Source organism: Apium graveolens, chromosome 4 (assembly GCF_009905375.1).
Source record: "Apium graveolens cultivar Ventura chromosome 4, ASM990537v1, whole genome shotgun sequence".
In the NCBI taxonomy this organism is placed as follows: Eukaryota; Viridiplantae; Streptophyta; class Magnoliopsida; order Apiales; family Apiaceae; genus Apium; species Apium graveolens.
Genome location: NC_133650.1, coordinates 23,708,211 through 23,780,299, shown reverse-complemented (window position 1 = coordinate 23,780,299; position 72,089 = coordinate 23,708,211). Strand labels below are relative to the sequence as shown.

The 72,089-nt window shown below is 35.3% G+C and overlaps 1 protein-coding gene across 1 annotated transcript; it reads left to right on the top strand.

The window, feature by feature from the left end:
* Nucleotides 1–29,420: 29,420 nt before the first annotated feature.
* Nucleotides 29,421–65,158, top strand: LOC141718424 (protein FAR1-RELATED SEQUENCE 5-like). The gene is made up of 8 exons (XM_074520803.1): nucleotides 29,421–29,596; nucleotides 29,737–30,013; nucleotides 46,101–46,276; nucleotides 46,417–46,693; nucleotides 64,123–64,190; nucleotides 64,249–64,621; nucleotides 64,760–64,939; nucleotides 65,024–65,158. The coding sequence occupies exons 1-8, from the start codon at nucleotides 29,421–29,423 to the stop codon at nucleotides 65,156–65,158; spliced, it is 1,662 nt and encodes a 553-aa protein (XP_074376904.1).
* The last annotated feature ends 6,931 nt before the right edge of the window (nucleotides 65,159–72,089 follow it).

Genomic DNA, 72,089 nt, shown 5'->3' with positions numbered 1-72,089 from the left:
AATCATTATACATCCTAATTAAACCCAGAAACTCAAGAAATCAGTCAACATATCACCGAAAAATCAAGAACTCCGGTGGCGGCTAGAAATTCCGACGAGCCTAAATCGGGATCAACACTTACAAAACCAACACGAATCGACTAGAAATTGTACGATCTACAACTCTATAACAATCAAATTCATCTCAGCAACTTCTAACAAAAACCCCCAAATCGAAATTAAACCCGAAATTACAAAATAAAAATCAAGTAATCAACAGATTAAATTAATAACAGAATCAAAAACTAGATTCAATAAGCTTTATAACGACTACTTACATGATCGATTTGGACGCCGGAATCACCTTCAAATCGATGGTTGAATCTCAAGAACACCAAACCCTAATTTCTGGAAATTGGGATTAATTTACAGAATTTCTGATATTTAATTAATTAAATTAATAATATTTAGGGTATTTATAGCTGCAAAATTAATACTCCTAAATAAAATTAAGGGGCTAATTATACATTTAATAAAAATATTTGGCCCTAATTTTTATAATTTTTGGGTATTAAAATTTAATTTATAAATATTTTATATATATAATATATAGGTCAAAATTTCCCAAAAATTATGAATAATGCAAAAATACAAAGAAATGGTATAAAAGTCCTATAATTTTATAAAAATAAAAATGTGATTTTTATGGGGTTTTTAACACCCAATATGGCCCGGAAAAGTCATTTTTCGCAAAACGAGAAAATTTATAAAATATCTAGATGTTCAGAATAATGCGATGGTAAAAACCGTTTGATAAAAAATAAGGCCCTTTTATTTTATTTGAAATACTGGCTTTAAAATCAGGGTTTGGGTGGTAAAACGTTTGAAATGAAAGCGATGAATGCGAAATAAAACATCTGAAAAATACCTTAAAATACATAAATGACACGGAATGCACGTAACACGTAACAGTTAGGGCTTGACAGATAATTACACATAAATGACACATTAATACACCCAATTTATTATAATTATGATATAATACAGACGTAATTTTCCCAGTCGTTACAGGAGATCCTGCTAATCTTGTCAGGACATTCTCTAATGCACTGTTGTTGAAGCCTGTGAATGACGCTATTAAGTGTCGGGCCTTTCCTCAAACCCTGTCGGGAATGGCTCAAAGATGGTATAGTCGTTTGCCCCCGAACTCTATTGGGTCCTTCAGAGAATTAAGTCAGGTTTTTATTATGCAATTCATCAGCGGGAGAGTGCATGAGAAAAGTTCAGCATCCCTCATGAGCATTGTGCAGGGAGCAAAAGAGTCCTTGAGGGACTACCTGAATTGTTTCACCAAGGAAGCCTTGAAAGTCCCAGACCTTGATGACAAGGTAGCTATGATAGCACTGGAACAGGGAACAAGGGACGAGTTCTTCAAGATGTCATTGGCCAAACGCCCCCCTGAAAGTATGTTGCAGCTCCAAGATAGGGCCGGGAAATACATCAAAGTGGAGGAGAGCATGAGGAAGACGGTAGTAAGTAACGAGCCCGTTGGAGGCAAGAAGCGGAAAACTGATCCAGAATATATTGCTAAGGACAAGTATCCCAGAACTGAGCAAAACCCTGATTCAACCCCGAAGAAGGGAGGACCTGGGAAAAAGTTCACTGAATATGCTAAGTTGAATGCTCCTAGAAGCCAAATCTTGATGGAAATCGAGAAAGATAGAGATATTCGTTGGCCTAAACCCTTGAAGGATGATCCTACCAAGCTAGATAAGAGAAAATATTACAGATTTCACAAGGATCTTGGTCATGACACCGATGAGTGTAGGCAATTGAAAGATGAAATAGAGTTCCTCATTCGAAAAGGAAGATTGAGCAAGGACACTGGAGACGGAGGAGATAGGAACAACAATGGGAGAAAGAACTTTGAAGATCGTAGGAGGGACCAAGACGATCAGGGGCGGAATCCCCAACCTAGGGGACCGGTGATAAATGCAATTTTTGGAGGGCCGCGACCCCGAGGGCCTGTGATAAATACAATTTTTGGAGGACCAACTACTGTGGGGTTATCCAGGAACTCCAGGAAAGCGTATACTGGAGAGGTTAAGCATATTGTTGGGGAAGCCCCGAAGAAGGCCAGGACAGGAGTAACAATGACATTTGATGATTCTAACTTGGAGGGTGTGAAATTTCCTCATGACGACCCGCTGGTCATAACACCAATAATAGGGAATAGCCCGGTGAAGAGGGTCCTTGTAGATAACGGTGCCTCGGTGGATATTTTACTCCATGATACCTTTTTAAGGATGGGTTACAATGATTCTCAACTAACCCCGACCGATATGCCAATATATGGATTCGCAGGAGTGGAGTGCCCCGTAAAAGGGATAATTAAGTTACCGACAACCATAGGTTAGGAACCAAGACAAGCAACTCATATGTTGGACTTTGTGGTGGTAAATGATAGTTCAACTTACAACGCGGTTATGGGAAGAACAGGAATACATGCCTTCAAGGCAGTCCCTTCCTCCTACCATTCAGTGATGAGGTTTCCCATCCGGAATGGGATTGGAGAAGAGAGAGGAGATCAAAAGATGACAAGGAGTTGTTACGTGGCCTCTCTTAGGGCAGATGGAGTTGGGGGGCAAGTTCTACCTATTGAAGATCTGGATATCCGAGAGAATGATGAGAAAAGAGGGAAGCCAGCAGAAGACTTGGTTTTGATTCCTTTGGCTCCCGAGGATCCTGAGAAAGTGACTTTCGTTGGAGCCACACTAGAGGAGCCCCTTAGAGGGAAGTTGGTGAAATTTTTGCAAGAAAATAGTGATATGTTTACATGGTCGGCAACTGATATGCCAGGCATAGACCTCAAACTGATTACTCACAAGCTGAATGTGGATCCGAATCGGAAGACAGTGAAGCAAAATAAAAGAAGTTTTACTCCAAAAAGGCAAGAAGCTATTAAACAAGAAGTAGAGAAGCTCTTAGAGGCTGGTTTCATCGAGGAGATAAAATTTCCGGAATGGTTAGCAAATCCTGTGATGGTAAAGAAAGCTAATGGAAAATGGAGGATGCTGAGCTTCATGGATGGATTCAGTGGATACAATCAGATCAAGATGCACAAGGATGACATCCCAAAGGTATCATTCATCACTGACTTTGGTGTTTATTGTTATCTTGTTATGACATTTGGTCTTAAGAATGCAGGAGCCACCTATCAAAGGTTGGTAAATAAGATTTTCAAGGATCTTATTGGCAAGACCGTGGAAGTTTATGTCGATGACATGTTAGTCAAGAGTCTAGTAAAGACTAACCATATAACCCATTTGAGGGAAGCTTTTGAGGTCCTGAGATACTACAAGATGATGTTAAATCCTGCAAAGTGTGCTTTCGGAGTGGAATCTGGAAAGTTTTTGGGACTGATGGTCTCCAAAAGAGGAATTAAGGCCAATCCCGATAAAATAAAGGAAAAATCTTGGACATGGAACCGCCAAAAACTATCAAAGTAGGGATGGCAATCGGGTCGGATCGGATCGGGTATTGCAGAATCCATATCCAAACACGAAAATTTTATCCATACCTGAACCCGACCCGAACCCGAAAATACCCGAAAATGAATACCCGAACCCGATCCATCGAATTTCGGATCGGATTCGGGTATACCTGAAACCCGATTTTTTTTGAATTGGATATTCATACCCGAACCCAAAACCCGAACCCGAATCCGAAATCTGAAAATTTGTATAATTATTGATATTTCAAGTGTTGGGATCGAACATGCGACTTGTAGAGAAAGAGTTTTAATGTGTCATCTTCAACCACTACACCACATCATTAATTATGTTATTATATGTATACCTAATATTTAAAAAATCAACTCAATTGATACCCAGTTTTTTAGATTTATTACTAAAAGATGTTTTGTTAACCTTATAAACCTTATCACCCGTTTAAATGATTGTATTATTATATTTAATTAAACTTTATAATTAGTTAATTTTTAACATAAATATTAAAATATATTTTCTAAAAATTATATAATAATATGTATAATGTATATTATTAATATATATATTATAATATTCTAATGTGTAATATATAAAATTATAATATTATATATATAATATATATAACAATTCGGGTTTTTTTCGGATTTTGGGTTCGAATCGGGTTCGGATAGAGTTTCGGATTTCGGATCGGTATACCTAATATCCAAATCCAAAAATTTTCGGGTTTAAAATTTAAATCCATATCCAAATCCAAATCCAAAAAATCGGGTTCGGTAAATCCAAAATTCCGGGTTTCGGATCGGGTATCCGTTAGATCGGATTATTTTGGGGAGGTTCATCTCCAAATATGGGGACAAGTGCTTGTCGTTCTTTAAGTCCTTGAAGAAAGTTAAGGATTTCGTATCGACTGAGGAGAGCCAGGAGGCATTCGAAGAATTAAAAAAATATATGGCTCATGCCCCGTTATTGGCCAAGCCAGCTCTGAATGAAATTTTATACTTGTACCTGGCCGTTTCAGAAAATGCCTTGAGCGCTGTATTGGTTAAAGATGAATTTAAAGTTCAGAAACCCGTATACTATGTGAGCAAAATTCTGTATGGGGCTGAGTTGAATTATTCAACTATTGAGAAGTTTGCTTTAGCCTTGGTATTGGCTTCAAGAAAGTTGCGTCCTTACTTTCAGGCTCATCAGATTGAGGTGCTAACAAATCAGCCCTTGAGAAATATTATTCATAGTCCCAAGGCTAGTGGGAGGCTGATTAAGTGGGCAATAGAGTTGGGAGAATTTGACATCAAGTAAAAGCCACGAACGGCAATAAAAGCCCAGGCATTGGATGACTTCATGGTGGAATGTACCATACCCAACCAAGAAGTCAGGGGGCAGGAAGACACTATACCTCAAGACATAGAAGTTGATAAATGAGGAAAAGAAGAGGACTTTAAGGAGAAGGAATATTGGGTTCTCTATTTTAATGGAGCATCAAAAACAAATTCAAGTGGAGCAGGGCTAGTTTTACAAGGCCCCGATGGGTTCTTGATTGAATATTCTATGAAGTTAGACTTCCCAACCATAAATAATGAAGCAGAATATGAAGCTCTGATAGCTGGCCTCGGCCTAGCAGGGACACTGAGAGTCAAGAACTTTAAGGTCTGTGAAGACTCGAAGTTGGTCATATCCCAGGTGAAGGGAGAGTTTGAGGCAAGAGATGATACGATGGCTAAGTATGTCCGCCTAGTAAGAGCTGTGATGACTCAATTCGATGAGTGCCATGTTGAGCACATCCCAAGGGAGGAAAATGCTAAGGCGGATGCATTATCAAAGTTTGCTTCATCTGAGATAGAGGAAAGTTCAGAAAGCGTATACTTCCGCGTTTTGAAAACACGAAGCATTGATGTTAAGCTTGTAGCTCCTATAGGGCTGGGGACATCATGGATAGATCCCATTAAGGCCCATATTCAAACTAGTTGGCTGCCAAATGACGTGGCTGAAGCACGAAAGTTGGCTGTTCGAGCACTGAGATACTCCTTGATCGATGGGATCTTGTATAAAAGATCTTATGTAGTTCCTTACTTAAGATGTCTCAGGCCCGATGAAGCACGCTTGGCTCTTGAGGAGGTACACGAAGGTGTCTGTGGGCAACACTTGGGGGGCAGAGCGCTGGCTCATAAGATAACCTGTTTAGGCTTCTATTCACCAGAGATGATGGCCGATGCCAAAGAGTATGTGAAGAAGTGTGATCGTTGTCAGAAACATGCACCTGTTGTTCGACAACCCCCCGAGATGTTGACTTCCATCAACTCTCCCATCCCCTTTGCCATGTAGGGAATATATATACTTGGGCCTTTCCCCATGTCCACGACACAAAGGAAGTTCCTGATTGTAGCCATTGATTATTTTACTAAATGGATTGAAGCCAAGCCTTTGGCCAAGATCACAACTAAGCAGGTTGCACAATTCCTGTGGGAAAACATCATGTGCCGTTATGGAATTCCCCGTATCCTAGTTACCGATAATGGAACACAGTTCAACAATGAGGAATTCAAGAAGTATTGTGAGGAGATTGAGACTGAGTTACGATTTACCTCTGTAGCTCACCCACAAGCCAATGGGCAAGTGGAAGTGGCAAATTGAATAATCCTGGATGGACTAAAGAAGAGGATGGAGAAGTCGAGGAATAACTGAGTGGATGAAATACTCCCAATACTATGGGCCTATGGGACTACCTGTAGAGTCACGACGGGAGCAACTCCCTTCATGTTAGCATATGGGGCAGAAGCGGTTGTTCCTGTAGAGATATCACATTCGTCTCCCAGGATTCAAGCTTTTAATGCTGAGGAAAATGAGGAAGGGAAAAGATTATCCCTGGATCTAATTGATGAAGTACGAGATGAGGCACATGCGAAGATAGTGGAATAACATAAAAAGGCTTCATTCTACTACAACCTAAGGGTTAAGGAAAGGTTCTTCAAGCAAGGTGACTTGGTTCTGAGGAAGGTGGAAGCTTCCGGTGTTGGGTAGAAAGGAAAACTTGCCCCAAATTGGGAAGGGCCATACAAGGTCAAAAGTGTTCAAGGAAGAGGAATCTACAAGCTGAAGACTATGGATGGTTTGAAGTCCCAAGGACTTGGCACGCACAGAACCTGAAGGTTTACTATGTGTAAAATGGTTGAGCACGATTCTCACTTGTCAAGATGACAAGTAGGTTAAAAAGCACCTTGAAGCTTTGCTTGCTTAGGATTTACATGTTTTAGTTTTATTCTTTAAGTTTGAGGTTTATTAAGACTTGTGTAAGGGATGAATCCTAACAGTTTATGAAATTTAGAAAGATTCCGAAATATGTTTAACAAATCCCTATGGCATGCAAATAAACTAAGTGCATGAGATAAAAGCATAAAGTTCGATAAATAAGGCTGGTTCAAATAAGCAATACAAAGTATGATAAATAAAGTCTCAAAGATAAAGTAAAATAAATAAGCCACGCAGGGCTAGAAAAGCTCTAAGGGGCAGATGTGGCGCCCTCCAAACCCGGGTCAGAAGTTTGGGGTCCACAACACATATACAATATGTAAACCTGTATATGAAATATTATTTGCAATGACCCTGCTTTATAAAACCATGGATCGCAACAGGTTAAAGTATGAAAACAAGCCACAATCTTAACTTTTATTACAACGTACCAAATCCAAACTAATTTAACTTACAACTGATAATGAAATTATTCTTACAATCTTATTATCTCACTACCATATGAAGCTTCTGCTAGCTCGATCCAACTCAAACTGGAATACTAGCTCGCACTTTGGACTGAAGAACTTCACTATCATCCATATCCTTCTTAACTATAAAAGGATTCGCAAGAGTGAGCTAACTAGCTCAGCAAGTCATAATATCAATAACCGAGGTTAAACAATGATTAAACGAGATGATTCAAAGGAATCAAGTTTTTTGTTAAACAACCAATAGAATTGGATATTCATTTTAAGTTTTTAAAACCAAGGTTAGGCTGCTGATCAGTCACGCACTAACCCCTAGCAAAGCACACAACACTGCTCTAACTACTGGATCCAAGGCACACATTGGCCTAACTTGACCATGAATCTGGTCCACATAAAGAAAACTATCCAATTCTAAAGTAGTTCAATATGATAAACAATATAATTCAATAAAACCGGATCATAATCAATAACAATAAAACATTTGTATAAGAGCATGGTAAAAATTCATGGGTACCAAAAAGGGTATGTTAAAGTATATATAAAAGAAGTGGCCTCCAGCCTGTAGGATAATCGGGTATTAGATAAATAATGTTTTTACAAGGTTTTCGTAGTTTGATGTCACAAGGTATGGTTGAGTCTAAAAGTTTCTGTATGTGTAAACAATTCTGTTCCAGTGTTTGGTATATGATGGATATATATATATTTTTGGTGCATCATCGTGTTTGTGTGGTTTAGTATATGGTAAACCAACATGAAATGGTTCACAAAGAAGAAGGCTTACGGCTCAAAGATCAAATGATGTGGCTCAGGTTCAAGGCTGAAGGATTCAAAGTACTTTCAACATAAAACAAAGCTATTTTGAACACTTAACAATATGTTACGAGAAAGTTTAGAAATATTTGCATTATATCTCAAAAAAGGTTTAGAAGTACTTGCCTTATCACAATCGATTCCAATTTTACTTGTACTCGCCCAGTGACTTTCTTCAACAACCACTCATCTACTTTTCCTATGCGTCGATTCTATTTTCTGATCATTTGCTGTATTTTCTACATGTCGATTCCATTTTCTGATCACCTGCTTCCCTTTCCTACGCCTTGCTTACTCTTCTAGGCATCATAAGTATCTATCAATATTTAACTCATACGATTCTATTCGACATACACTTCTATCTACCATTCGTTTCAGCCAAATCCGAATAACGGATTGAAAGGTACGTTATAAACAAGTAAACACCGGACATATAGACCGACAGTCAACCAACAAGTCACATATAACACATAACACGTCAAATAATCATTGACATATCATTTATAAAGGAGTCTCGGATTATAAACAGGCTTTTGGGTATTCAAAATGATTTTTAAAACATTTTTCGAAATTAAAATGGGTCGTTGGATCAATTTGAAAATAATAAACAGAGTTCGTTTGGCCAAATCTGGCTTCAAAACAATTTTATAATAATTATCGAGCCTTGAAAACAATTTATAATAATATTTTGAAGCTCGAAATTATTTTTCAGAATTTTAAATCATTTTTAAATAATTAAATCTAATTAAATAATTAATTAAAATCAATTAATAATTAATTAAATCAATTAATCAATTAATTTTCGAATTAATTGACCAATTAATCAATTAATCATTAACTAAAATTAATTAACTAATTAATTCAGATTTATTTTTGAATTAAAAATAATTTTTGGAATTAAAATAATCATTTTCGGAATTTTTGGGAATTGAAAACAATTTTTAAAATGATTTTTATAAAAAGAAATCAAACTTTTAAAGGATTTTAAACAGAAATCAAATCGTTATAAGTTTTTAAAACGTCAGGGACCAAACTGCAAGAGTACAGAAAGGTCAGGGACCTTTCTGCACTTTTGCCATCTTCTACCTCACGTCGCCGGCGCAGCCATTGCTGGCGACTTGAAGCTTTCCGACGAGCTCAAAAACAACCCAGAACACGAACAAATCAACGGGGAAACGTAGATTACAATCTTAGGAACCTATTCATGCAATTTATTCCATCAAACAAGCTGTAAATCGATCGTAATAACCCGAGGAAAACTCGCCGGCGAGTTTATATAAAATCTGGCGAAACTTCAAACGACAACTCCGTTCGATCCAGGAATCGTCTGATAATGTGCTATATATGAATAGATTGCAAATTTCAAGGGGAACAAAACCAACCCCTTTAAAACATCTAATAATCCTTAAATAAGAAACCCCCAATTTTAATCAAGAACATTCAAACGAATATAAACCTTAATTATACAATTCGAGAATCAAACCCTAATTTGAACATGTTATTGAACTCCAAATTGATCATATGACATACCAAAATGATCAGGAAGAAAAGATCTACAACATACAAGCATCAAGTCATTCAAACAATCATCCGTACAAAAATTCATAATTTATATCATTAATAATTCGTAATAAAAACAGTTTGTAGAGAATTACCACTTGATTCTGCAGTGGTTTTGATGAAAGATTCTGAAAGTACAAATCAACAGCTTCGTTTTTAGTATAAGCACGCCAAAATTCGATATCGATAACGCCTCCGGATTTGAGTTTGATTACGAAGAACAAAATATAATTAAAGTATTTTCTCTGGAAAAATTTTGTAAATATTGTTTGCAAATGATTTCTGGTACAAAATAAAATACGGTAGAGGCTATTTATAATTATAAAAAGTTAGTATCCCGTTGGATCATTCCGGATATTAAATGCTACATTTATTTATAAAAACTGATCCAAACGGTACCGGTTTTCGGGATAATTATCCAAATCAGTACAATTTGTACTGTAGTCTTGGTCTCAGCGCCTGGTTACACGTATTACGAGGTGATAATTGTGATAGTTTAATAAAAATATCCCGTTTATAAAAAATACGAGTTTTATTGATTTACCGAAACGAATAATGTATCGAAAATGTTGTGCCAGGACCCGCACAGGACAAACCGTACGCCTGATCGAAAAAGTTGAAACATGGAAAATGCTCGGAATATTGCAATTCGGTTATGAAGGAGTTCTCGGAAGAGTTTCGGGTTATAAAAACGTAAAAACGGATGACGTCGGTTGGTTCCCAATTGTATAAACTAGTTTTTAAATACTCGGAAAAAGATTTTATAAAATCCATATATTTCCTATAAAATCATAAATCATCATAAAAATAATTAGGAAGATATGACAATTATTTATATTTTATTTTAGACATATAAAAATTAAAATACTCAATTAATATTATTTTTAAACATCCAAACACATTTAACACTTAACAAATAATTCACATAATAGATACTGAACACATATAATAATTATCTATTAGCAAAAACAATTTCACGATATATCCCGGATATTACATCCTTCCCCCCTTAAAAGGATTCTGTCCTCAGAATCTCCTAAGAAAACAAATGAGGGTACTTTTCTCTCATATCTTTTTCTAACTCCCAGGTTGACTCTTCAACCTTTGGGTTTCTCCACAATACTCTTACTAACTTTACCACTTTATTTCTCAATACTTTCTCTCTTTCTTCTAGAATCTCTATCGGACTCTCTACATATGACAAATCTGCCTGATGCTTTATTGGCTCCTACTCTATTACATGCTTGGAGTCTGGATTATACTTCCTAAGCATCGATACGTGAAAAACATTATGAATGTGCTCCATGTGCGGAGGTAACTCCAACTCGTAAGCTATTTTGCCAACACGCTTTAGAATCTCAAAAGGTCCGACATATCTTGGGCTCAACTTTCCTTTCTTTCTAAATCTCGTTAGTCTCTTCCATGGTGATATTTTTAGTAATACCAAATTTCCTTCTTCGAATTCCATGTCTTTCCTTGATTGATCTGCATATTTCCTTTGACGGTCTTATGCTGCTATCACTCTCTTCTAGATAACTTCAACAACTTCTTTTGTCTGCTGTACTAATTCAGGTCCAAGTATTTTGTGTTCTCCTATCTCATCCCAATGCACTAGAGATCTACATTTGTGTTCATAAAGGGCTTCGTAGGGTGGCATCCCAATACTAGCGTGATAACTATTGTTGTAAGCAAATTCTACCAGAGGTAAATGCTTGTTCCAACTTCCTTTGAAATCAATAGCACAAACACGTAACATGTCTTTGATTGTCTGGATCGTTCTTTCACTCTGGAACCTCCAATGGCTGTAGCAATCCACTTGGTCTGTGATACTCTACTTTAACTCTTTGACATATATAACATCTGCTAATCCATTCCCTAATTTCCCTCTTCATATCTGACCACCAATAATTTTCCTTTAAATTTTTATACATCTTGGTACTCTCTGGATGGATTGAATACCTTGAGTTATGAACTTTCTGTAAAATTTCATTCTTCAACTCCGTCACTGGTGGAATCTAAATTCTAGAAGAAACCCAGGAATACCTTGATCGTCCTTTTTACCTGCACAATTCTTCACCTACCAAACGATTAATATCCTGATCCATTACCTCTTCCTAACACTTCCTTATCTTCTCTAACAACTCTGACTGAAAAGTCATACTATACATTCTTACTCCTTTTGGATCATGAAACCTGACTTCCAATTCCATTTTCTAGAATTCCATAGATCATTCTTCTGGTGCAGTCCCTATGTTCATCCTCTCTCCTTCTTACTTATCTCTTGCCACTACATTTGCTTTCCCTCGAGAGTTCATACTTCAAACTCTTATGGTCCGTATAGATCTTACACCTTTCTCCATACATATCGTATTTCCCAATCTCTCAAAGCGAATATTATTACTACTAGTCCCAAATTATGAGTATGATACTTCTGCTCATAAGGTTTCGGTTGTCTGGATGAATATACAATACTTTATTGTGCCGCATCGACACACATCCGATTCCCTTATGAGAAGCATTACTATGAACTATTGAATCTCCTTAATACTTTCCAATTGACAAAACAGGTGTCGCAACCATTCTCTCATTTAACTTCACAAAACTTTCTTCACCCTTCTCCACGTTATAAAAACTTCTTGCTTTTCCTGATTAGCTTTGTCAAAGGTACTGCATCTTTTAAGAAATCTTGAACAAATTTTCGATAATAACCGACTAATAATAAAACTTCTTACTTTTGATGGTGCTTTTGGTCTTTCTTCATTCATACTATCTTTAAATTTTTCTGCTGAATCCCCTTTTGTCTCCTCCTTACTGACTGTCTATGCTAAGAATTATACTTCCTGCCATTAAAGTTTTCACCTGGTAAACTTTTCATACCGCTTCTTTCTTCTTTGACTCTTCAGCTATCATTGTATAGGTTGCATGGTTCTTCTTAAGTAACACAAGTACATCTTATCCAGATTCCTCCTTCAAGATTCTACTCATCAAATTTAAATATCATTGGTATATCAGTTCATCCAACTAACATTTCTAGAATTTTATAGCAACAGTACTGAGTTCTGAAAATTATCTTTGATATGTCCATAAGTTCAATCTTCACTTGGTAATATACCCAGTCTTAAATCAATCTTATAAAAATACCTTGCTTCCTTCATTTAATTAAACAAATCATTGGTTCGAGGTAACATATATCTGCTCTTGAGAGTAAACTTGTTGAGCTTTCGCTAACACATAATCTCACACTTCCATATTTCTTATTAACAAATTGTGACGGTGCACTTTAGGGGTACGCTAGGTCCAGTTGCTTTTTCTTCTAATTATCTCATGCATTTGCTCTGGTAACTCCTTTATTTTATCTGGTGCCATTCTGTACGGGGCTTTGGACACTGGCTTCATTTCGGGTGCTAAATCAATCATAAACGCATTTTCTTTATCTAAAGGAATTATTGGTAACTTGTCTGGAAACATATCTTGAGACTGTAAAATCTTCAAGTTCGGTTTGCTCCTGACTCTTATTTATAATCGCCATAACACTTATATTTTGGTCGCTATAATCTTAAATCATTCTTAACAAGTTCTTTACTTTCCTTTGTCCTCTAAACTTCTTCAAGTTCTCATTTGGCGTCTTCAGAACTATCTTTTATCACTACGGTCTACCTGGGCATTACACTTGAATAGTTAATCCACTCCTTAGAATAATGTCAAATCCTCTTATCTCAAATGATATCAATTCTTCACAACTTATTGCTAGAAATATCGATTCCGCCATTGGTACTTACTTATTCAATAATTGCACGTTCTTAACTTGCTAGCCCTTTAGTTATAATCTTATCAATTCGACAGGGTAATTCATCATATCAACAGAACCTTGAGAGATATACGATCAAGTTGATCCCACATCTTTCAATACTTTAATGCATAAGGTATCCGCAAGAATCATCTACGTCATCACATCCATACTCTAAATAACACATTTCTCAGGAAAATCGCAAATTCTCATTTTCCGAGACGTATTCCTTATTGAAGTAGATCCCCTTGACTCTTAGTGCATCCCTGGCTAGGGTTAGTGATTTGCAATTCTCGCCATATGCCCTTGTTTCCTTTCCATGCACGAGACGTAGATGGGACTTTTCCCGCTTGGTGTATAATACGTTGACTTTTATTTGAAAAGCCCTCGCAAAGAACAACTATAAGATGAAACAACTAGAAGGATTCACAATTTTAATAGACTTAAAGTTGAAAAGAAAGAAGAAGTAATGATTTGAATATGAATGAGACAACCACATTGGTACTTAAGATGGCCAATCTTTCATACCATATGGCATACATCACATGATTAGGTGGCGTCCCACCCGACTCTTCGTTATTCCGACAAAGTGTCTCATCATAACACTGTTTGTCCCAATCAGAAAGCAAAATTTGAGGGGAATAATTAAATTTGAAAGGATTGCAAAACCCTCCATTTTGATATCATCAGAAAGAATTTATTAAGAAAAGGAGTTCATACATTTTTAGGAATTAAAAAGGAATATACGCTGTAATGTTGAGGACAAGAATGATACCATTGGCCACCATCCACATTTCGCTTGTATTCATCTTTTGAGTTTGATCGATCATATCTCAATTGTGTCATATAACAACTTTGGAAGTATGCTAAAATGTCTTCGCAACTAAGCATTATGGTATATTCTTATTTGTTAAGTCTCGCGTCTGTAACATCGCACCTACACGTATGATACTTTAACAATTCGATCATAATGGCGTTCTTATCAGATAACCTTGAGTTTCCTCTTTTTAATTTAGAATAACCATGAATCATTCAACATAGCGATCTTTTTATTAATAATATTCTTCTTTTAAAAAAGTCTGGAAATCTTCCCAATCTTCTTCAGTCATGCTCAGGCTTCCGTTAAATCAGTGAATTCCTTGAACTCTGATAATCCCAGTAATTGGATGAATAGTTACTCCGTACGCTGGTTCTGTTGTTAATCTTATCAAACAATACTTGCACCTTACTGTTAGGAACAATCAATTTCTCATAATCGCAGGTTACCTCGTTCTCCGAATTAGCAATACTAAGTTTGAAACAACATCCTTCTAGATAATCCGGGTCTTTTAACAAACAAGAAACTCAAGTAGTAACTTGACAACCGATGTTTAAAACTTATTTTATTCGAAAAAGGTTTTAGAAATTTTTATAAGGGAAAACAAATCTTTTTCGAAAACTTGTTAAAAATGGTGAAAATCGCACATCTAGTTGTCCTTACTGTATGAGTTGGTTGTTGTCCTTCTTATAACCAGATACCATGCTAAAGAAACGACCACTCAAAGGTCCATTCACTTCCATTTATCTCCTCTCCTTCATTGGGTCTATTACCTTCCTTAATCGATGAAAACTTCAACTGTCGTGGCATATTATCTTATTCGTGAATTTACATCAAGGCTTCCATACTGGTAATACTCCCGTTAACAACTTTGCAATCGTTAAGTGGAACAGACTATCCAATAATCAACAAGTCACCTAATGTCACATCATCTTGTTAAAATATATATCATATCATCATAACACCATTATCTAACTTCAAGAAATCTCCAGATCCCTAATCTCTTCTAACTCTCTCTCTCTTTAACACTTATCTAGTCATGGGTGGCCTAATTACTAATAGCTTCTTGTAACCTGATAACAGCCATCCTTCGGAACAATTGAATCTTCTTTCTAAACTTCTTCTCACCTTAATTTGTATCTCAATACTCTCCATTTACTGCAGCTCCCGAATCCATCCTCATAGATACAAGTTTTAAACTGGGGTATAGAACAGGGTGTAGGGTAAATTGAAAAGACACACTCACAGCCGATGTCTAGTAAAACAAGAATAAACTGATAGAGGTTTCTTAAATAGGTCGTCTCATATCAAGAGGTAATAGAATAGCATGGAATAACTTGGAAAGGTACAACTGTCTTAACAGAAGGTAATACCATTAATACCGATGGAAGAACAAAGTGCAAATTAAATTTAGAAGAAGATGACGATCCTCAAACGGAAGGCTTCAAAAGATCAGATGATGTAGGAAAATCATGATCTGCCATTGTCGTTGTCTAGAAATCACAACGCAAGTTAAGAATCCCGAATCGCAACATGAACCATGCCGGAGACCTAATATATAGTCGCACTCAACCTCACGATGACCTATCTTTCTATTTCCTATTACTAATCCTAACCCTCTACCCAATCCCGATAATCTAGGCTTGTTTCAGTGACTTATAACCTGTAGCTCTGATACCAACCTGTGGCGCCCTCCAAACCAGGATCAGAAGTTTGGGGTCCACAACACATATACAATATGTAAACCTGTATATGAAATATTATTTGCAATGACCCTGCTTTACATAACCACGGATCGCAACAGGTTAAAGTATGAAAACAAGCCACAACCTTAACTTTTATTACAATGTACCAAATCCTACCTAATTTAACTTACAACTGATAATGAAATTATTCTTACAAACTTATTATCTCACTACCATATGAAGCTTCTGCTAGCTCGATCCAACTCAAACTGGAATCCTAGCTCGCACTTTGGACTGAAGAACTTCACTATCATTCATATCCTTCTTAACTGTAAAATATATAAAAAGATTCGCAAGAGTGAGCTAACTAGCTCAACAAGTCATAATATCAATAACGGAGGTTAAACAATGATTAAACGAGATGATTCAAAGGAATCATGTTTCTTGTTAAATAACCAATAGAATTGGATATTCATTTTAAGTTTTTAAAACCAAGGTTAGGCTGCTAATCAGTCACACACTAACCCCGAGCAAAGCACACAACACTGCTCTAACTACTGGATCCAAGGCACACATTGGCCTAACTTGACCATCGATATGGTCTGACCATGAATCTGGTCCACATAAAGAAAACTATCCAATTCTAAAGCAGTTCAATATGATAGACAATATAATTCAATAAAACCGGTTTATAATCAATAACAACAAAACATTTGTATAAGAGCATGGTGAAAATTCATGGGTACCAAAAAGGGTATGTCAAAGTATATATAAAAGAAGTGGCCTCCATCCTGTAGGATAATCGGGTATTAGATAAATAATGTTTTTACAAGGTTTTAGTACTTTGATGTCCCAAGGTATGGTTGAGTATAAAAGTTTATGTATGTGTAAACAATTCTGTTCCAGTGTTTGGTATATGATGGATATATATATATATATATATATATCTGTGGAGCTGCATCATGTTTGTGTGGTTTAGAATCTGGTAAACCAACAAGAAATGGTTCACAAAGAAGAAGGCTTACGGATCAAACATCAAATGATGTGGCTCAGGTTCAAGGCTGAAGGATTCAAAGTACTTTTAACATAAAACAAAGCTATTTTAAACACTTAACAATATGTTACGAGAAAGTTTAGAAATATTTGAATTATATCTCGAAAAAGGTTTAGAAGTACTTGCCTTATCACAATCGATTCCAATTTTACTTGTACTCGCCAAGTGACTTTCTTCAACAACCACTCATCTACTTTTCCTATGCCTCAATTCTATTTTCTGATCATTTGCTGTATTTTCTACATGTCGATTCCATTTTCTGATCACCTGCTTCCCTTTCCTACGCCTTGCTTACTCTGCTAGGCATCATAAGTATCTATCAATATTTAACTCATACGATTCTATTCGACATACACTTCTATCTACCATTCGTTTAACCCAAATCCGATTAACGGATTGAAAGTTACGTTATAAACAAGTAAACACCGAACATATAGACCGACAGTCAACCAACAAGTCACATATAACACATAACACGTCAAATAATCAATGACATATCATTTATAAAGAAGTCTCGGATTATAAACAGGCTTTTGGGCATTGAAAATGATTTTAAAACATTTTTCGGAATTAAAACGGGTCTTTGGATCAATTTCAAAGTAATAAACAGAGTTCGTTTGGCCAAATTTGGCTTCAAAACAATTTTATAATAATTATCGAGCCTTGAAAACAATTTAAAATAATATGTTAAAGCTCGAAATTATTTTTCGGAAATTTTAAATCATTTTTAAATAATTAAATCTAATTAAATAATTAATTAAAATCAATTAATAATTAATTAAATCAATTAATCAATTAATTTTCGAATTAATTGACCAATTAATAAATTAATCATTAACTAAAATTAATTAACTAATTAATTCAGATTTATTTTTAAATTAAAATAATCATTTTCGGAATTTTTGGGAATTAAAAACAATTTTTAAAATGATTTTTATAAAAAGAAATCAAACTTTTAAAGGATTTTAAACAGAAATCAAATCGTTATAAGTTTTTAAAACGTTAGGGATCAAACTGCAAGAGTACAGAAAGGTCAGGGACCTTTTTGCACTTTTGCCATCTTCTACCTCACGTAGCCGGCGTAGCCATTGCCGGCGACTTGAAGCTTTCGGACGAGCTCAAAAATAACCCAGAACACGACCAAATCAACGGGGAAACGTAGATTACAATCTTAGGAAATTCTTTATCTAATTCTAGAATTCTCGTCACGCTTTTTTCTATTCATGCAATTTATTCCATCAAACAGGCTGTAAATCGATGGTAATAACCCGAGGAAAACTCGCCGCCGGCGAGTTTTATATAAAATCCGGCGAAACTTCAAACGACAACTCCGTTCGATTCAGGAATCGTCTGATAACGTGCTATATATGAATAGATTGCAAATTTCAAGGGGAACAAAACCCACCCCTTTAGAACATCTAATAATCCCTAAATAAGAAACCCCCAATTTTAATCAAGAACATTCAAACGAATATAAACCCTAATTATACAATTCAAGAATCAAACTCTAATTTGAACATGTTATTGAACTCCAAATTGATCATATGACATACCAAAATGATCAGGAAGAAAAGATCTACAACATACAAGCATCAAATCATTCAAACAATCATCCGTACAAAAATTCATAATTTAAATCATTAATAATTCGAAATAAAAATAGTTTGTAGAGAATTACCACTTGATTCTGCAGTGGTTTTGATGAAAGATTCTGAAAGTACAAATCAACAGCTTCGTTTTGAGTATAAGCACGCCAAAATCCGATATCGATAACGCCTCCGGATTTGAGTTTGATTACGAAGAACAAAATATAATTAAAGTATTTTCTCTGGAAAAATTCTGTAAATACTGTTTGCAAATGATTTCTGGTACAAAATAAAATATGGTAGAGACTATTTATAATTATAAAAAATTAGTATCCCGTTGGATCATTCCAGATATAAAATGGTATATTTATTTATAAAAACTGATCCAAACGGTACCGGTTTTTGGGATAATTATCCAAATCAGTACAATTTGTACTGCAGTCTTGGTCTCAGCACCTGGTTACACGTATTACGAGGTGATAATTGTGATAGTTTAATAAAAATACCCCGTTTATCAAAAATACGAGTTTTATTGATTTACCGAAACGAATAATGTATCGAAAATGATGCGTCGGGACCCGCACAGGACAAACCGTACGCCGGATCGAAAAAGTCAAAATATGGAAAATGCTCGGAATATTGCAATTCGGTTAGGAAGGAGTTCTCGGAAGAGTTTCGGGTTATAAAAACGTAAAAACGGATGACGTCGGTTGGTTCCCGATTGTATAAAATAGTTTTTAATACTCGGAAAAAGATTTTATAAAATCCATATATTTCCTATAAAATCATAAATCATCATAAAAATAATTAGGAAGATATGACAATTATTTATATTTTATTTTGGACATATAAAAATTAAAATACTCAATTAATATTATTTTTAAACATCCAAACACATTTAACACTTAACAAATAATTCACAGAATGGATACTGAACACATATAATAATTATCTATTAGCAAAAACAATTACACGATATATCCCGGATATTACAGCAGAGGTGCCCTCGGCATCCATATCATCGTCTCCGCCACTCTCGCTGGATGTCTCAGTGGTCCCGGAGGAAGAAGAGCTATGATCGGCTGAGGGCCGAGAAGATGACTCAGGAGGAGGAGGAAGTGGGGCCTGAGGAGGACGGCCTGATACAACCACTCGGGTGCGAAACCTCTGTAGTAAAGCCTCGTCATCAGGGTAGATGTAGTCCGCTGGGTTGATTTCGGGACAAGCCTCGTTCACGGTTCCAAGGGGCGTGTCCCAGCCAGTCCTAAAAAACCCAGGGAACACTGACTCGTCCCTCACTCTCATAGACTGAGTGAACTCCTCCGAGTCCAAATAGTTGTCGATCACGTTGTCCTTCTCAGCCCTCAGCACAACCAGCTCAGCATTAGACTCTCCGAGCTCAGCCTCCTTATGCTTCAACTTTCTATCTAAAAAAGCGTACTTCCTCTGCTGCTTCATGAGGGTATTGTCAGCCTTGTCTGAGGCCCTCTTCCACGATTCAGCTTGCCTCACAGCACCTTAGAAGTAGGCGTTAGACTGAAACAAATAATAAACAAAGATATAAGGCAAGTGAATGTTACAAGTAAAAAGAGAGTAAAATTTTAAGAAAGGTTCGTACCGAGGCCAAGGACCGAGCACCATGAGCTTTATCCTCTCCAAGTCTGGGGCAGCCATAACATCAGTGAAGTCTTTTGGGGTTACACCGTGGTAAGACCAATCCTAGGCATGCTTTGTAGATCCAACCACAGTATCCCCTCGGCGAAATCCCCAAAGAGGCTGGAAAGCATCAGTGGCAGCAGAGACATGAGCAATAGCAGAGATAGGAGCATTTGGGGCTTCAGTTCCCTCAGAAGAAGCCTCCACCATAGGCTCCTTGTGCTTCCTTAAGAATCTTGGCTCCATAGCCTTTCCCCGGGTGTCCAGTCCCGCAAGTCGAGCCTTCTTCATCCTCGCGGTTTCCTCAACAACAGACACGTTATCCTCATTAATTTCCGTAGCAGCTGCAAAAATCAGAGAAAAACAAAAATAAGTGGTGTCAATAATGCATGGAAGAAAGTAAAAACAAGAAGGGAAGAAAAATACCTTGAGGAGAAATTGAGGATAGCCCCACTTGGATGAGGGAAAACTCCTCTAAAAGAGTCCAGCTAGGAGTGGCACCATCATCCTGAATGTGCTCATTATAAATCGTAGTCTCCTCGGGGGTTAGGTGAATGGATTTGAGGCTACCATCGCTAACCTTCCCGAAGGAAGATCTGAAGAGGGTGCCCCAGTCCCCATTCTCCCACCTTAACCCGACAAAACTACTTCTCCAATATTGATTATTGTCGGGAATGGAAGCACTATTAAAATGTGTTTACACTTGGGCCTTTGTTTAATGTAGACCTAACCATAAAAACTTTGAGAACTATTATAACACTGGAAGATTTTCCTAAAAACTGCTACTAACAAAGGAAAACCTCCCATAAGACAGAAGACCATGAAGCATAAAATGTTCCTCCAAGCATTTGAAGGAAGCTGGCAGGGGTTGATTTGTAAGTCTGCTAGCAAGTGGGGGATAAAGTCATGGAAAGGAAACCTAAGCCTAGCATTAAGGGCATCTGTGTAAATAAAAAGAGTATCTGGTTTCCAGTGGCAAGTACGATCACCACCACTAACAGGAACTAGCCTAAGGGCAGGACGAACGTTATAAAGTTTGTTTATTTTATCAAAATCTATATTATGCCATGTGTTGCAATAGTCAAATGAAACAAAATGTGCGTTTGAGGGGTACTCATCCCCTCTACTGTTAATCATATCTAGTAATCACATGTAAGAAGAGCGGATTTCGATATCGTTACCTCGTTTCGAGGCAGAGGCAATCTTAGCCGCTATCTCGGTATTCTTGTCTGCCATTGATGGAGATATAAGGAAGCTTGAAACCTTGAAAGGGGAGGGAGGCCGGAAAAGGCTAGAAAGGTTACCGGAAAATTACTAAGGGAAGAGGAGTGTTGAGAGTGGATAAGAGGAGAGGAGGATTAGAGAAATGAAGGAGAGTGAGAAGTGAAGTGTGAGTGAAATCACACCACCACCTCACTCTTTTATAGCCTCCAAAACCATCAAAATGGGCCTAAAAAGCCCATTTGGGCCCAAAAATAGAATATTCTGGAAGAATCTAGAAAAATAAATAGTAAATTCTGGAAGAATCCAGAAAAATATATAGTATTTGATAAATTCTGGAAGAGTCTAGAGAAAACTTCAGAAATTCCAGAGTATTCTGGAATTTGGGTTTGAAATAAAAGCCCAACCCAAATCTTACTAGGCCTAGGAGTATGAAAGCCCATATAAGGGCCCAAGTCAGAAAATATATTAAACCCGAATCTTTAGGCCTGAAGAATGCAACAAACCTAGCTCAGGGCCCAAACCCAAGGTCTTTTAAAGAAAATGAAAAAAGAAGGAAGCCCAATTGGTTAGAAAAACCAGAATTAAGGCCCAATAGTGGTTTAAGCCCAGTATATGGGCCCAAGTCAGAAGATGTATAGAAAGCCCAGCAAAGGGTTCAAAAGAGTAAAAGCCCAAAAAGATTAGGGTCCAAAAGGATAAACTATTTATTCCTGACCCAAATTTCGACCAGGAATTTTAAATTTCTTTCGGTCAGAAATTATGGGCTGATCCAAAAATAAGAAATCCTGACCCAAAAGAAAAAGAGGGTTGTCGACCAAAAAATAGCCCAGGTTCCTGATCGAATACTTCTGCTCGAAAATGACTTCGACCAGGTAAAATGGACAGGTAATTCGGTCAGAAGATGTAAAGAAAGCCCAGCAAAGGGTTCAAAAGAGTAAAAGCCCAAAAAGATCAGGGCCCAAAAGGATAAACTATTTATTCCTGACCCAAATTTTGACCACGAATTTTAAATTTCTTTCGGTCAGAAATTATGGGCTGATCCAAAAACAAGAAATCCTAACCCAAAAGAAAAAGAGGGTTGTCGACCAAAAAATAGCCCAGGTTCCTGATCGAATACTTCTGCTCGAAAATGACTTCGACCAAGGTAAAGTGGACAGGTAATTTGGTCAGAATCAGGGTCAAAAAAAGAGGGAAACCTGATCGAAATTCGACCAGGAAACCTAGTCGAATTCTTCTGCTCGAAAATAACTTCGACCAGGATAAAATAAAGGAGATAATTCGGTCAAAAAACAAAGATCCTGACCAAATTCGGTCAGGATTCTCCTCGACAAAATCCTGCTCGACAAGCCTTCGACCAGGGCACATTGAGGCTTATTTCGACCAGGTTTTATTTTAAAAAAATGTTTTCTGAAAAAGGATTATGTTTCTTGGAAAATTATAATTATTTTCTGGAAAATGGAAATACCTTAAAAATTCCAGAAATTAAGGAATAAATTCTGAAAATTAAGGAAAAAAATCCCGGAATGAAGGGAAAATTCCATAAAATTAGGAATAAATTCCAGAAATTAAGGAATAAATTCTGAAAATTAAGGAACAAATCCCGGAATTAAGGAAAAATTCCTATTAAAATTAGAAATAAATTTTAGAAATTAAGGAATAAATTCTGAAAATTAAGGAAAAATCCTAGAAATTAAGGGAAAATTCCTGGAAATTAAAGAAAATTCCCAGAAATTAATGGAAAATTACTGATAACTCCTAAATAATAGGAATAAAGGCAAATCGTTGTAAATGTGTAGGTCGCTCCATACTTTACGCAAAAAATGATACCCTATAAGGGAACAAATGAACTTAACTTCTGCGAAATCTTTTTACAGTTTCCGAGAAGTTGGGGGGCAAATGATAGGGAATAAAATAAACTCTGATTGCGTAATTAATATCGCATTCATTATATCAGAATTGGGCTGACAACTAGGCCCATTAAAAAGGGCCCAAAACTCTGAATATTAATTAATTTCGTAATTAATTAATAAAGGAAAAGTCAGCTGTTAAGATGAGTCCTGGTGGGAATATAAATCCTTGTAGATTGGCCTCCAAGGGACCTCATGGGATAAGGAATCAGTTTCCTACCTCTTAGGACTCCAATGTCCACTATAATTCTGAGACTTGCCCACCAAGTCTCCTAGATCCAGTCCAATTCCAGGACTTTCAGTGTCTAAGGGGTCTCACCCCCACCAATCAGAACTATATTTTTTGACTTGATCCTTGGCAATCAGCAAGGTACGTAGGCATCTTGTTAAGACAGATCGAGTCACGAGACAGAAGAACAGTCAAATCGAGCCTCGAAGCTCACAAACCCTAGTAGTAAGTACAACAATTAATATACCTTAGTTTTTAATCCATAACATCAATCATTTATTTAATTTAATTAAAAAAATATAAAAGACATAGATTTTGGTGGACTGAAATTCATAACTGCTTTTTACTTTCTCTCTCTTCCTCATCTGTATCTCACTCTTGTTCTACTCTCTCTTATTCTTCCGTATTTTCTCTAAATCTATCTAGTTTTTTAGTTTTAATCCATTAAACTTTATTTATCTAGTTTCAGAAAAAAATTAGTTGATTGTTGATGTAGTTAATTAGCTTCGAAAAAAAATTAGTTTCAGAAACTTTGTTCAAAAACACAGATTTAGTGATTGTTGATTTGTAAAGAGATACTCGGCTTCTCGATTGGATGTTTGAAGATGATTATAGCTTATTTGGATAAAATTAGAGTTAATTAAGGTAAATTATCTTATTTTTTATGTTTTGATATGTTGAAAAGCTTGTTTTTTGATTTGTTTAGGCTTTTTGTGATCTTAAGTTGTATAACGAATAGTTTTAGCTTAATATTTTAATTTTTTATGTGATTAATGTTAGTTGTGATTTGTTTATCTGAATCATATTCTCATATATTAGTGATTATATGATTATATGCTCGTCTATTAGTGATTGTTTGTGTGTTATATATTTTTGTATTAGTTAATCATGTATTAGTGATTATTTGTGTCTGATATACATAGAAATAGAGACTACAATAGTAGATATTAGCTTATAAGCAAGTAGAGAATGATAAAATCAGTTAGCGAGATCCAAAGAATAACAGATTTGTAGAGAAAAAAAGAAATTTGTTAGTTTGTTGTAATCGTATTCGTAATACATTATAATAATGTATCAATGATTTTTTATAATTACATTATAATAATTGCAGTGATTATACAATTTGTCAGTTATTGTGTTATATGTATTCAGTGATTGTTTTATATTTTTTTAGATTCGTTTTGCGGTGAGTCTTCTAGGAGTGGCAGTGATGTTGGTATTGGTGTTGTTACTGATCTTTCTTCAACAGAAAGCGAAAGTAGTGCGAGAAATTATATAATATTTCCCGGTGGTAATAGGTATTATATACTTAGTTGATTTGTTGAGAATGGCGTGCCTTATACTAATTATATTTTTGAGAGTGTAGATCAAGGTTACTGGTTTCATAAGGCTTATGCTCGTTCGGGTGGTTTTAGTGTTCGCAAAATAACTGAAAAAGAGATGATGGCGGTACTGTTCTGTTGGAACATTACGTTTGTAGCTGTGAAGGGTTCAATAATCCTAAGGATGATCCAATTTTTTTGAAGAATAAGCGTTCTGTTACTCGTAGGTGTGGATGTAAAGCAAAGATGATTTTGAATTATATGGTTCCGAATAAATATTTTGTGTACTGCTTTGTTGGGCATCATAAACATCCTTTGACATGTGAAAAAGGTATTCATTTTTTACGATCCAGTCATGAGATGAATACTAGTTTGAGAAATATTTGTTATAATGGTGTAATGGTGAATATTGGTGTTAGTAAGTCATTTAGTTTTGCCAAGGAAATGTATGGTGGATATGCTAATGTCGGTGCTTGTTACGACCGGTATCTTCGTGTAATATTATTTGTGGATTCGGTATAATATTAAAGCCGAATGAAAATATATTCAATGATTGTACGTTTGTGTGAGCGCAAATTTCTGCATTATAAATTTGCTTTATGTAGTATATGATTTTTCAAAGCAAGAGTTTATTTAATTTCTTTATTTTTGATTTATAAGGAATATTCTAACCCTTGAAAAAAATTTCTTTTAAAAGGTATTTTATTCACAAATTTTGAAAATGATTTTATAAAGTCTCTAAAAATCCAAGTTATTTTATGGTATAAATTTTATAATTTTTGAACTTGTATTTTATTTTATAAAAATAAATCATTATAAATTTTAATTGTCATATTTAGAAAATTACAAGAAAGCCCTTGCATGCAAACCACCCTCTCATTCTTTTCAAGGACAAAGAGGACAATTCCAACCCCACTAACTCTTATTTTTCTAGCCAATTTCCTTCTTTACCCTTGCATGCAAATTGAACCAAGTTCAAGTGGAAGGCTAATCATGTCAATTCCTAATTCCAGCCACTTTTGCCAATACAAAAACCATAAAACAAGCAAAGACATGATCATTTTCACTCATCACCCACACCACACTCATTCTTCTCTCCCTCCTCCTCCCTCACTCTCGGCCCTCCCTCTCTCACTCTCGGGTTTAGCCGAGAACCACCCCTCCCCATTTTTCTTCATTCCTCCACCAAGCTTCTACTCTTTATACAAGTAAATTTTATTTACCATACCATGATCATTCAGATTTCAAAGAGTTTTGAATAGAAGGTTTAAGTTTTGAAGTTGCATGTTAAGGTTCTAGTTGAAACTCAAAGTACAACCTTGATTCTTGTGAGTTTAGGGTTGTTTTTGAGAGGACTAAAAGGAATGGAGAAGTGCCAAGTCTTGAGAGGGAAACTCTTGATGATTCAATGGCCATTCCCATCCATTTCATTCGGCCATGACCATATGGGAGCCGAATGAATGGTCCTAGAGATCATTCTTGTTGTTTTGCTCAAATTTTGCATGTTTATGTGATAATGACTTGAATTTTTGTGGTGAAAATTTGATAAAACTCCTTGAATGCTAAGTGATCATCTAGGTATAGCTCATGCTAGGCTTGTATGTCAATTTTATGGTAGAATATATGTAGAAAATGTGTTGTTTTGGTTTGCAAAACCCGAGGACATGCATGCATGTGGATTTCTCTTAGAATGTTGTAAGATTTTGATCATTTGGAAAGATTTTGTTAGTGAGCCATAATTTCAGTAGGAATAATGTGTTAATATTGATTTATGCTTCTTGTTGCATGGTAATAATTCGTGGTTATCTTTTATAATATGCATATCTTGTGGTATCAAAAACTTAATGATTGGTGAGTTGAGAAATGTGATCTCTTTTGTTTTGCCATAATTGTACCTTAGGTAAGGATGATCTCACCCAAGGTTATTTTGAGAATAAGGGAGTTAGTTCAGTAGATTACCATGTATAAGTCTTGGTTTAAGTATTGGGATGTTGGTAGTTCAGTTTGTCAAGTCAAAACCTTGGAGAAATGAGAGTTATAGTTTCTGCAGAAAATCAGTTTAGTACCCTGAGGTTTAGAGTGAGTTTTGACCATGTCATTTATGTGCAATTTGAGGCCCAAGCCACCAGCAGTTAGTATTGGGAGTATATTTGTTTTAGGAGTTGGTTGGAGGTTTGCATGTCTTTTGGTTAGGTGCACAAGTAGAATAACAAAATCTGTCCAGCAGGGGACAGTTTTGTTGCAACTTAGAAATAGGAAGATTTGACCATGTCATGGGTAGGCCCTCATTTGGCCCTATTGGGCCTTAGTTAGAGGGAGTGTCTGAGAAGTGTTTCCAACCATAGTTCATAGGATATGAGTTAGAACCATGTGTCACAAGTTAATTCAAGTCAGGGCGTTTTCTGCCCAGAAAAACAGGGGAACCTTGGACTTTTAGCTTAGGCCCAAGAAGGCCCAAGCCAGGAACTTGAGCCACATCAAGTTTGTGAGATGCCCTTAGGTCAGGAGAGTCTTATGTAAAAGTTTTGAAGGAAAACTTGTAGTTTAAGAGTGCCTAATGCACTCAAGAAACTATAGTTGTCATTCTGAAATTTGCACCAGTGAGCGCTTTCACTTATCACATAGTTTTAGAACACTTAGAAGTGAGTATTAGGTCGACCACCATAGTTGTAAGATGGTATAATGTCAGTAGAGCTAAAGGCACAAGTGAGGGTCAATAGGTTTTGGATAATTTAGGAAAGGCACATCGAGTTAGGAAGCCCAAAATTAGAAGACCTTGTCTAGTTTAGCAACCAAGTGACTTAAGATGTGAGTCGAGATCATCCAAGCCTAGTGTTGCATTATGGTATATATGGTATTATTTGGTGTTAATATATGATATGTGAATATGTGGCTATGTGTGTACTCTTGTAATTTAAAAGTGAATATAAAATTAAGTGCGTATAGGCCTAAGTGCCATCCGTGTTTAATATCAAGTTGTAAATAGGTTAAGATGGTAAGAATATATTATAATGAGGATTATTATTATTATGTAGGATCTCGAGACGAGGGAAAACTTTCCATAAAGGTCGAGTGAAGCTCCAGTTGCTCCTACCAGTCAGACCAGACCAGCCTTTCTCAAGGCAAGTTATTCAACTTGACCTTCGTATTTACTATAAACAGTTCATATATATATATTGATGCAATTATCCTGAGTCATTTGATATGTTTTGTGTCAAGCGTATCTTTCATTTATCTTTGAATTATATAGAAATGCCATGAACCCTCGAGTATGTATTGCAAGTAGTTCAAAAGCCTTTTCATGATAGTTAAATGCCATGATAAAATGAAGAGTTGATATATTACTTGATTGATCCTCTTGATTAACATGCTGATGATTCCTAAGTATTGATATCTCATCCTGATACTTGAATCCCTATAGAACCTTACCTTGAACCCTGAAAGTCAGAAACTTATCAAAGTGATCTCTCATTGATTGATACCCCTATTTCTTATCCTAAAGCTTGACAACTCTGATATATTCTGAGCTAAAGAATCATTTCTTCATACCTTAACACCCATAGTATTCATGAAGCTTATCTTCTTGATGATCTAACACCTGTACCCTGACGAGAAACCATTACTTTAAGCCCAGTTTGGCATTACCCCTTTATATTATCCATTAGTCTCACTAAATTTTCCTGTCCAAGTTCTGACATATGAAAACCTTTTGGTTACCCTAATAGAGTAAAATTTTGTAAATCATGGCCCTGAGATTTAGTACCATATTTCCCGTGTTTTGAGTTGAGCTATAATCCCTTAATAAAAATGTTTACTGTTAAAAGAGATTTTGTTATAATTCGGCATCAGTTTTTGAAATAAATAAAATATGGGTTTTCAGTCCCAAAGGGGGGTAAATGTTTTCCTTGAATAGTGGATCTGGACTGAGATGCGAGTCCTTTCCACACTTATATTAGGCTTAAAAGTTGCCTAGGGATTCCCGTTAATGTTTTAGAACCCAGCGAGGTTCGGGATTACTTCGCGGCTGATCACCGGCTGTAATCCGTAGCGTCATAAAATGATTTTGATTAAGACATGATTTTAAAATTGTTTTGATACAAGCAAAATGATGCCATCTCATATAGTTTTATCTCTCGTTACCATTGGTTATGTCTTTCCATTGTCATTCTTTAATGTATATCTCGATTTATGTTTTGTGTCGTACTGTTAGCACTTGTTGAGCATTTGGCTCACTCCTTGCTTTACCCTGATATTACAGCTAGCAGCTATGGTTAGATTCAAGCAGACTGCCCGTAAGACCTGTGATGCTGATGCTTATGATCGAGCTCAGGTAGAATAATTAATAATAGTTTGTGTGAGGACTCGGTACTTTTAATTAGATGTAATAGTTGGTAGTGTTGGGCTGTTCCAAACCCTAAACTGTAAGATCTTGGAGTTGGTTGTGTATTCTTCTTTTAAAATATTGTAATAGTTATATTTAATTTGCTGTTTAAGTTGGGGGCATGACAGTGCTTCGCTGCAAGATTTTCGGAACTCCAATAAGGATTTGTAATTGTTTATTGGTGATAAGGATGCGCAGATGATGATTGACAAATTCAAACGTATACAAGAGAAATTTAAAGCCTTCTATTATGCATATGATGTTGATTCTGATGGCCGCCTCACAAAGCTATTTTGGGCTGATTCTATTGGTCGTAGGAATTTTGAATTGAATGGTGATACAATATCATTTAATGCAACATTTGATACAAACAGGTACTTGACAGCTATTTACTCTGATTGTACATTGAGTTTTATTAAAAGGTCAAGAAATGGACCATATTTTCCTGATCTTTTATGTTGTTTTTTCTATATAGTTTTAACTATTTTCTATTTTTTATTATTTATTTTTCCAGGTATAATTTGATTTTTGCACCATTCACTGGCGTTGACAAACATGACAGATGTGTAACTTTTGCATCATGTCTTCTTTCACATGAGAGTGTTGCGGATTACAGTTGGGTTTTTGTTCATCTTTTAAAGGCAATGGGACGGAATCACGTTTTAATTATTACAGATCAATGTCCTGCAATGAAGGTGTCTGTACGTGACGTATTTTCTGATGTCAATGGTATTGTTCGTAGTAAGCTTCGTTTATGCATGTGGCATATTATGGAAAAATTCCTAGTTAAGGTATTATAGTGCCATTTATAAGTGATTAAGACAATAATGTTTAGTGATATTTATTAGTGATTAAGATATATATGTTTGAACTTCTTTAATCATATGACAAGTTTATTTATCTTTAAAACATTTTATTTTGCTTGTTTTAGTTGAGTCTTTGGATGTGTGATTGATTTTTGTGTTATGTTTTGCTTGTTTTAGTTAAATCTCTCGATGTATGAAATGAAGAAATGATATTCATAATTCAAATATATTTTAATCAGTTTATTGTCGTTCGTTAATCACATTGAATGATTAGGAGATTAATCAGTTTATAGATTAATTTCCTTATCATTCAATGTGATTTCAGTAAAAATCAATCTTCCATGTGTTAGACCTATAAAATACCTTGTGAATACATAAAAATATACTCCTGAAAGTAGTTTCTGATAATAGTTTCTGAACCGATAAAAACATTCTTGTTCTCTAATCTTTTATTGATTTATTAATATGATGTTGTTTAGAAGATCAACTAGCATGGAGATTTTATAGTCTAACGTCACTGCTTTTATATTGTTCCTTGTGTTTTATATTATTTTTTATTGTGACAATAATGTTCTTTATCATTTTAGTTTTAAAATTTCATTAGGTTCCACTAATTTTTTGTTTTATTTATTTTTTATATTTTATTTTTTTTATAGCTTGGATGTGATGACCTCAATCTCGGGGTTAGGAAATGAGGACTCACACACCATTAAACTAATAATATCAACAGATATAATAAACCCCGATTAAATACTAACATGATCTAAACATGATTAAATTTGAGACAAGATTGCAACTACCAACCAAAATAAATAAATTACAACCCAAAATATTAATGAATTCAAATTTATTCGATTCCGAAATGGAATCGACAGATAACCCACTATATCTGAACCAACTTAAAGAATCCTTCCAACTACAATGCTTGCTCACACACACTGCTACCTGCTCTGGCATCTGGAAACCTATGACACGGTAGGGACTGCCAAGAACGCTCATGTGAGCTGAACGCCTAAGTCGGGCCATCTTCTTTCTTAACTGCCATGGTTAGAGCAAAGCAAATATAAATGAGCACAAAAGCTCAGCAAGTTACTATACAGCAGTTCTATAAAGCAATGACAATACCAATAGCATAATCTGAGGCATCCTACTTTTAAATCTCTAGGTAGCAGATTTCTTTCTTTGGGCTATAAAAGGTTATGAGGAAAGGTTTGGGCTTTCAGGAATCAAGACTTAAGATAGGGTGAAAGCCGACATTCATCACAAATCATTAACTGGATCTTAAAGGATCTTTCAGGTGGAAAACAAGTGTGGCGCCCTCCAAACCTGGGTCAGAAGTTTGGGGTCCACAACACATACACAATATATAAACATGTATATGAAATATTATTGGCAATGACCTTGCTTTACATAATCACGGATCGTAACATGTTAAAGTATGATAACAAGCCACAACATTAACTTTTATTACAACGTACCAAATCCCAACTAATTTAACTTACAACTGAGAATGAAATTATTCTTACAATCTTACTATCCCACTACCATAATAAGCTCCTTCTAGCCCGATCCAACTCAATCTGGAATCCTAGATCATACATTGAACTGGGAAACCTCGCTATCAATCGTGTCCTTTTTAACTGTAGAATACATAAAAATATACGCAAGAGTGAGCTAACTAGCTCAGCAAGTCACAATAACAATAACTGAGGTTAAACAATGATCAAATGAGATGATTAAGAGGAATCAAGTTTCTTGTTAACTAAACATTAGAATTGGATATTCATTTTAAATTTTAAAACCAAGGTTAGGTTACTGATTAGTCACGCACTAACCCCGAGCAAGGCACACACCTCTGCTGTACGAACTGGATCCAAGGCACACATTGGCCTAATTCGACCACGAATCTGGTCTGACCACGAATCTGGTCCACATAAAGAAAACTATCCAATTCTAAAGCAGTTCAATATGATAAACAATATAACTCAATAAAACAAAATCATAATTAACAGCAATAAAACATTTGTATAAGAGCATAGTGAAAATTCATGGGTACCACGAGGATATGTCAAAGTATATAAAAAAAATGGCCTTCAGCCTGTAGGAGAATCGGGTATTAGAGGAACAATGATTTTATAAGGTTTAATTCTTTGATGTCATAAGGTATGGTTGAGTATAAAAGTTTATGTATGTTCAAACAATTCTGTTCCAATATTTGGTATATGATGGGTATATATTTGTGGAGTAGTATCGTATTTGTGTAGTTTAGTATCTGGTAAACCAACAAGAAATGGTTCACAAAGAATAAGGCACTTACAGTATAAAACAGATCTATATTGAATACTTAACAATATGTCACGAGAGAATTTAGAAACATTTGCATTATATTTCGAAAAAGTTTTAGAAATACTTGCCTTACAGGGCTTTACAACTATTACTGTTCAACTCCGAGCCGACTCTGCCGCTCAGGCTTTAACGTCCAATCACTAGATCACATTGGATTCGACTTCGACACTCAAGTTTTTCTGTTGAAACTCTACTGAGCTCGTCGGCTGACCACTAGGTTATCTTTGGTCCAACGTCCACTTTCGGTTTCCCGACTAGAACCTACAGGTCGAAATACTATATGTTAGACACCCAGTTATGCTTGACATATCCTCGCTAGAGAGTTTACCTAGACGATAATGGTTCCGAATAAATATTTTGTGTAGTGCTTTGTTGGGAATCATAAACATCCTTTGACATGTGAAAAAGGTATTCATTTTTTACGATCCAGTCATGAGATGAATACTAGTTTGAGAAATATTTGTTATAATGGTGCAATGGTGAATATTGGTGTTAGTAAGTCATTTAGTTTTGCCAAGGAAATGTATGGTGGATATGCTAATGTCGGTGCTTGTTACGACCGGTATCTTTGTGTAATATTATTTGTGGATTCGGTATAATATTAAAGCTGAATGAAAATATATTCAATGATTGTACGTTTGTGTGAGTGCAAATTTCTGCATTATAAATTTGCTTTATGTAGTATATGATTTTTCAAAGCAAGAGTTTATTTAATTTCTTTATTTTTGATTTATAAGGAATATTCTAAGCCTTGGAAAAATTTTCTTTTAAAAGGTATTTTGTTCACAAATTTTGAAAATGATTTTATAAAGTCTCTAAAAATCCAAGTTAGTTTATGGTATAAATTTTATAATTTTTGAACTTGTATTTTATTTTATAAAAATAAATCATTATAAATTTTATTTGTCATATTTAACAAATTACAAGAAAGCCCTTGCATGCAAACCACCCTCTCATTCTTTTCAAGGACAAAGAGGACAATTCCAACCCCACTAACTCTTATTTTTCTAGCCAATTTCCTTCTTTACCCTTGCATGCAAATTGAACCAAGTTTAAGTGGAAGGCTAATCATGTCAATTCCTAATTCCAGTCACTTTTGCCAATACAAAAACCATAAAACAAGCAAAGACATGATCATTTTCACTCATCACCCACACCACACTCATTCTTCTCTCCCTCCTCCTCCCTCACTCTCGGCCCTCCCTCTCTCACTCTCGGGTTTAGCCGAGAACCACCCCCTCCCCATTTTTCTTTATTCCTCCACCAAGCTTCTACTCTTTATACAAGTAAATTTTATTTCCCATACCATGATCATTCATATTTCAAAGAGTTTTGAATAGAAAGTTTAAGTTTTGAAGTTGCATGTTAAGGTTCTAGTTGAAACTCAAAGTACAACCTTGATTCTTGTGAGTTTAGGGTTGTTTTTGAGAGGACTAAAAGGAATGGAGAAGTGCCAAGTCTTGAGAGGGAAACTCTTGATGATTTAATGGCCATTCCCATCCATTTCATTCGGCCATGACCATATGGGAGCCGAATGAATGGTCCTTGAGATCATTCTTGTTGTTTTGCTCAAATTTTGCATGTTTATGTGATAATGACTTGAATTTTTGTGGTGAAAATTTGATAAAACTCCTTGCATGCTAAGTGATCATCTAGGTATAGCTCATGCTAGGCTTGCATGTCAATTTTATGGTAGAATATATGTAGAAAATGTGTTGTTTTGGTTTGCAAAACCCGAGGACATGCATGCATGTTGATTTCTCTTAGAATGTTGTAAGATTTTGATCATTTGGAAAGATTTTGTTCGTGAGCTATAATTTCAGTAGGAATAATGTGTTAATATTGATTTATGCTTCTTGTTGCATGGTAATAATTCGTGGTTATCTTTTATAAAATGCATATCTTGTGGTTTCAAAAACTTAATGATTGGTGAGTTGAGAAATGTGATCTCTTTTGTTTTGCCATAATTGTACCTTAGGTAAGGATGATATCACCCAAGGTTATTTTGAGAATAAGGGAGTTAGTTCAGTAGATTACCATGTATAAGTCTTGGTTTAAGTATTGGGATGTTGATAGTTCAGTTTGTCAAGTCAAAACCTTGGAGAAATGAGAGTTATAGTTTCTGCAGAAAATCAGTTTAGTACCCTGAGGTTTAGAGTGAGTTTTGACCATGTCATTGATGTGCACTTTGAGGCCCAAGCCACCAGAAATTATTATTGGGAGTATATAAAAGGTTTTAGGAGTTGGTTGGAGGTTTGCATGTCTTTTGGTTAGGTGCACAAGTAGAATAACAAAATCTGTCCAGCAGGGGACAGTTTTGTTGCAACTTAGAAATAGGAAGATTTGACCATGTCATGGGTAGGCCCTCATTAGGACCTATTGGGCCTTAGTTAGAGGGAGTGTCAGAGAAGTTTTTCCAACCATAGTTCATAGGATATGAGTTAGAACCATGTGTCACAAGTTAATTCAAGTCAGGGCGTTTTCTGCCCAGAAAAACAGGGGAACCTTGGACTTTTAGCTTAGGCCCAAGAAGGCCCAAGCCAGGCCCTTGAGCCACATCAAATTTTTGAGATTCCCTTATGTCAGGAGAGTCTTGTGTAAAAGTTTTGAAGGAAAACTTGTTGTTTAAGAGTGCCTAATGCACTCAAGAAACTATAGTTGTCATTCTGAAATTTGCACCAGTGAGCGCTTTCACTTATCACATAGTTTTAGAACACTTAGAAGTGAGTATTATGTCGACCATCATAGTTGTAAGATGGTATAAGGTCAGTAGAGCTAAAGGCACAAGTGAGGGTCAATAGGTTTTGGATAATTTAGGAAAGGCACATCGAGTTAGGAAGCCCAAAATTAGAAGACCTTGTCTAGTTTAGCGACCAAGTGACTTAAGATGTGAGTCGAGATCATCCAAGCCTAGTTTTGCATTATGGTATATATGGTGTTATTTGCTGTTAATATATGATATGTGAATATGTGGCTATGTGTGTACTCTTGTAATTTAAAAGTGAATATAAAATTAAGTGCGTATAGGCCTTAGTGCCATCCGTGTTTAATATAAAGTTGTAAATAGGTTAAGATGGTAAGAATATATTATAATGAGGATTATTATTATTATGAACCCTGAAAGTCAGAAACTTATCAAAGTGATCTCTCATTGATTGATACCCCTCTTTCTTATCCTAAAGCTTGACAACTCTGATATATCCTGAGCTAAAGAATCATTTCTTCATACCTTAACACCCATAGTATTCATGAAACTTATCTTCTTGATGATCCAACACCTGTACCCTGACGAGAAACCATTACTTTAAGCCCAGTTTGGCATTACCCCTTTATATTATCCATTAGTCTCACTAAATTTTCCTATCCAAGTTCTTACATATGAATACCTTTTGGTTATCCTAATAGAGTAAAATTTTGTAAATCATGGCCCTGAGATTTAGTACCATATTTCCCGTGTTTCGAGTTGATCTATAATCCCTTAATAAAAATGTTTACTGTTAAAAGAGATTTTATTATAATTCGGCATCAGTTTTTGAAATAAATAAAATATGGGTTTTCAGTCCCAAAGGGGGATAAATGTTTTCCTTGAATAGTGGATCTGGACTGAGACGCGAGTCCTTTCCATACTTATATCAGGCTTAAAAGTTGCCTAGGGATTCCCGTTAATATTTTAGAACCCAGCGAGGTTCGGGATTACTTCGCGGCTGATCACCGGCTGTAATCCGTAGCGTCATAAAATGATTTTGATTAAGACATGATTTTAAAATTGTTTTGATACAAGCAAAATGATGCCATCTCACATAGTTTTATCTCTCGTTACCATTGGTTATGTCTTTCCATTGCCATTCTTTAATATATATCTCGATTTATGTTTTGTGTCGTACTGTTAGCACTTGTTGAGCATTTGGCTCACTCCTTGCTTTACCCTGATATTACAGCTAGCAGCTATGGTTAGATTCAAGCAGACTGCCCGTAAGACTTGTGATGCTGATGCTTATGATCGAGCTCAGGTAGAATAAGTAATAATACTTTGTGTGAGGACTCGGTACTTTTAATCAGATGTAATAGTTGGTAGTGTTGGGCTGTTCCAAACCCTAAACTGTAAGATCTTGGAGTTGGTCGTGTATTCTTCTTCTAAAATATTGTAATAGTTATATTTAATTTGCTGTTTAAGTTGGGGGCTTGACAGGTTTTGGTATCAGAGCTATGGTTTAGAGTCCCTGGACAGCCCAAATAGGTTATAGGATATGTGTGTAGGTTATAGATAATATGCGAGAGAGTAGGTTAAGTAAATTATTATTAATACTCCTCTTATTGGTTATCAGCAAAGGGCGCATTCCTCGTCATCCTCTGGGTCGGACGACACTATTGCTTTCATAGTGTATGCTGAGTTGAGGCGCGAGTTCGACATGCTTCAGGGCAAGTACGACCGACTGATAGACCGACTGAAGAACGTGTATCCGGACAGCCGAAACTACGAAGGGAAGCCCAATGAGCAGATGACTGCGAGACTTGAGACCTTGGTTCAGTACGTCAACACTAAGCTTGAGGAGATGCCAGCGCACCGGGACCGTACCAGCCAGTATGTCATTCAGATGGTGGCGGATGAGCTCCAGAGCATTGTGAAGACGCTTCGAGAGGAAAAGACTACCAAGCCCCGTTCAGATGGAGTGGAGCCTTAGTTCTTTCCATTTACCTTTCATGTTGTTGTACTATCAGACTCTATGGAATCCCCAGTTATTTCCGTTGTTTCCTTTAAATAAGCCTGTTATTCCTAGAATCAGACTTTGTCCCAATCCTATGTATTGTGACCTTTAAAATTTCAATAATTATGTTCTATTGTCCCATTTGCTCTCAACTGTTATTTTACGTTTTTATATGCATCATCATAACTGCTTAATTTGGAAACTTGACCCCATATGTAAATAAGAATGCCATGCGATACCCTCGATTCATTTTATCATTCATATATGTTTTGACATAACTCTTATTTCAGGATTATGCCTCCCAAAAAGAAGAACCCAACAACCACATCCACCACAGACCCAAATATTCTTCGACTACTAGAAACTTTGCAACAGTAAACCAATGCTATAGCTCAACAACAACTAACTCTTCAACAACGAATTGAAAACCAAGATAACCATGAGCCACACCAACCACCTGAACCACCAGTACCACCTAGACAAATTGTCACTTTCAAGTCTTTTTCAGAATGTGAATCCACCTGCATTTCATGATACCACTGATCCAGTGATAGCTAACACATGGATCAAGGAAATGGAAAGGGCTTTTGAGTTGGTACAGTTAGGAGACGATCAGAAGACGCCGTATGCTACTTATTTCTTGAAGGGAGAAGTCATCTATTGGTGGGAATCAGTAAAAGCTATGGAAGTCACTCAGCAGGTTTCTTGGGAGAGATTTAAGAATTTATTTCTGGATAAGTATTACCCTAATTACATGCAGAATCAGATGGAGCTAAAATTTCTTGAGTTGAAGCAAGGGAACATGACTGTATTGGAGTATGAGAAGAAGTTCACTGAGTTGTCAAGGTTTGTGACAAAGTATACCAGCACTGAGGAGGAAAAAGCAAAGAAATTTCAGTAAGGATTGGAGCCTTGGATCAGAGATAGGGTGGCTATGTTTGAGCTTGAAACTTATGTGGGAGTAGTACAGAAAGCTGCTCTGATTGAGAATAATAGGATGCAGTCAAGGAAAGAGAGGGATAACAAGAAGAGGAAGGTTCCATTTTATAGAGAAAAGTCTGAAGCCGGAAGTTCACAAGATTGGAATGTAAAGAGGATTGGTTTCCAGAAGGGCGGAAATTTTCAAAAGAAAGGAAATTTGGGTAAAAGGCAAGAATCGAAGGGGAACAATGAGGCAAGCCAAGGGCAAGTTGGAGAAAACAGGTTCTAGAGGCCAGAATGCAAGCACTACAGAAGAAGGCGCCCCAGAGTGTGTAATAAGCTGAGCATGACATGCTACAGGTGCAATCAGAAGGGACATTTGGCGAATGAGTGCAAGATGCCGAAGCCAGGAGTTACGTGTTACAAGTGTGGGAAGACTGGACACATAGCTAGGGAGTGCAAGGCAACTGGACCAGTCAAAGCTTTAATGAACGTGGCAAGTACCAGTGCAAGCGTGCCAGCTGAGGTATTGGAATTACCTCCACCACCCGCACCAACCCCGCAAGCAACAGCAAGGACATTTGATCTGAAGATGAAGGATGCTGTACAGAATTCGGAGGTGATAGCAGGTACACTTTTACTCAATAATGTCAAAGCTAAAGTATTGATTGATTTGGGAGCAACAAGATCTTTCATATCAGAATCTTTTGTTGATAAGCTTCAATGTGAGAAAATGATTATGAGTGGGGTAGTAAATGTGGTAATTGCGAACCAAGAGAAGATTCCTGTGAATCAATTCTGTCCAAAGTGTGAGATCGACATTTCAGGATATAAGTTTTTAGCCGACTTGATACTCTTCAAGTTGGGGGAGTTTGATATAATTCTAGGAATGGATTGGTTAGGAGAGAATAACGCTCAGATTAATTGTAAGACCAAGAAAGTGTATTTAAAGATGAAGAGTGGAGAGAAGGTAGTATTTAAGGGGCAGAGGCAAGAGCAACTATTTCTTACAATTGTTCAGGCTAAGAAGCTACTTAAAAAAGGTTGTGAGTCGTTCCTAGCTTATGTAGTGGATTCGGAAAAAGGCAGCCCCAGCATGGAAGATATCCCTGTAGTTAACGAGTTCCCAGATGTGTTTCCCGACGAACTACCAGGCTTACCACCAGATCGATAAATCGAGTTCGAGATCAACCTTGCTCCAGGAACGGAACCAGTTTCAAAGGCCCCATATAGGATGGCACCAGCAGAAATGAAAGAGTTGGCAAGCCAGCTACAAAGAATTGTTGGATAAGGGAGTGATACGGCCAAGTGCGTCGCCATGGGGAGCACCTGTTTTGTTTGTAAAGAAGAAAGATGGGAGTATGCATCTATGCATAGATTATCGGGAGTTGAATAAGGTAACGATCAAGAACCGCTACCCGCTACCAAGGATATATGACCTTTTTGATCAGTTGAAGGGAGCAAAATGCTTTTCAAAGATTGACTTGAGATCGGGATACCATCAATTAAAGAAGAAGATGTTCCCAAGACCGCATTCAGGACCAAATATGGGCATTATGAATTCCTAGTAATGCCGTTTGGACTGACCAACGCTCCGGCCGCATTTATGGATCTGATGAATCGGGTATTTAAGAAGTATTTGGACAAATTTGTCGTGGTATTTATTGATGACATCCTTATTTATTCTAAATCGGAAGAAGAACATAAGCAGTACCTCTGGATAACATTGGAAATACTCCGATAAGAGAAGTTGTATGCCAAGTTTACTAAATGTGAGTTTTGGTTAAAGGAAGTTCAATTTTTGGGGCATGTCATTGGAAATGAGGGAGTTAAAGTGGATCCGGCAAAGATTGAGGCAGTTATGAGTTGGGAGAGGCCAAAGACTCCTACGGAAGTGCGAAGTTTTCTAGGATTGGCCGGATACTATAGAAGATTCGTCAAGGATTTCTCAAAGATCGCCACGCCATTGACCAAGTTAACCAGAAAGAATCAAAAGTTTGAATGGAATGCAGAATGTGAGGATAGCTTTCAAGAGTTGAAGCAGAAGTTGGTAACAGCTCCGGTGTTGGTACTTCCAGATGATCAAGGGAACTTTGTAATATTCAGCGACGCTTCACATAAGGGTTTGGGTTGTGTGTTGATGCAACACAGTAAAGTGATCGCATATGCGTCAAGACAGTTGAAACCGCATGAGTTAAAGTACCCGACGCATGACTTGGAACTAGCCGCCATAGTGTTCGTACTTAAGATTTGGAGACATTACCTCTACGGAGAGAAGTGTGAAATCTACACGGATCACAAGAGTTTAAAGTACATTTTTTACTCAGAAAGAGCTCAATATGAGGCAGAGGAGATGGCTGGAATTGATCAAGGACTATGACTGTTCGATAAATTACCATCTTGGAAAGGCGAATGTAGTGGCCGATGCTCTGAGTAGGAAGGAGAAACTGAATATGATGATAACATCAAAAGAGTTATCTGAAGAAATTGAAAGATTGGAATTGGAACTTTGTGCTTATGGAAAAGTCGAGGAAGTTTGTCGTGCAATGACGTTTCAGCCAACACTAGTGGAAAAGATAAAGAAGTGTCAAGAAGAAGTAATGGAGAAAGAGAAGAATCAGTTATCTGGAGAGGAGATTAATACTCAAAGGGATGAGCTAGGGATACTAAGGTTTTCATCCAGAATATGGATTCCTCATGTACTTGAATTAAAGAATGAGATCCTCCATGAAGCCCACAATTCGAAATTTTCAATCCACCTGGGAAGCACCAAGATGTATCGAGACTTAAAGAAGAACTTTTGGTGGCCAAATATGAAGCGAGACGTGGCAGAATGGGTTGCGAAGTGCTATACTTGTCAGAAAGTGAAGGCAGAACATCAACGACCAAGCGGATTAATTCAGCCCTTGAAGATTCCAGAATGGAAATGGGAAAATATCGCTATGGACTTTATAGTAGGACTACCGCGAACGAAATCCGGGCATGACGCAATATGGGTTATAGTTGATCGTCTTACGAAGTCGGCGCATTTCCTTCCAATTAATGAGAAGTCATCACTGGACAAGTTGGTTTATCTATATGGGCGCGAAATTGTACTAAGGCATGGAGTACCCGTATCAATAGTTTTAGACAGAGATCCCCAATTTAACTCGAGATTCTGGAAGTAATTTCAGGAATGTCTTGGCACGAAGTTGAATATGAGCACGACATACCACCCGCAGACTGATGGCCAGAGTGAAAGGACAATTCAAACAATTGAAGACATGTTGCGCAGTTGTGCAATCAATTTTGCAGGAAGTTGGGACGACCACTTGCCGTTGATTGAATTCTTTTATAACAACAGCTATCATTACAGTATCGGCATGCCACCATACGAAGCTTTGTACGGGAGAAAATGTAGATCACCAACAAATTGGGATGAAGTAGGGGAAGGAATAATTCTCGGCTCAGAATTGGTACAACAGTTGCATGACACAGTCAAGTTAATTCAGAAAAGGTTGCTTGCTGCTCAAGATAGACAGAGGAAGTATGCGGATCCAGCGCGTAAGGATGTTCAATTCCAAATTGGCGAAGCTGTGTTGCTGAAGGTGTCACCTAGAAAAGGGTTGATGAGATTTAGCCAGAAAGGGAAGTTAGCACCTAGATACATATGTCCTTTTGAGATTTTGAGTCAAGTAGGAAAGGTGGCCTACGAGTTGGCCTTACCACCTCAGTATCAGCATGTGCATAATGTGTTCCATGTGTCGTTGCTTAAGAAGTACAATCCTGATGCTAGCCATGTGATAGAATATGAACCTGTAGAAATTTAGGCAGACTTGTCATTTGTGGAGCAACCGGTTAAATACTCGACTGGCAAGTAAAGAGTCTTAGGAATAAGTCGGTAAAGATAGTGAAAGTGCTTTGGAGGAACCCTAAGGTCGAAGAATCGACTTGGGAGTTAGAGTCTGATATGCGTTCCCGGTATCCTCATCCGTTCTCTTAGATTCTGGGGACAGAATCCCTTAAGGGGGAGAGGATGTTACGACCGTTATCTTCGTGTAATATTAAAGCCGAATGAAAATATATTCAATGATTGTACGTTTGTGTGAGTGCAAATTTCTGCATTATAAATTTGCTTTATGTAGTATATGATTTTTCAAAGCAAGAGTTTATTTAATTTCTTTATTTTTGATTTATAAGGAATATTCTAAGCCTTGGAAAAATTTTCTTTTAAAAGGTATTTTGTTCACAAATTTTGAAAATGATTTTATAAAGTCTCTAAAAATCCAAGTTATTTTATGGTATAAATTTTATAATTTTTGAACTTGTATTTTATTTTATAAAAATAAATAATTATAAATTTTAATTGTCATATTTAGCAAATTACAAGAAAGCCCTTGCATGCAAACCACCCTCTCATTCTTTTCAAGGACAAAGAGGACAATTCCAACCCCACTAACTCTTATTTTTCTAGCCAATTTCCTTCTTTACCCTTGCATGCAAATTGAACCAAGTTTAAGTGGAAGGCTAATCATGTCAATTCCTAATTCCAGTCACTTTTGCCAATACAAAAACCATAAAACAAGCAAAGACATGATCATTTTCACTCATCACCCACACCACACTCATTCTTCTCTCCCTCCTCCTCCCTCACTCTCGGCCCTCCCTTTCTCACTCTCGGGTTTAGCCGAGAACCACCCCCTCCCCATTTTTCTTTATTCCTCCACCAAGCTTCTACTCTTTATACAAGTAAATTTTATTTCCCATACCATGATCATTCATATTTCAAAGAGTTTTGAATAGAAAGTTTAAGTTTTGAAGTTGCATGTTAAGGTTCTAGTTGAAACTCAAAGTACAACCTTGATTCTTGTGAGTTTAGGGTTGTTTTTGAGAGGACTAAAAGGAATGGAGAAGTGCCAAGTCTTGAGAGGGAAACTCTTGATGATTTAATGGCCATTCCCATCCATTTCATTCGGCCATGACCATATGGGAGCCGAATGAATGGTCCTTGAGATCATTCTTGTTGTTTTGCTCAAATTTTGCATGTTTATGTGATAATGACTTGAATTTTTGTGGTGAAAATTTGATAAAACTCCTTGCATGCTAAGTGATTATCTAGTTATAGCTCATGCTAGGATTGAATGTCAATTTTATGGTAGAATATATGTAGAAAATGTGTTGTTTTGGTTTGCAAAACCCGAGGACATGCATGCATGTGGATTTCTCTTAGAATGTTGTAAGATTTTGATCATTTGGAAAGATTTGGTTAGTGAGCCATAATTTCAGTAGGAATAATGTGTTAATATTGATTTATGCTTCTTGTTGCATGGTAATAATTCATGGTTATCTTTTATAAAATGCATATCTTGTGGTTTCAAAAACTTAATGATTGGTGAGTTGAGAAATGTGATCTCTTTTGTTTTGCCATAATTGTACCTTAGGTAAGGATGATCTCACCCAAGGTTATTTTGAGAATAAGGGAGTTAGTTCAGTATATTACCATGTATAAGTCTTGGTTTAAGTATTGGGATGTTGGTAGTTCAGTTTGTCAAGTCAAAACCTTGGAGAAATGAGAGTTATAGTTTCTGCAGAAAATCAGTTTAGTACCCTGAGGTTTAGAGTGAATTTTGACCATGTCATTGATGTGCACTTTGAGGCCCAAGCCACCAGAAGTTAGTATTGGGAGTATATAAAAGGTTTTAGGAGTTGGTTGGAGGTTTGCATGTCTTTTGGTTAGGTGCACAAGTAGAATAACAAAATTTGTCCAGCAGGGGACAGTTTTGTTGCAACTTAGAAATAGGAAGATTTGACCATGTCATGGATAGGCCCTCATTAGGTCCTATTGGGCCTTAGTTAGAGGGAGTGTCTGAGAAGTTTTTCCAACCATATTTCATAGGATATGAGTTAGAACCATGTGTCACAAGTTAATTCAAGTCAGGGCGTTTTTTGCCCAGAAAAACAGGAGAACCTTGGACTTTTAGCTTAGGCCCAAGAAGGCCCAAGCCAGTCCCTTGAGCCACATCAAGTTTGTGAGATGCCCTTAGGTCAGGAGAGTCTTATGTAAAAGTTTTGAAGGAAAACTTGTAGTTTAAGAGTGCCTAATGCACTCAAGAAACTATAGTTGTCATTCTGAAATTTGCACCAGTGAGCGCTTTCACTTATCACATAGTTTTAGAACACTTAGAAGTGAGTATTAGGTCGACCACCATAGTTGTAAGATGGTATAAGGTCAGTAGAACTAAAGGCACAAGTGAGGGTCAATAGGTTTTGGATAATTTAGGAAAGGCACATCGAGTTAGGAAGCCCAAAATTAGAAGACCTTGTCTAGTTTAGCAACCAAGTGACTTAAGATGTGAGTCGAGATCATCCAAGCCTAGTGTTGCATTATGGTATATATGGTGTTATTTGGTGTTAATATATGATATGTGAATATGTGGCAATGTGTATACTCTTGTAATTTAAAAGTGAATATAAAATTAAGTGCGTATAGGCCTAAGTGCCATCTGTGTATAATATCAAGTTGTAAATAGGTTAAGATGGTAAGAATATATTATAATGAGGATTATTATTATTATGTAGGATCTCGAGACGAGGGAAAACTTGTCATAAAGGTCGAGTGAAGCTCCAGTTGCTCCTACCAGTCAGACCAGACCAGCCTTTCTCAAGGCAAGTGATTCAACTTGACCTTCGTATTTACTATAAACAGTTCATATATATATTGATGCAATTATCCTGAGTCATTTGATATGTTTTGAATCAAGCGTATCTTTCATTTATCTTTGAATTATATAGAAATGCCATGAACCCTCGAGTATGTATTGCAAGTAGTTCAAAAGCCTTTTCATGATAGTTAAATGCCATGATAAAATGAAGAGTTGATATATTACTTGATTGATCATCTTGATTAACATGCTGATGATTCCTAAGTATTGATATCTCATCCTGATACTTGAATCCCTATAGAACCTTACCTTGAACCCTGAAAGTCAGAAACTTATCAAAGTGATCTCTCATTGATTGATACCCCTATTTCTTATCCTAAAGCTTGACAACTCTGATATATTCTGAGCTAAAGAATCATTTCTTCATACCTTAACACCCATAGTATTCATGAATCTTATCTTCTTGATGATCTAACACCTGTACCCTGACGAGAAACCATTACTTTAAGCCCAGTTTGGCATTACCCCTTTATATTATCCATTAGTCTCACTAAATTTTCCTGTCCAAGTTCTGACATATGAAAACCTTTTGGTTACCCTAATAGAGTAAAATTTTGTAAATCATGGCCCTGAGATTTAGTACCATATTTCCCGTGTTTTGAGTTGAGCTATAATCCCTTAATAAAAATGTTTACTGTTAAAAGAGATTTTGTTATAATTCGGCATCAGTTTTTGAAATAAATAAAATATGGGTTTTCAGTCCCAAAGGGGGTAAATGTTTTCCTTGAATAGTGGATCTGGACTGAGATGCGAGTCCTTTCCACACTTATATTAGGCTTAAAAGTTGCCTAGGGATTCCCGTTAATGTTTTAGAACCCAGCGAGGTTCGGGATTACTTCGCGGCTGATCACCGGCTGTAATCCGTAGCGTCATAAAATGATTTTGATTAAGACATGATTTTAAAATTGTTTTGATACAAGCAAAATGATGCCATCTCATATAGTTTTATCTCTCGTTACCATTGGTTATGTCTTTCCATTGTCATTCTTTAATGTATATCTCGATTTATGTTTTGTGTCGTACTGTTAGCACTTGTTGAGCATTTGGCTCACTCCTTGCTTTACCCTGATATTACAGCTAGCAGCTATGGTTAGATTCAAGCAGACTGCCCGTAAGACCTGTGATACTAATGCTTATGATCGAGCTCAGGTAGAATAAGTAATAATAGTTTGTGTGAGGACTCGGTACTTTTAATTAGATGTAATAGTTGGTAGTGTTGGGCTGTTCCAAACCCTAAACTGTAAGATCTTGGAGTTGGTTGTGTATTCTTCTTTTAAAATATTGTAATAGTTATATTTAATTTGCTGTTTAAGTTGGGGGCATGACAGTGCTTCGCTGCAAGATTTTCGGAACTCCAATAAGGATTTGTAATTGTTTATTGGTGATAAGGATGCGCAGATGATGATTGACAAATTCAAACGTATACAAGAGAAATTTAAAGCCTTCTATTATGCATATGATGTTGATTCTGATGGCCGCCTCACAAAGCTATTTTGGGCTGATTCTATTGGTCGTAGGAATTTTGAATTGAATGGTGATACAATATCATTTAATGCAACATTTGATACAAACAGGTACTTGACAGCTATTTACTCTGATTGTACATTGAGTTTTATTAAAAGGTCAAGAAATGGACCATATTTTCCTGATCTTTTATGTTGTTTTTTCTATATAGTTTTAACTATTTTCTATTTTTTATTATTTATTTTTCCAGGTATAATTTGATTTTTGCACCATTCACTGGCGTTGACAAACATGACAGATGTGTAACTTTTGCATCATGTCTTCTTTCACATGAGAGTGTTGCGGATTACAGTTGGGTTTTTGTTCATCTTTTAAAGGCAATGGGACGGAATCACGTTTTAATTATTACAGATCAATGTCCTGCAATGAAGGTGTCTGTACGTGACGTATTTTCTGATGTCAATGGTATTGTTCGTAGTAAGCTTCGTTTATGCATGTGGCATATTATGGAAAAATTCCTAGTTAAGGTATTATAGTGCCATTTATAAGTGATTAAGACAATAATGTTTAGTGATATTTATTAGTGATTAAGATATATATGTTTGAACTTCTTTAATCATATGACAAGTTTATTTATCTTTAAAACATTTTATTTTGCTTGTTTTAGTTGAGTCTTTGGATGTGTGATTGATTTTTGTGTTATGTTTTGCTTGTTTTAGTTAAATCTCTCGATGTATGAAATGAAGAAATGATATTCATAATTCAAATATATTTTAATCAGTTTATTGTCGTTCGTTAATCACATTGAATGATTAGGAGATTAATCAGTTTATAGATTAATTTCCTTATCATTCAATGTGATTTCAGTAAAAATCAATCTTCCATGTGTTAGACCTATAAAATACCTTGTGAATACATAAAAATATACTCCTGAAAGTAGTTTCTGATAATAGTTTCTGAACCGATAAAAACATTCTTGTTCTCTAATCTTTTATTGATTTATTAATATGATGTTGTTTAGAAGATCAACTAGCATGGAGATTTTATAGTCTAACGTCACTGCTTTTATATTGTTCCTTGTGTTTTATATTATTTTTTATTGTGACAATAATGTTCTTTATCATTTTAGTTTTAAAATTTCATTAGGTTCCACTAATTTTTTGTTTTATTTATTTTTTATTTTTTATTTTTTTTATAGCTTGGATGTGATGACCTCAATCTCGGGGTTAGAAAATGAGGACTCACACACCATTAAACTAATATTATCAACAGATATAATAAACCCCGATTAAATACTAACATGATCTAAACATGATTAAATTTGAGACAAGATTGCAACTACCAACCAAAATAAATAAATTACAACCCAAAATATTAATGAATTCAAATTTATTCGATTCCGAAATGGAATCGACAGATAACCCACTATATCTGAACCAACTTAAAGAATCCTTCCAACTACAACGCTTGCTCACATACACTGCTACCTGCTCTGGCATCTGGAAACCTATGACACGGTAGGGACTGCCAAGAACGCTCATGTGAGCGGAACGCCTAAGTCGGGCCATCTTCTTTCTTAACTGCCATGGTTAGAGCAAAGCAAATATAAATGAGCACAAAAGCTCAGCAAGTAACTATACAGCAGTTCTATAAAGCAATGACAATACCAATAGCATAATCTGAGGCATCCTACTTTTAAATCTCTAGGTAGCAGATTTCTTTCTTTGGGCTATGAAGGGTTATGAGGAAAGGTTTGGGCTTTCAGGAATCAAGACTTAAGATAGGGTGAAAGCCGACATTCATCACAAATCATTAACTGGATCTCAAAGGATCTTTCAGGTGGAAAACAAGTGTGGCGCCCTCCAAACCTGGGTTAGAAGTTTGGGGTCCACAACACATACACAATATATAAACATGTATATAAAATATTATTGGCAATGACCTTGCTTTACATAATCACGGATCGCAACATGTTAAAGTATGATAACAAGCCACAACATTAACTTTTATTACAACGTACCAAATCCCAACTAATTTAACTTACAACTGATAATGAAATTATTCTTACAATCTTACTATCCCACTACCATAATAAGCTCCTTCTAGCCCGATCCAACTCAATCTGGAATCCTAGATCATACATTGAACTGGGAAACCTCACTATCAACCGTGTCCTTTTTAACTGTAGAATACATAAAAATATACGCAAGAGTGAGCTAACTAGCTCAGCAAGTCACAATAACAATAACTGAGGTTAAATAATGATCAAACGAGATGATTAAGAGGAATCAAGTTTCTTGTTAACTAAAGATTAGAATTGGATATTTATTTTAAATTTTAAAACCAAGGTTAGGTTACTGATTAGTCACGCACTAACCCCGAGCAAGGCACACACCTCTGCTCTACGAACTGGATCCAAGGCACACATTGGCCTAATTCGACCATGAATCTGGTCTGACCACGAATCTGGTCCACATAAAGAAAACTATCCAATTCTAAAGCAGTTCAATATGATAAACAATATAACTCAATAAAACAAGATCATAATTAACAGCAATAAAATATTTGTATAAGAGCATAGTGAAAATTCATGGGTACCACGAGGATATGTCAAAGTATATAAAAGAAATGGCCTTCAGCCTGTAGGAGAATCGGGTATTAGAGGAACAATGATTTTATAAGGTTTAGTTCTTTGATGTCATAAGGTATGGTTGAGTATAAAAGTTTATGTATGTTCAAACAATTATGTTCCAATATTTGGTATATGATGGGTATATATTTGTGGAATAGTATCGTATTTGTGTGGTTTAGTATCTGGTAAACCAACAAGAAATGGTTCACAAAGAATAAGGCACTTACAGTATAAAACAGAGCTATATTGAATACTTAACAATATGTCACGAGAGAATTTAGAAACATTTGCATTATATTTCGAAAAAGTTTTAGAAATACTTGCCTTACAGGGCTTTACATCTATTACTGTTCAACTCCGAGCCGACTCTGCCGCTCAGGCTTTAACGTCCAATCACTAGATCACATTGGATTCGACTTCGACACTCAAGTTTTTCTGTTGAAACTCTACTGAGCTCGTCGACTGACCACTAGGTTATCTTTGGTCCAACATCCACTTTCGGTTTCCCGACTAGAACCTACAGGTCGAAATACTATATGTTAGACACCCAGTTATGCTTGACATATCCTCGCTAGAGAGTTTACCTAGACGATAATGATTCCCGACTCGTTATTATATATATTTTTATATTGCATACAGAAATCAGGGTTCACGTACTCAAAACTCGACTAGGTTACCATTTTCGGAAAACATATATACTTGTTGCTTTAGAAAACAGGGTTGTCGGCTATAATTTATAAAATATATTCTTAGGACACGCAGGTACATTTTATAAAATAGGGTTATTAACCATATACCACAATATGCAGGTAGGCTCGCACAACATTTATTTATAAGTATATAACTATGTACACTCGACTGATATTCCCGATATTTTACAGTGCACGCTTCCGGAATTTGGGCAGCGTCTCCTTTGTTTATCGGATTACCTGTCGAACAAAATCGACGTCAATAACAACAAATCACAAATCACAATCCAATTTTTCACAATTATACAACCATTCACATACGAAACTAATTACATGACTCATTTTATTTATTTTATAAAATTAGGATTCATCACCATCCACCGTTGACTCACCGAAGTTCATCGTCAACGGGGGTACAATTTATTGGCACCCGATATAATACAGGTTCCCAAATAAATTACACCGATTAATATAATTTCCCGCAACAAAAGTTTTGATTGTACGAATATTATTCATTTATTATCCTGTAGAAAAAGGAAAATAGAAATTAAAATTATAACAATCAGCCCATTGCAGAACCGGCCCAACAGTCGAGCCCAATAACACAGCCCAACTGTAAAGCCCACACACAAAAACACAACCACCACTTCCACCCCACACACGGCCTCACGGCCGCCACACACGCACACGACACCATCACACACAACACGAATACACACACACATCACAAAACACAGGAGCACAAAAATATATACATAGATGTATATATATGTGTGCAAGCAACTGATCACAACAGAACTGAAGCAAGCCGGGAGTATTACCGGAATTAGAGCTACCGGAGGTAACGCCGGAGATGAAAGGAAGAAACGAAAGGAAGAAAGAAAAAGAAACTGAGAAACGAGGGAGAAGAGGGAGAAGAGGGTAAACAGGGAGAGAGAGACGAGGCGTGTGTAGCAAAACAGGGGGGTTGTTTCTTATATTTTTTTCTAACAGTGATTGCAACTCCGCATAAGCAGTAAACACGTGTCATCTTCTGAAATATAATGTAGACACACAGTATTTAAGATAATTACGTAAGTTTTGCGGCTCGATTTTCTCCAAAATTTGAAATTAACGAATTGAGGTGCACGAAAAATAATTTCAGAACATTACGGAAATAATTTCAAAATGTAATAAATATCCCGGAGTTTACAAAAACATATGTTTCGAAATTATAAAATGATTTCTGAAATGCAATTTATACCCGCTTTTAACAATTAAATAAATCAACGCGCGGGTAAAATTAATCCCAAAAATTTCCAAATTAACTTTAAAATTCCCAGGATATTCCAAACTTAGATAAATATGAGTTTCATAATTTTTGAAAAATTCTGGAATTAAATACGGATTTTACGAATAAATGCAATCGGAAAATCGTACAGGGCTAAATAATCAATGAAATATTGATTTCTAAATTTTATAAAATCATAAAAATAATTATTGTAATTATAAAACCATAAAAACAATTTTAGAGACATTCCAAATATTTATATAAATAAATTTTAAAAGTGAAAAAAATTCAGTACACTCACTAATTAATTACGCGAACAACCCGGTACACCATAAATCATACATAGATAATAATAAAAAAACACATAGCTGATAGAAGCTATACACATATTTTATTTATTTAATAGCTCCATAATTACATATTATTAAATAATTCAAAAATACACGAGTCATTATATCCTTCCCCCCTTAAAAAGATTCTGCCCTCAGAATCTGGTTTAACTAAACAAGTGAGGCTATTTGTCAAGCATATCTGACTCTAGTTCCCAAGTAGACTCTTCTACTCGAGGATTTCAAACGTACTTACTATGGATATACTCTCATTTCCAAGAACTCACCTTTAACAATCAAGAATTTGGATCGATCACTATATGCAGAACGAACTTGGACAAGAGCCCATTGGCTCCTAACTAATCGCCTAATTCAAATCAGATACTTATCGCTTTAACATTGACAGCCAAAACACATTATATGTATACACTGTTGTGACGGTCACATCAACTCATGAACAACTTTATCTATATTTATCAATACCTCGAATGGTTCATTAATTTTAGGACTTAACCTGTCCCTTCTACTCAGACTTATCCAGTCTCTTTCAAGTTGAAACTTGTACTAACACTACTGGTCCTATTTCTATACTCATACTCTCTCTCAATACAGTTTCGCCTTCTTTCTTTGTCTACTCCGAGCTGCTTCAATCAATATCACTATGCCCTTAGTGTGTTGAGTCAATTTAGAATTTGACAACTTCCTTTCTCCCATTTTATTCCAATAAAGTGGGGACTCACACTTGCGTCCACATTAGGCTTGGTAAAGTGGCATTCTAAAGCTGTTATTGCTGGTAAATGATCATCCCGGTTTTCCTTAAAACTCAACCTCTCAACATATCTTATTTTTTCCTGAATCGCTTCCTCACTTTGACCCTTCGTTTAAGGATAATAGGTGGTGTTCAATTTCAACTTAGTTTCCAAACATTTAAATATCTCCTATTCATTTCTATCAGTTAAGGCTGAAAAGTAATCTCATATATTCACTCATTATCACCTCTAGGTTTTTGAACTTTATATTCCACTCTTTTTAATTCGTTTACATCAAATCCTTTCTTTCTGCACAAGGCATCTGTTATTATATGGCTTTATTTAGGTAGTTGTTAAGGAATTAATTAGGATCTTTTATTAACCTCGGTCAAAATTTCATACTTGAAAACTCAACGGATAGTTGTTTTCATTCTAATCTTTGGAGGAAAATTCTTGGGCATCTCACACAGACTTTCTTATTCTTTAAATAGCTGAGGATATTATCAATAAATATAGCTCACGTATCTGAGTACTCCTTATACACCATGTTCCTTAATTCCTTATAGACAACTGATACACTTATTATTTCACATAATATCTCCAGAGCTTGCAATGTTCATAACTCATTTTATTCATAATCTTTGATATGTTCTCAGGTCGGATCTTAAGTTAATTCCCGAAACATAACACACTTCTTAAATTAGGTCTCGTAAGTAATTAATTCTTTATAGGGGTCACTTATTCTTATTTGTTGTTTTTTCAAACTCCCGATAATCAGTACATAATCTCATAATTTCATTCCTTTTCTTCATCAACATCACTGGTACACTTTACGATTCGTTTCTTGTAAAACCACTCCTTCGTCTGCCTTGACCACTAGGCCTCCGATACTTCGCCTTAATTCTTTGACATGTCCAACACTTCCTAATCCATTTTGAAATTTCCTTCTTATACCTGGTTATCACTATTTTTCTTTAAATTTCCGCATATCTTGGTATTTCTTCAATAAATTAAATACTTTATGTTGTGAATTTCCTGTAAGATCTCATTTCTTAATTCTTTTTACTTGTAGCATCCAAGTGCTGGAAGAAAACCTGAGGATATCATGATCGTTCTTCCGAGTGCATAAATTTCCTCTTGCTAACTGTTTAACATCGTGATCCACTATCTTTTCTTGACATCTCTTTATCTTTTCTTAACAACTCTGACTGAAAGGTTATACTACCCATCCTTGTTTCCTTTAGATTATATATCTGACTTCCAACTTCAACTTCTGAAATTCTATAGGTAATTCTTTTCAGTGCAGTCTTTATGTTTATTTTCTCCTTTTTGCTTATCGCTTGCCACTACATTTGCTTTTCCTTGTGAATACATACTTCAGACTCTTATTGTCTGTATAAATCTTACACCTTTCTCTATACATATCATGTTTCCCAATCTTTCAAAGCGAATATTATTATTGCTATTCCCAAATTATGAGTAGGATACTTCTGCTCATAAGGTTTCGGTTATCAGGATGCATATACAATAACTTTTATTGTGCTGCATCAACACACATCCTATTCCCTTATAGGAAGTATCACTATAAACTACAAAACCTCCTTGATACTTTTAAAGTGATAAAGCAGGTGTTGTGACCATTCTCTCTTTTAAATTCCACGAAACTTTCTTCACACTTTCCTATTTCATCTAAACTTCTCGCTATTCCTGGTAAGCTTCATCAAAGGTGTTACAACTTTCAAGAAATCTTGAACAAATTTTCGATAATAATCGGCCAATAATAAAACTTTTTACTTTTGTTGGTGTTTTTGGTCTTTCTTTATTCGTAGTAACTTTAATCCCTGTTAGATCCCCTTTGGTCTTCTCCTTACTGATATTTATACTAAGAATTATACTTCCTGCCATCCAAGCTCTCACCTTGTAACCTTCTTTCTTCTCCGACTCCTCAGTTGTCATTAAATGCTCTGCATGGTCCTCTGTTAACTTCAAGTAACACAAATACAGCCTATCCAGATATTCCTTAAAGATTTCGTCTATTAAGTTTAAATATTATCGGTATATTGGTTAATCCAAATGACATCACTAGAATTTTATAGCAGCAGTACTTAGTTTTGAAAATTACCCTCGACACGTCCATATATTCAATCTCCAATTGGTAACGCCCAAATCTTAAATCAATTTTAGAAAATATTGCTTCTTCAGTTTGATCAAACAAATCATTAGTTCGAGGTAACAGATACTTACTCTTGATAGTAAACTTGTTGAGCTTTCTCTAGTCGATACATAATCTCATATTTCCATCTTCTTATTAACAATTAGTACCGGTGCACCTGATGGGGTACACTAGGTCTAATTGCTCCTTCTTCTAACATTTCTTGCATTTTCTTTACTAACTCCTTCATTTTAACTAGCGTTATTCTATGCGGGGCCTTAGACACTGGCTTCATTTCAGATGCTAAGCCAATCGCGAATTTAATTTTTCTATCTAGCAGAAATTTTGGTAATTCATCTGGAAACATACCCCGAAACTCATTAGTTACTATAAAATCTTCAAATTCTGTTTGCTCCTAACTTCTATTCGTAATCACCAGGGTGCTTACATTTTGGTCACCGTAACCCTTTAACTTAAATCATCGCTAACAAATTCTTTACCTTCCTTTGTCCTCTAAACCTCATCATATTCTCATTTGACATCTTCAGAACCATCTTTTCATTACGATGGTCTATCTGGGCATCACGCTTAAATAGTTAATCCATTCCTTAGAATAATGTCAAATCCTCTTATCTTAAATGATATCAATTCTTCAAAACTTATTTCCAGAAATCTCAATTCCACCATTGGTACTCACTTATTTAACAATTACACCTTCTTGACTTGCTAGTCCTTTAGTCATAACCTTATCAATTCAACAAGGTAATTCATCTTATCCACAAAACCTTGAGAGATAAACAATCAAGTTGCTCTCACATCCTTTAATACTTTAATATGTAAGGTATTCAAAATAATCATTCACATCATAACATCTGTATCCTGAATAACATAGTTCACAGACAAATCGTAAACTCTCGTCCTTGGAGGTGTATTCCTTATCGAAGTAGATTCTCTTGACTCCTAGTGTATCCCTGACCGGGGCTGGTAATTTGCAATCCTTGCCATATGCCCTGGTTTCCCTCCCATGCATAAGAGGTAGCTGGAACTTTGTCCGCTTGATTCATGATAGGTTGAATTTTGTTTGAAAAACTTTTGCAAAGAATGACAGTACAATGAAACAACTAGAAGGATTCACCATTTAATAAACTTAGAGTTGAATAGAAAGAGGAAGTAACAATTCGAGTATGAATGTGACAACCACATTGGTACTTAAGATGGCCAGTCTTTCGTACCATATGGCATACATCATATGATTAGGTGGCGTCCCATTCGACTCTTTGTCATTCCGACAAAGCATCTCACCATAACACTGTTTATCCCAATCAGAAAGCAAAACTTGAGGGAAAATTAAATTTGAAAGGAATGCAATATCCTCCTTTTCGATATTATCGCAAAGAGTTTATTAAGAAAAGAGGTTCATACATATTTAGGAATAAAAAAGGAATATACATGGTAATATTGGAGACAATAATGATACCATTGGTCACCATCCATATTTCACTTGTGTTCATCTTTCGAGCTTGTTCAATCATATCCCAATTGCGTCATATAACAACTTTAGAAGGTACGCTGAAATGCCTTCTCAAATTAAGCATTATGGTAGATTTTTACTTATTAAGTCTTGCGTCTGCAACATCGCGCCTACACGTATAATACTTTAATAATTCGATCATAATGGCATTCTTACCAGGAATCCTCGAGTTTCCTCTTTTTAATTTAGAATAACCATAAATCATTCAACATAACGATCCTTTTGTTAATAATGTTCTTCTTTTAGAAAAGTCTGGAAATTTTCCCAATCTTCTTCGGTCATGCTCAGGCTTCTATTAAACCAATAAATTCTTTGAACTCTGATAGTCCTAGTAATTGGATGAATAGTTACTCCGTGCGTTGATTCTGTTGTTGATCTTATCAAACAATATTTGCACCTTACTGTTAGGAATAATCAACTTCTTCATAATCGCGGGTTACTACGTTCTCTGTACTAGCAATACTAAGTCTGAAACAAGCATCCTTCCAGGTAATCCGGGTCTTTCAAGAAACTCAAGTAGTAACTTGATAACCAATGTTTAAAACTTATTTTATTCCAAAAAGGCTTTTAAAAATTTTGTAAGGGAAAATCTTTTTCAAAATTTGTTTAAAAAAATTTGAAAATCACACATCTGGTTGTCCTTACTATAACAAGATACCAAGTTAAAGAAACGATCACACAAAGGTCCATTCACTTCCATTTATCTTCTCTCCTTCATTGGGTCTATTACCTTCCTTAATCGATGGAAACTTCAGCTATCGTTGCATATTATCTCATTCGTAGCTTCATTTCAAAGCTTCCATACTGGTAGTACTCCCATTAACATCTTTACAGTCATTAAGTGGAACGGTTCTATCCCACAGCCAACAAGTCTATTTCCTAGAACAAAATTTGCTTATATCACGTCACATCACTACTTTATATATCACATTTATCATAACACCATCATCTAATTCTATGAAAATTCCAGATCTATACTTTTCTCTCTAACTCTTCTAAAACTCCTCTAGTCCATCCCACAAGCTAATCATGGGTGGTCTATTCACTAGTGGCCTCATTTAATCTGGTAGCAGCTATCCTCCGAAACACGTGAATCTTCTTTCTAAACTCCTTCTCACCTTTATTAATATCTCATGTACTTACCATTTACTGTAGCTATCGAATCCATCCTCGTAAATACTGTTGTTCCATAAGACAGGTTTTAAACTGAGGGTATAGAACATGGTGTAGAGTAAACTCGAAAGATACATTCATAGTTGAATATACAGTAGAACAGGAATAAGCAGATGGAGGTTCTTGAATAGGTAGTCTCACATCAAGAGGTGGTAAAAATAGCGTAGAATAGTTTAGAGGGGTGTAGCTGTTATAATAGAAGGTAATACCATTAATACTGATGGAAGAACAAGGTGCAAATCAAATCTAGGAGAAGATGACGATCCTCGGACGGAAGACTCTGAATGATCAGATGATAGAGGGAAAACAGGATCTGCCATTGCCGTTATCTGGAAATCAAGTCGCAAGCTAACAATCCTGAATCACAACACGAACCGTGCCGGAGACCTACTATACCATCGCACTCAACCTTACGACGTCTTTTCTTTCTATTTCCTATTCCTAATCCTAGCCCTCTACCCAATCCCGACAATCTAGGCTTGTTTCAGTGACTTATAACATGTAGCTCTGATACCAACCTGTGGCGCCCTCCAAACCTGGGTCAGAAGTTTGGGGTCCACAACACATACACAATATATAAACCTGTATATGAACTATTATTGGCAATGACCCTACTTTACATAACCACGGATCGCAACAGGTTAAAGTATGATAATAAGCCACAACCTTAACTTTTATTACAACGTACCAAATCCCAACTAATTTAACTTACAACTGATAATGAAATTATTCTTACAATCTTACTATCCCACTACCATAATAAGCTCATGCTAGCCCGATCCAACTCAATCTGTAATCCTAGCTCATACATTAAACTGGGAAACCTCGCTATCAACCGTAGCCTTTTTAACTGTAGAATATATAAAAATATACGCAAGAGTGAGCTAACTAGCTCAGCAAGTCACAATAACAATAACTGAGGTTAAACAATGATCAAACGAGATGATTCAGAGAAATCAAGTTTCTTGTTAACTAAACATTAGAATTGGATATTCATTTTAAATTTTAAAACCAAGGTTAGGTTGCTGATTAGTCACGCACTAACCCCGAGCAAGGCACACAACTCTGCTCTACGAACTGGATCCAAGGCACATATTGGCCTAATTCGACCACGAATCTGGTCTGACCACGAATCTGGTCAACATAAAGAAAACTATCCAATTCTAAAGCAGTTCAATATGATAAACAATATAACTTAATAAAACAAGATCATAATTAACAGCAATAAAACATTTGTATAAGAGCATAGTGAAAATTCATGGGTACCACGAGGATATGTCAAAGTATATAAAAGAAATGGCCTTCAGCCTGTAGGAGAATCGGGTATTAGAGGAACAATGATTTTATAAGGTTTAGTTCTTTGATGTCATAAGGTATGGTTGAGTATAAAATTTTATGTATGTTCAAACAATTCTGTTCCAGTGTTTGGTATATGATGGGTATATATTTGTGGAGTAGTATCATATTTGTGTGGTTTAGTATCTGGTAAACCAACAAGAAATGGTTCACAAAGAATAAGGCTTACGGCTCAAAGATCAAATGATGTGGCTCAGGTTCAAGGCTGAAGGATTCAAAGTACTTACAGTATAAAACAGAGCTATTTTGAATACTTAATAATATGTCACGAGAGAATTTAGAAACATTTTCATTATATTTCAAAAAAGCTTTAGAAATACTTGCCTTACAGGGCTTCACAACTATTACTGATCAACTCTGAGCCCACTCTGTCGCTCAGGCTTTAACGTCCAATCACTAGATCACATTGGATTCGACTTCGACACTCAGGTTTTTCTGTTGAATCTCTACTGAGCTCGTCGACTGACCACTAGGTTATCTTTAGTCCAACGTCCACTTTCGGTTTCCCGACAAGAACCTATAGGGTCGAAATACTATATGTTAGACACCCAATTATGCTTGACATATCCTCGCTAGAGAGTTTACCTAGACGATAATAATTCCCGACTCGTAATTATATATATTATTATAACGCATACAGAAATCAGGGTATACGTACTCAAAACTCGACTCGGTTACCATTTTCGAAAAACACATATACTTGTCGCTTTAGAAAACTGGGTTGTCGGCTATAATTTATAAAATATATTCTTACGACACACAGGTACATTTCGTAAAATAGGGTTATTAACCATATACCACAATATGCAGGTAGGCTCGCACAACATTTATTTATAAATATATAACTATGTACACTCGACTAATATTCCCGATATTTTACAGTGTACGCTTCCGAAATTTGGACAGCGTCTCCTTTGTTTATCGGATTACCCGTCGAACAAAATCGACGTCAATAACAACAAATCAATATCAATTTTTTCATAATTCCACAACCATTCACATACGAAACTAATTACATGACTCATTTTATTTATTTTATAAAATTAGGACTCAGAATAAATTCATCACCGTCAACCGTTGACTCACCGAAGTTCATCGTCAACGGCTGTACACTTTATTGGCACCCGATATAATACGGGTTCCCAAATAAATTACACCGATTAATATAATTTCCCGCAATGAAAGTTTTGATTTCGCGAATATTATTCATTTATTTTCCTGCAGAAAAAGGAAAATAGGAATTAAAATTATAACAATCAGCCCACTGTAGAATTCGGCCCAACAGTCAAGCCCAATAACACGACTCAACTGTAAAGCCCACACCCAAAAACACAGCCACCACTTCCCCCGCACACACGGCCTGACGGCCGCCACACACGCACAAGACACCATCACACACACAGCACGAATACACACATACATCACAAAACATGGGAGCACACAGAAATATATACATACATGTATATATATATATATATGCAAGCAATTAATCACAACAGAACTAAAGCAAGCCGGGAGTATTACCGGAATTAGAGCTACCGGAGGTAGCACCGGAGATGAAAGGAAGAAACGGAAGGAAGAAAGAAAAAGAAACTGAGAAACGAGGGAGAAGAGAGTAAACAGGGAGAGAGAGACGAGGCGTGTGTAGCAAAACGGGGGGGGGGTTGTTTCTTATATTTTTTTCTAACAGTGATTGCAACTCCGCATAAGCAGTAAACACGTGTCTTCTGCTGAAATATAAAGTAGACACGTAGTATGTAAGATAATTACGTAAGTTTTTCGGCTCGATTTGCCCAAAAAATTGAAATTAACGAATTGAGGTGCACGAAAAATAATTTCAGATGATTACGGAAATAATTTCAAAATGTCATAAATATCCCGGAGTTTACAAAACCATAAGTTTCGAAATTGTAAAATGATTTCTGAAACGCAATTTATACCCGCTTTTAACAATTAAATAAATCAACACGCGGGTAAAATTAATCCCAAAAATTTCCAAATTATCTTTAAAATTCTCAGTATATTCCAAACTTAAATAAATATGAGTTTCATAATTTTTGAAATTAAATACAGATTTTACGAATAAATGCAATCAGAAAATCATACAGGGCTAAATAATCAATGAAATATTGATTTCTAAATTTTATAGAATCCTAAAAATAATTATTGTAATTATAAAACCCTAAAAACAATTTTAGAGACATTCCAAATATTTATGCAAATAAAATTTAATTAAATCCACTTTTAAAAGTGATAACAATTCAGTACAACTCACTAATTAATTACGCGAACAATCCGGTACACCATAAATCATATATAGATAATAATAAAATAACACATAGCTGATAGAAGCTATACACATATTTTATTTATTTAATAGCTCCATAATTATATATTAAGTAATTCGAAAATACACGAGTCGTTATAACAAGAATCTATTCAACTCTGGGAATCAATTATATGATTAATAACAATATCAGAAGGTAAATCAACAATATGAAATCTCAAATAAAAGCTCAAGTCTTAAATAAGTGAATGGAATTGGAAATCTGCACGACGCTATGAGCAATGAGGGGTAATCAGCCTACATCAAAGCTCCGAACCACATAACAAGTGATTCACAACTATTGAGGATCCTCGGCACACATTGGCCATATAAAACCATCAGGCTCCCCGCTACTGAGGTTTTTAAAATTATAATAGTGACTAGTGCCTCAGTCTTATTGAAAAATTCCATTCAATTCCTTTTATCAATTCATTTCAATTCAAAGGGTTCTTGATCAAGGACAAGATAAAGAGTATATATATTGTCAAGGTTCAAGTGACAAGTTGTCTAAAATGAGGGAATGTTATTAAGATCAGGGTTTCCAAAAGAACTAATTCAAATTTATGAGGGGTTTAGGGTTCACATGATATATTAAGGGACTATTGCAGGGTATTCAAGTTAATGAAGAATTCAGGTTACTCAAGACATTTCGCAAGGAAATTCATAAAGGTTCTCTTAGGGTTTACGAGATCATAGGGCGATAAAGGAAATAGGCACAGTAATCAGGTATGAATCAATCAAGTGGTTGTAAACGGCCGAGCAGGATTCAAGAACAAGTTATCACAAGAATCAATATTAGGGTTTCTCAAAAATCAATAACAGGTGTATCACAAGTATAAAAAAAGAATCACTACTTTATCATGGCATTAGAAATATTAATTCATAAGACAAGGCAGAGTTACTTGCCTTAAATCGCTTTCCTGCTTTACTGAAATTGAAACTGAACTGCTGCCACCTAAGTTTCCTTTCCTTTTTCTAGCCTAAATGCCTCCACTATTTGAATCTACAATCCTGAATGCCTCTGCTATCTGAATCTACAATCCAAAACATAATCCCTAATTAGATACTTGTTCGCACTCGACATTCCCTGAACGTCTAACGAGTATCCCAACTCGTATTGAAGCTTAACTTATATACACGAGTATAATCATAGAATATTCATAAAGCACTTAGTAGTATATACTTATATACTTAACTCGTATATTAAAGCATAATCATAGAGTACTCATATAACACATAGCGAGTATATACTTGTATACTTAAATCTATATCTTAACAAAACAATCACGATCTAAATAACTCGACAACCAAACAACTATTCCTTCATTTTTAACTATAAAATTTGAACCAAAACAAATGGTACCAAGACAAGAAATCAACATGCAACCACTTAACTTGACATGCAACTAACCAGACATCTTTTAAACACCAAATCAATCTTACGCAAACCATATAATTAGACTCTAAAATTAAATTGACCAAACAACTGGAATCAACCCTTTTTAATACCATATACCATTCGGCTTTTTCAATAAAACACAAATAATTTATCAAATATCGACATGCAAGGTTCCATTTACAATTTAAACCTATTTTAATCCATTTCAAACAAGAACACTTCTTGAAATCACTACTTTTAAATAAAAAACTGAACCAAAACATTATTTTTGAACAAAATCTTAACATGCATAAATCCAATCATTTATTCCTTTGAAAACCGAATGAAATCCATGCTTTTAATAATCAAACTTAACTTATTCATACTTATCTACTCACATATCCAATATAAACTAAATTATATTTCCAAATTAAACAATAATACAATTAACAACAAAATAACTTGTAGAATCGACATGCAATCAATCAACTCAATATGCAATACTCTAAATCACAAATCCAACTTAATTAAACCCATGATCTAATCATTTAACCCATCTTCTTTCCAAACCAAACAAAATATAACTTGATTACACTTATGATTTTACATGCATGCAAGGAAAACAACTCAAAAACAAAGGTTTATATATATATATATATCATCAAAACCAATCGAACATTAAAACCCTTTTGCAAAACTCATTCATTCGAACCAAAAACCAAATTTTTGAACCAAAACCCTTTGTAAACTTTGAATCAAAAACAAAACCCACCTTTTTAATAGAAAAAGTCGAACCTATCTCCAAAACAAAGCAAGAAAATCACATAACTTATGTACAATACTCTCTCTTAAGGTCATACACTAAGAAATTATATTTTCTTAGATATAACCAAGAGATGTTGATGCAAAAACTTCCTTAAACGCTTACATGCAAAGAGTATATGGATAAAGAATTGAAAATGATAAAGATTAATGGCAAGATCTTTGAATTCTAAGTCGATTTTAGTGTTGCATGTAGGATAGAGAAAGAGAGAGAGAGAGAGAGAGAGAGAGAGAGAGAGAGAGAGAGAGAGAGAGAGAGAGAGAGAGGGAGGGAGGGGGAGAGAGAGGGAGGGGGGAGAGAGAGAGGGGGAGAGAGAGGGGAAGAGAGATAGAGAGAGAGAGAATTCGGGTGAGAGAAAAGAAAAGAGGGAGAGAGCCGGGAGAGAGAGGAATGAGAGAGGGGAGAGAAGGAAAAGAAATGAGATGAGTGAAGTGGTGAGTGAAATGACAAGCTATTAAATTGATTATCCCATGTGCAAAGTTAGTGGATTTTGGAATTTACCAATCTATCCTTCTCCTACTACTAGCGTAAAATACATGCAAGGCTAGAGTGGTAATTTGGTTAGGTAGAAAAGAGTTAGTGGGTTGGAAAATGACATGAATGCCCCCAATGAGTATTAGGAGAAGAAATGCATGCAATGATAACTTGATAATCACATAATTATTAATCTAATTAATTATAAAGAATACATTTTATAAATAAAACCATAAATCTATAAATTAGAAGAGTGACATTATAAAATGGCTTAGAATTTTAGGAATTTAATAAAATCAAATTTAAAATTTATAAATAAAAATAATTTTAAAAACTATTTTTCTTAAAGAATAAAAATGCATTTATAACCTATATAAATAACAATTAATGTACTTCTTGTTTTCTAAAATTCCAAATAATATCATACAAGCATATAATCACATAATCATGCACCTTAACATAGATTCACATATAACATATTGTAATGAAATATACTAAATCATAAAATTTTCCTTTTTACTAATATTCATTCTTCGCATAACGGGCCGCGTCCTGACTAACGGCTCGACGCTGAGCGTTTTCAACTACGCTCCATAATCATTCTCTTTATACCAGCTGACACGTCAAACTGGAATATAATATTTATTTAAATATTTCCATTATCATATAATAATATATAATTCACATAATAACACTTTACTCGCATAATTAATTTGCAAAAATTCCCACTCGTTACATTGGAAATTAATTATGCAAAGAGACAGACTTTATAGAGAATAAAAACTTACATCTGGTCATCTATTATAGAAACTGAAGAGTTTGAGAGCGGATGGGAGGCGGTTATAAAGGAATTTCATTTAGAATATAATACTCCCTATGTCCATTTGATTTATTATCAAATGGCTTTTGCACAAAGTCCGAGGCATTGATTAAACGAATGTATAGTCGTACAGATGGCCATATTAAAATAACAAAGTACATGCACTGCTAGTACAATAATTAGGTGGGTGTAGTTTGTAAGTAGTAAAATATTATTATCTCAATTTTTTATAATTGATAAAGTTTTTTGTTTAGGGAAATGTAAAGAAATGGAAGGGACGACCCAAAAAGGAAAATGTAAAGAATTGGTTAGGACGGAGGGAGTAAGTGTTTGCAAGATATGTATGCTATAAAGGCTTCATGGATTCCTGTATTTTTTAGGAATGAGCCAATGTTTGGGTTGCTGAGAACTACTTCAAGATCCGAGAGTGAAAACTCCTTTTTTGGGCAGTTTCACAAACAAGGAGATACATTATGTGAGTTTTGGTTGCGTTTTGAGACTACAATGGACAAGCAAAGGAATGAGATGGTTAGACTGGATCATGAGTTAAAGTCAAGTCTTCCTATAACATTGTCAAAGTGGTTTATAGAAGATGATGCAACCACTTTATACACACGTACTATCTTTTATAAAATTCCGGAAGAAACCATTATCTCTTGTTTGGAAATGCAAATTAAGCGTATGAGTGAAGAAGTTGATGGTGTTACTCATTTTGAAATCAGGGATGTGAGGGTAAAAGACAAACTTTTTAAGGTTAATCTCTTTTACTATTCTGTTACTTTTCATCTTTTATTAGTGATTAATTTTTTATTTTTTAATGATTAGATGTGTTTGTTTTAGTGATTTTTAGTTGTATAATTAGTGATTATAATATGACTATATTTTATGCAGATTTCTGTTAGTATGAACCATACCGTGTGTTCTTGCAAGAAATTTATGATGTGTGGTATTGTTTGCAGACATGCATTTTGCGGTTTAAAGCAAATTGGGGTTACCAAATTTCCAAGAAGCTTTGTTCTTAATCGATGGATGCAAACTGCTGATAGTGGAACTTCATCAAATTTAGATGTGGTAACTAGTGATTATTTTAAGATGGAACAAGTATCTTTAAAACTGACCACAATTTGGTTTGATTTTCGCCAAACAGTTGACTAGGTTGGGATAGAAATGGATAGGCTTGAGCATGTACACAACACTATAAAGAAGTTAAATACAGAGTTTGATGATTATGAAGGATATATTGTCAGTTTTACGAAAAAGGATCATATTGCTGCAATGGTCGGGAAATAACATGAAGAAGAAGTTAACATTCTTCCACCTAATATTTGTAAGAACAAAGGAAACTACTTTAAGAGGATGATGAGTGATAGGGAAAAAGCAATTAACAAATAGAAGAAAAGGATTCAGAAGTGTGCACTATGTGGCGCAACAACTCATGATGCAAGAAAATGTATAAAAAGGAAGAAAGCCAGTGTTGAATAAAATTGATCGTGACTACTGTTTAGGCAACTTAAATTTTTGCTATATATATTGTTGAACTTTTTACAGGACGAGTTTATATTTTTTTAATTATTATAAAAGTACTTATATATGTTTGCGACTTCATTATGCTTTTGTATAATTTTTAGCATTAAAGGAATGCAAAAAGGCAAACTTTTTAAGATTAATCTATTTTACTAGTCTGTTACTTTTCACCTATTATAAGTGATTGATTTTAATAATTTAGTGATCGGATTTGTTTTGTTTAGTGATTGTTAGTTGTATAATTAGTGATTATAGTGTGTTCACTATATTTTGTGCAGGTTTATGTTAGAAATCATATTGTGTGTTCTTGCAAGATATTTGTGAGTACTATTTAGACAATTTAAATTTTTACTTATATAGATTGTTTAACTTTTACGGGACGAGCTTATATTGTTTTATTGTTATAAAATGTGTTTTGGTATTTGATTATGATATGATATGCTTCTGCATTATTTTTAGCATTATATTTAGAGGAATGCAGGATGCTAAACAAATTTTATGTCTTATAAAGATAAATATTATACCATGACATTATATTAATATTTCATCAAAACAATTTCCAGCAACTAAAACAAACATTACATATAAATTTTATATTGTAACAATGTATTTGGCGAAACATTCTTAGTATTTGAAATTCCAATCATATCGTCATTCCCCAGTTTCTGAAACTGAAAGTACTAAAACATCAATAGCGCTTCTACTTAAACGTTAGTATCTCACAGAGATTCCAACAATTTAAATCTACATTTTCAAAAGATAGAACATAATGGAACTAGTCATGTACAAATTTGTTCTTTGCAGTTTCATCAAATGTACTTGTCAAGTTTTTCGCAAAAGTCACATTTTTCGTTTTTGCAGACTACTCTTCTCTATCTCCTTGATTATTGGCTATTATTTGTTCCTGAGACTGTTGAGAGGATTCAATCACCAAGTTCATTATCTTATTTGAGGCAACCCTAACATAAAGTTCCTTTCCTTCCTTCAAGATTTCCTGCCTTACAGAATTGAGCTGTAATGATAGTATAATGATGTTATATTTGATTTGAAGCCTATTGAACTAATTTTTCTGCCCATGTTGCAATTATAATATTTCAGTGATTAGTTGTTATTTTTTTGTGATTATTGGTGTATTTTTTAGTGAATATTTTGAAGTTTTATTTCTATATGTTCTTCTTTCAACCCTGTTTTCCAGTTCTTTAAGTCTCCTTTATAAGTCTCTATGTGCCTGATTAAGAATATGCCACAATCAATTGAATTATTAATTGTCTTCCAAGACATTTTCAAATAATTTGGCTTCAAGCTTTTTATCCTAGTTACCACCATGACATACCCCTTTGCTTTATGTACTTGACAAAGTGTAAATGCTGAAAAATATTAAAAAAATTAAGTTACATGAATTTACTGAAGAAATTTTTATTTTACTTTAAAGTGTTGATATTTTTATACCAGAGTTCTTGGTTTTTGTCCATAACATATCTTTTGATCATCATTCCTTCTAATATTGTCAATTATTTCCCGTGCTGGATTCTTGATGTTGTAGCAAATCAAATAGAAATTCCCATAGGCAATAATTAGGAAAAACATCTAAAATAAATTATTATCAGATACGTAAATATGACAATAATATTGTAGAAAATCAAAAAGAAATGCTCATATTGTAAATTTAAATTTTACCATGTCCACACTATCAAGCCTTGTCCTCTTGAATTTTTCAAGCATCCTATTCATATTCTCATCAAATATCGAATATGTTGCAGTAACGCTTTTGTCAGTATCCAAGCTTGGATGCTGTTAAATATGTATGTTTTGAAACTAGAAGTGGACATTGATAAATAAGTGGATAATCTTATGAATATTAGTGGATATATTGATTACCACACAGTCAATAGTACTAAATATACGCAATGGAGATTCCTCTACCTTGTATTTCTCATTATCATTGAGAATAATTGTGTATGTGTCAATTACTGCACTTGCTAAATTATTGTTAATTTTTAGAGTCTACAAATCTTCCCTTATACAAAAGAAATCATCCATGTTAAACATCATCTCCTTGTCAATATTTAATTGGTTATTTTACGGCTAAAATTATATACTGCAGTGTATAATTGAATACAATAAATATGGAGTACTTATTGTTAGGAATTCGGGCATATAAACGCAGCGGAAAATCAAAAATTTCGAATCCCTACCGCAGGATCTATGTATAATAAACGGATGATTATGGAGTATAGGATCATGTACCTTAATAAAGCTTTCCTTCTGAATATGATGAACGTTCTGATCTTGATGCTCCTTGCGAAGATATGCTCTTCAAAGGTATCCACACGAACGTCCGATCGCCCAACGATCACCGGAGCCGGTACTAGCCGATTGGTTGCCTCTTCGTCTCTCTCTCTCTCTCTCTCTCTCTCTCCAGCCTATCTAGGATGTAGAGCTGCTAGGGTTTTTCTCTAAAAACGTCGTGCAACTTCTAACCCTAAAATTATACATCTTAATATGTATATATAGGGGAGAGAGGATTATGGACTAACCCTAAACCTAATGGGCTTCTAAAAAGACCCATTATGTTTTGGATTTATATTATTATTATATTCGAATTCTAATGTATTTATAATTAATAAAGTCTCACTAAATTAATTTAATAATTAAATTTGAATAAATAATAATAAAATATTTAAATTCATAATTTAAATAATACTCCATTTAAAAGTTCTTTGTGTGTGACCCTTTAGGTTATTATTACGTTGGTAATAATTTTATTTTCCAATAATAAAATTATAAACAATGAGTGGCATCTAGTAATACATCATTGCTCCCAAATAATAATAATAATTGGTGATTCAAATAAACCTTTCGTGGATAATGTACAATGCAATATAATCCCTTTAGCCTTATATTATAAATCAAACTCGAGGCATGCATTGTGCCATCCTCTGCAAATGTTTAATCCTACTTTTCTTGATCAATGAGTAAAATATTAAACAAATCAGTAATTGAGCACGACCATGCATTTTATAGTCTTACTCAATCAAGAGGCCAATAATATCACTCCTTTAAAATAGGAGGGCTAAATCCCATCTAGATCATTCATATTTCTCATACGATTCATAATATACCCAATGTCTACTTTTATGATTACCCGGTCAAGGATAATTTTCAATAGTATCAAAGTATATTAATTCTTATATCGAAATATAATGATTTCAGGTCTAAGGACCAGTACATCATTATCACTGTGAGATTAACTTATGACACATTAAACATGTAGTATCTCACAACGGGTCAATCCAGCACCATGTGTTTAATACATGTGCCTGTGTTTTGACTTTAGTATCACCATACCTATGATCAATGGGATGTGATCATCAGTCAACAAACACACTAGTCTCAACGCATTTATTATCGTCCCTTAATAATAATACTTGACTAGGGATCTTTAGGAATATTAATACTATTCTCATAATCTCATTTCTAAGTCACGTACTTAGAGATATAGATTTATATATCATATTCCAAGGACATTTATTAATCTAACATATTATCGTAGAAAATAAAGATAAATAAAATACTAAAGAATAATTCGTAGAATCATAATTAATAATCCAAATGTTTCATATGGGCAAAAACACCAACCCTTACATTAAATCGCTTTTTTGTAGTGCAAATCTCCATAGTCCCACCTTCTGACCTGTAAAATTGGATTCAATGTTTACAATTCTGTCAACATATGATGATTTGCCAAATCTACCCAACTTTTGAAGACGTGTGCTCTTCTCTCTTATTGTTGGCTTAGGAGTAATGCAATCAGTAGTATCCTCTCCATATACATCTTCATCAATTCCAAGAGAAAAAGATGGAATTCTATCATTGTCTTCATCTGGACCAAAGTTGGTTACATTGCCTTGTGTTGCTCTCACATATTCAACAAGATCAATATCTACGAATTCTTCATCAAATTTTTCATCTCCCAGTTTAACATTTGATTCATCTGTTTGTTGTTGCCTTTACTGATTTGATTGCTTATTTTTCTTTTCAGGTTGATCCCCTTGGCTCTTTGGAATAAATACATCACTGATCAAGTCTTTAATCATCAATAGGTTCTGATTTGTTGGATCTTTTTCTAATGCAGACTTCAAATCCGTATCAAACAAAATCTTTGATTCAATTAAATCATTTGCTTTCTATCATAATTTTTCAACTTCATCCGGTATATGCAATATATTTTAGGAGACATTATATGCTTTGCTCTCTCTGAAGTATATGCTTTGCCCGGGAATGGGACCTTGGTTCTTTAGCCTGCGCAATGGCTCTATTATTATCAAAGTAAATATCAACTGGATCTGTGATTGATGGAACCACACCAATGCCCATTATGAATTTCTGTATCCAAACAGCCTCCTTGGCTGCTTCACTGGAAGTAGCATACTCAAATTCCATTGTAGAATCAACTATTGTCTCTTACTTTGAACTCTTCCAGCTTACAACACCTCCATTAAGGAAAAACATAAAACCTGACTGAGATACTGAATCGTCTATGTCTGTCTAGAAGCTGGCGTCTGTGTAACCCTTTACAACCAGCTTCTCATTTCCTCCAAACACCAAGAATGAATATTTAGTCCCCTTCAAGTACTTAAGAATATTCTTGACAATTGTCCAGTGACCCTCACCAGGATTAGATTGGTATCTGCTCGTCATGCTCAAGGCATACGAAACATCATGACGAGTACATATCATCACATACATTATAGATCCAATTGCCGAAGCATATGGAACTTTGCTCATACGGCCCTTATCATCTAATGATTTAGGGCAGTTGTCTTTTAAGATCAATATCCCATGAGACATTGGGACATATCTTCTTTTTGCCTCTTGCATCCCGAAATGATGCAATACTTTGTCAATGTATGTACTCTGACTTAGGCCTATTAATTTTCTTGATCTATCTCTATAGATCTTGATCCCTAATATATAGGTAGCATCGCCTAAGTCCTTTATGGAGAAACTATATCCCAACCGAGTCTTAACAGTATGTAGAGAAGGTATGTCATTCCCTATTAGGAATATGTCATCTACACATAGTACTAAGAATGCCACATGGATCCCACTAACCTTTTTGTAAATACATGGTTCATCTTCATTTTGAATAAAGCCAAATTCTTTGATTGTTCATCAAAACGACGATTCCATATCCTTGAGGCTTGCTTCAATCCATAAATAGATCGAAGCGACTTACAGACTGTAATATCCCATATATTTTCAAATATTATTATTATTATTCGGAATTGTTTATGTGATTTTATGTGAATTTTTGGTGAATTATATGAAAAGTAGAATAGATATCTGAATGTTTATATGTGACATTATTTGAATATTTGAATTTTTATATGTCCAGAATAAAATATAGATAATTGTGGTATTTTTCTGGTAATTTTTGGAGTGTTATATGATTTTATAATGATTTATGAATTATTAATTATTTTCAGAATAATTATAATTTTTTTTTATAAAGCCGGGAATCTTCCAACTTCAACCATTTTGCGTTTTTACAACCTGAAACTCTTCCGAAAACTCCTTCCTAACCTAATCTGGTAATTCCGGACATTTTCCGTGTTTTGACTTTTTCGATCCGGATTACGGTTTGACCCGTGCGCGGCCCGGCGCAATATTTTCGATACGATAGTTATTTCGGTAATCAATAAAACCCGTAATCTCGAAAGACGGGATATTTTTACATTATTTTCGTATATGGTGTTTTATAAAAAGCCCGGTTTTGATAATTATCCAATTCTGGTATTGAATTGTATCGTTTTTACAGTTACTTAGCGGCTAAGCAACTAATTTAATGATCCAAAACGATCCAGAACGATCCAATATTCCATAAATATAAATAGCCTATTTCTTATTTCGTTTATTTCGTTTATTCATTTGCAACCAGTTAAAATACCGTAAAAACAGAGAAAAACCCGAGAAACCGATACGTTCCCGAGAATCAAACACACGAACGAAGGCGTTATCGAACTCCGATTCGGGCGTGCAGAATACCAAAACGAAGCTCTCGAAATCTTCTTTCTGAATCAATCATCAGTTTCTGCCCAGAAATCACAGTAATTTTCTTATTTAATTATTTATATTCGAATTATTTGATAATTAAATTATGAAAATTTGTTCTTGATGTTGTTGATGTGATTTGATGCTTCCATGTTGTAGAACATGTTTTTCTGGTCAATTTGGTATATAATATGTCAGATTTTGAGCTCTGCATCATGTAGAAAAGTGGCTTTGATTCTCGGATATGAAAATTAGGGTTTATACTCAAGAACAATTTCAATTGAAACTGGGAACTCTTGATTTATTGATTCTGGGTTCGATTCATTAGTACCAGCGTGTAGATCGCGTCAAGTCGTAGTGTTTCCTGTGTTTAAATGTTAAGTCAGACCCCTGTGTTGCTTCGCCGGAAAAGCTCGAACCCCGACCGGTTTTAATGGCATTTTCGCCGGAAAACCAAACCCTGGGGTTACGAGCACGCGCGGAACTTGGCCTTGAGTCTCTGGGAAGATCGAGAAGATATTGGTGCAAAGAACGGAATCAAACGATTCATGAATTGTCGGAATTAGGCTCGCCGGATTCTGCACTTTCCGGCGAGTTCTTGAGGAGATTAGGTGACCCGCTGGGTCGGTTCCTGACCCGGGTT

What these genes read in the sequence shown, in the direction of transcription:
- LOC141718424 (XM_074520803.1), top strand. Translation starts at nt 29,421, where the DNA reads ATGATGATTGACAAATTCAAACGTATACAAGAGAAATTTAAAGCCTTC. An exon ending in GCAACATTTGATACAAACAG is followed by an intron (nt 29,597 to 29,736) that starts GTACTTGACAGC and finishes TTATTTTTCCAG; the next exon opens with GTATAATTTGATTTTTGCAC. An exon ending in TGGAAAAATTCCTAGTTAAG is followed by an intron (nt 30,014 to 46,100) that starts GTATTATAGTGC and finishes AAGGATGCGCAG; the next exon opens with ATGATGATTGACAAATTCAA.